Below are 72,089 nucleotides of genomic sequence, written 5' to 3'. Positions count from 1 at the left end.
GGCTGATTTTTTACTTAGGGAATTTGACAGAGTAATAATGGCATGGCCTTGTGATTTTTCCATATGTTATCTAGATGAAGACTTGATATATAAACAAAGATAAATTGTATGCAGTTTAAATTTATGATTTATGTATGATACTTGGGAATGAGTTAGCTAATTTGTCTTACCCTGAGAATTGATATTATTCTGCTACACTACCATCATATGAAATAGAAAAACGAAGTTATATTTTGTATCCAATAACTAACTACTTCTTATGTTATTAGGCACTGTTTCTTTTACATTTTAAGTTTATCTTGACAAGTAAATTTTGAATGATAAGAAGGAGGATTTTTTGTTTCATTCCACCCCTCCCCTCCACTACCCCATGGAAATCTCAAGGGGGAATTTATCATCCATAGGTTCCTTTAACCAGTGTCACTGAATCATTGTTTTCATAGTAGGGACATGATAGCAGAAGCTGTTGTTCTTGGCTTTAAAAATTACCTCAGGATAAACTACAGTCCTCTGGAAGTGCTGGAAAACAGTTCAGGGGGCCCAGTGAATAAAGGTGAGCATTAGAGAGTTCAAAGCATTTCACAGAAAGCGTGGATTTGACAAATACACCGTGTGTAAAAAAAACAGGTGGGAAAAAATTTAAGAATAATTTAGGACACTTCTTTCATCCAGGAAAATGTCCAGAAGAGCTCTTGGTCTCAAAAAAATCTTTCAGCTTCAAAAGTGAAACCTTGTGCTAAATTCAAGTACATCTGGCCAATAGTTTCTTCTTCTAAGTAAACAATGATGGTGAAGACAATACAGAAGATCAAGTTCTCTCCTAATTATTTGATGTGTGAGGAAGGGATGTGCACCACTGAGTTTATGGTCTGACCTAGACTTCATACATGGATATCTTACTGGAATGTGTCCTGTTGTTCTACTTTCAGGTTTGCTTTTGATATTGTTAAATATAGAACTAATTGACTTGCAGAACCACTTGGCACCCTCAGGGTTGCCTAGTCATACTAAAACTACTGACATGAATAATAGAAATATTTAAGTTATGGACATGGGAATGGTAACAAATATGAAATCTATCATCTGGCTCCAGACCAGTTTCATACTTTCAGGATTTTCTCCATTGTAATCATTAGTCTGTCAATAGTAAATCACCTTTCTGGAGAAGGTATGCAAGGTAACTAGCTAGGGCGTGTGTCTATGTAGCACATAGCTGAGAAAATGTATATATTCACTCCTTAGAGTGGGAGCATGCATGAGGCCTGGGAGTAGAACGTGGCATATTTTCATTGGTGTGAAGAATTCCACACAGATTAAGGTGTTCCTCATCTCTCACTGGTGAGAATATGTGGAAGTTCTGGAAGCAACTGGAAAAATCTGTTTTCCGTGGTAATTCTATAGGGTCAAGCTGTACATCAATAGTCAGTCATAGAGTTCCCTGGCTAGTTGTAAGGTAGACATAGTATGACAAGAATGCAGCTTCCAACTATAAGAATAAGCAATTTGAGGGAAAGCACCTTGCTACTGAGGAATATAGTGGTGATGATGCTACTTAGGCAGATGGTACCTGTGCTTAAATAGTTAAGTTCTTGAACTACTTTCCAAATCAGGTTCTGAGTTAAATGTTAAGGGTGTTAAATCTTGGCAGGAAGGACTGCATATTGACAGTTCCTGCTGAGGTATAACTAATGATATGAAACCTTCCTTTATGTATGTCTGGTCTGACTGCATTCACTTCTCTAAAAATATTGCCTTTAAAAGATTTACATGTCTGTTGAAGATTTTTCTATTTATATAATACATTTTGGGAACATACATTTACTCATCTAGGGCTTCTATGTGGATTCTTTTAAATGATTGCATTTATCTTGGTTTAAATTGGAGGTAAAAGTTCAGAATGGAATGCTCTGCTGTAATCGTAAGTAGGACATCTCAGATAAATGTTAGATGCACACAACATTACAATTTCATTTACTAAAATAATAAAAAATATGATTTTCTGTTTTGTTCCGTGGATAAATCCTGAAATCTCTTCTTCCTGAGATAAGCAGAGCCTTTGATCTTTATCAGAGTATTACTGAAGACTTTTGTATTGTGCCTTGGTTCCAGTATATTTGTTTATTATAGATGCTATTACATTTAAATTGTCAGCCAGTTCATCTGGAAATAAATTTAAGCATTTTGTTAGTGTTCTAGATATAAATAACCACCAATGAAATATTCATTATATATAGGAGATACTGAAGGCATAAATCATTATCATATAAACTGCCTCATTTTCAACATATTAAAATGAAACCTATATTTGCTTAGATAAAGTACTTAATATGAATAATTTTTAGAGAAATAGAGAATTTCAAAACAGGAGTTAGTAAAATAATAGAGCACCCTTCAATTCCCTTTTGGCTTGTGGATTTAATCTACTGATGGGCAAAATAGCAAGGCCTTTTCTCTGGAAAGGCTTATAACAGAAACTGAATTGTAAAAATGTTAAAATGTCTATGGACTTTTTTTTTTTTTGCATGCACAAGTTTTTCAACAGAACATAAATGTTAAAATATGAAAAAAATGTTAAAATATGAAAAAAAATAGAGGTAATCACGATGGTATAAAATGAAGAAGTTGACATTGATTTCACTAGAAATCATGTTAAGTGCTGAAGAGAGATTTTCATTGGACAGAGTTTTCTATAGGTCAGTGTCCACAACAAAAGCTAACGTGGGCTTACTGTCAGGAAAAATGGAAATGTAGAATAGGTCTGAAGTTTATTGAGATTCAGTATCTATGCATATGCAAGATCCCAAAATTTTCCCACGGATAGGGACTGAAACCTTTCATTTCAAAGTATTTAGAACAATGATGTTCTACATTTCATAATGGAACTGTCTAGGAAACATTCCTTATGGTAGACATATAATTGGGGTGTTGATAAGACACCAGTGTTTTGGCTGCCACAGCATTTGCACACCATCAAGGCTTTTCCCTAAGTGGAATTAGGCTCTGGGTGAGCAATAGATTGGGAGAAGACACAGACTGGATAGCTAACAAACTGACCAAAAGGATGTTCCATACCATATGATCTCATGTTTATCAGTAAAATCTTGAGGAGAGGAGGAGGAAGCAAAGGGTGCTTGTGATTATGACACCGGTCTTACCAAGCAGCTATTACATGTGATGGGGACTTGATTTCCCAGGAAGTGGTTGCATATCCACCTGCCAGTGGGGAGTGTTTTGCTTCTTCAAGCATCTTTTGATTTCTTTATTAAGTGTCTTTATTTTGAATTGAAGTTTTTTGCCTTGTTTCTATTTTTACTGTATCTGAGGAAGAGGTCAGTGAGAAGAGGCTGGGCAGTAGTTTAGCTGCTGACAGGGGTCAACTCATCACACCTAGTTTCAAATCCATTGTGCAGGGATTGTTTGTTAATTTTGTGCAATGACTGTTTAAATATAAAATTTACAAATTATTCTGAGTGAGGACTAGAACCAGAATACCCTCAGCTGCCCTTTCTGATGTCATGGACATCAGGCTATTGAATAATTCTCTGTCTTGCAAAAAGTCATCTGTGCATTTGTATACATATTTTTCTCTAGGAGAGAAAGTAAGGGGTTTTACTGCTTGCTGCAAAATCATGAAAAGAATCTGACTTAAACTGACACTGAGATGTGATTCTGGCAATGAGCCCCTTTGTGTGCCATCCAGGGGTTTGTGTAGCATCCAGCAAATCTCTGGCTTAATGAGTGATGCAGCCAGCTTCCTTTGCATTTCCTCTTGAGGCAGAGTGGCACTCCATGCTGATGCCAGAAGAATATACTCTATCCCTTCTGAGTTTCAGCTGGAGAGCTTCTTATCCTGACAAAGGACGAAAAAGGAAATAAAATTTTCATTACAGATAAATCACTCACAAAGTTTGGGAGTTTAGGCTTTTAGGGAACCGCTCAGTTGCATTGCAATAAATAAGAAGGTTTTTGCAGATTATTTTTGCCTTTAGTTACTAAAAGCTTGTATTCAAGATAAGTTGTGTCTGCCTTACCAGCCTTAATATTGATGAGAAGTTTAAAGTACATAAATAACAGATCTACTTGCTTTAATTTAATCATAAAAAGAATAATTCTTGTCTCACTTGAATAAACAATATGAGGGATTTTCTTATAACTCTTCTATTTCTACTGTATTTAATTCTTCTGTTTCCAAAAAATTCTGTTGATTTTACTGGTTACATTATTTTTTCATTTTAGTGACATTCCTATGAAAAGAAAATGCTAATAAAAAAGGCAACTATTCTTCTTAGTTATTTCCCTCAGTCAGGAGTATTTACTGAACATTAATAATAGATATTTGCATCTTGAATAAGGAATCATTGGCAAAAATAAATGTATCCAAGAGACACATATGCAATGCTAATTGACAACTGTATACACAAAGAGCTGCCATTTATTTTATTACAGTCAAACATAACCTTTGTAAATGTCAGCTTTGTGTTCTGTTGACCAGCATTTTAATTTAGACATATTGTTCTTCCTTTTTAAGTGATTATTATTTCATTCCTTTCCAGAACATGGTTCATTCTTATTAGCTGCCATTGCCTATTTCATAATTCTTTTGAAAGTAAATAGTGGGTTTTTCCTGGGGCAAATTATGAAAAAAACCCAAAAAAACAAAAAAAAAAACCCCAAAAATCACAAAAAAACACCAAACAAACAAACAACAAAAAACAAAAAAAACAAACAAGCAAGCAAACAACGAAACAAAATGGAAAAATTATTTCTTTTAATTACTTCAGTCGAGGCTTCATGGTGAACACAGAGGATATAATGCTTTTAGTATATTTTTATCTACAAATCCAAAAAAACCTTACCAATAAAGACAGAATTGTGATAATACCAAATTGCCTTAACAGCAAAGAGATAGGGAACAAAGGCTTACAGTGTGAGTGTTTCAAACTTCTACTGGTGTCTGCAAAGCCTGACTCAGGAAAAGTAACAGATGTGAATGGGTCCATGTTGTTCAGACCTGTCAGTGTTTTCGTGAAACTTAATGAATCCTTCGTTAGTACAGAAGGAAATCTCACTGCAAGTGAGATGATGTGGGCAACAGCTGTTAATTGTGGCTTCTTGATCCCAAATCTCTTGTCCCTGGAAAATTTAGCAGAAGGAATTAAAAAAAAGATAGTATAATTTAGACAACTCAAGGACCCTTTAACCTCTCTTTACTGGCAAGCTTCCCTCTTGCTCTTAATGGTGGTGTTATGGTTTGGAAACAAAATTCCCCAGTTTAGTGCCTCACCCCACCAAAACTTTCCCAAACCAGATGCCACCTGTTTGCTTCTCTCCTCACTTCACTGGGAGACATAAAAAACAGAGATTATGTGTTGAGATAAGAACAATCTTCTGGAAACAACAATGCCATAAGAACAGTAACAGAAATGAAAGTAATAACAACTGTGTACAAAAGAGAGGGCAATTCACATGTAAAATGCTCACCCAGCTGAGACTATGAACCATGACTGGGTGGACCCTACATCCACCATGTTTCCCATGACCAGAGAAACCAGGGACATTCTTTGATGGTCATGAAGTAAGGTGGTGACAACACCATGTCTTGGCCACTTCTACACATCTCCAGGTTCTGCCCTCTCACAGCTACTGCAAAAATTAACCATCTTTGGCCAAAACCAGGATAACAGGACATACTTGATTTTTCCCAGGGGGAGAGCAACTGTCATAGTTTGGGATATTTGCTGTTTTCCATTTTCACAGGGAAACTGTGTATTAAGAGCTCTTGTGTAATACAGAACGAGCTCAAAGGGAAGCAGACCCCTCTTATGTTTTACAAATCATTCAGGCAAGATGCTGTTTGTTGTCATGCAAAATGGCCATTGAATTTTATGAGACCTTGTAGTATATTTGTTACTCCACATTTATGAGAAGAAAAAATGTGTTTTGTGTTCCTTCTTAACTTCTGTGTGACAGAGCAAGGCAAAGAATCTCCCTTATTCATATTTAAAAACTAATACATTGTATTCCTTACCTTAGAGCTTGAAAGATAAGGCATGTCAAAAGGAATTTCTTCAAGATGTCAATTGAAATTGGTTATTTTCTGGTCATATGATATTTGAATTTCACCAAAGCCATCTTTTAGGGCCAAGTAAAATTGAAGAAGGCACTGAGTCAACCCTGAAGATAACAGGCTCAAATTTCAAATGAAACACTTTTCTGATGAAAATATCTTACTCTTTTTGTCATTTCTTGTTACATTGAATATGGTTTAGATTTTCTTTAAAGACATACAGATAAAACAACTTCTGCCTTACTTCTGAGTATTTGATTAAGTTTGGTTGACATTTTAACTGGGAAGGTTGTAAGTATTGAACAAAATCTGTAGACTAAAATTCAACATCATTGAAAGAGCCAGAAAGCCTTTTGAAACACATTGGCATTTAATCTCATAGGAGAGCAATCTGTCAAGGTTACATTCTGTTCACTACTCAGTAGCATGTAGTCAACAGGGGAAGGTATAGAGAGTAGCTCTTAATTTCACTTAAATCACTCCTAAAGAATATCTCGGGGGCTCTAAAACTACAACTGTATTCAAGATAATTCTTGCCAAAAGCTGAGAATAAGTAGTGAGTGAAGTATTACTGTTTTTTACTTTTTCCCTAGGCATGAACTTTTAACTGAGCTTGGAGAATTGCATTATTTACAGCAGAATATACTAAATATTTCAACTCACTGTTTCTAAAAAATTGGTAACATTATTGTTTGTGGCTTGCTACTCAATGATATAAAAAGTTAAATCATTTATGGTATAAGATTTTGAAAAACATTGTTTTAAAAAACCCTATTTCTAAGAACTTGCCTATTGATTAATATTGGCTTTGGAAATACTATTTTTAGAAGCTTTAACACCGGAAAGTGATCACAAATTACACCATTGCAAAAAATCAAATGAAAATAATTGTTTTCTCTGTAGTTATTTCTCACACATGGAAAACATCCATCCACACAGCACATTTACATTCCACCCCCATCCAATCAAGCTATTTCTCTTCAGCATTTAACAAAGGGACAGATGATAATACATCTTTCTTCTGTTTAAAAATATTGGAATGTTGCTCAATTACAATGGAACTAAACTTCATTGAAGCATTTAAATAGGCAGGAGATGGTAGTGACAAAACACAATGAAACTTTCTTGTTGCGTAATTTTGCAAGCAGCTTTTTATTTTGCATATTCAGTACCATTTTTTTTAAATGTGGCCAGTAAATGGAGACCTTAAAATCTTAAATCTACATTGAAATTATTGTAAATTACTCTAGATGATAAATATTGTAGAAAATGGGAGAATACAAACTGCATTTGAATTGTGCTCTAAAAGAAATATTGTTGTAGCTATGGAAGCATAAAAGTGTAAGAAAGAAAAAGTGTATGCAGAGCAATGATATGATTCAGTAGTTTAATATGTAATGTCCTTTGTCAGACCATATGATACCACTGAATGTGGTGATAGGGAATTTGATAAAGCCAGCATGCTCTGGGCTCTGACTGTCTTCTATCAGATCCAAAGACAGGTCACAAAATCCAACCTAAATATCGCTAAGACATAATTTTTGTTTAATTTTGTTAACTCAGATTGCCCTAATTTCTATCAATTTTTTCACCAAACCCAGTGCAAAACTTGTATGAGTGATGTAAAACTATGTCTTGTAATTTCTTAAATGCTATAGCTTCCTTTAATATAAGCATAATCAAGGTAGTTTCTTTATGATTGCAGGGTGTGGCAAATAATTGATTGTGTTTTCCATTAGCCCTTCGGAAATCAAGGGATGAGAAAGTCTGTTCCTGGTAAGTCAGTAACTGTAAAGGCCAAGACAAAATTTTTAAAGATGAGTGTGCTTCACCTTACACAGGTCAATAGCCTCACATTAAGCATTGTGTTAAGGATTCATAGGATGCCAGAGGCTGAAGCATGTGAGTGAAAACCTTGTGTTTTCAGCTCAGCTTTTAACTGCAAGCCTCTTGCTGTTTTGGTCATGACTTTTTTCTAACTGTAGAATGGGACTGTGAAAAGATCACAGAATTAATTTTCTGTTTGACCTTGCTTGCGTAAAATCTCCCAGAGATGGAAGGCAACTGGGATTACTTAGTGCAAACCTTTACCTCCAACTTTCCTTCTGTTACCTATGAAAACTTCACTGTTGCACCTTATATACTGAGTCTGACTCCATACTCTCCCTCTCTCTCTCTCTCTCACTCTCTCACCTCTCTCTCCCAAAGCCAAACAAAATCAGGGACTCCCTCCCCTCAAATAAATAATTATTTGGGAAGGGATCCTCTACTTACTGTATTAATCCATTGTTACCTTAAAATAGGTTTTTTAATAGTCTGACTATTGCTAAATTACTTGGAAGACAATACTTAACTTTCTAGTTTAAATTACTTGCCTGGTGAAAATCATGTCTTTTAAAACAAAATTAGACTAGGAATCATTCCAGTTTCGAACAGTATGAAACCTCAACTACCACTGCAATTATTTCTTTTTTACAAAATGTCAGCTTTACTGAAGGAAGATAATGTTTGGTTTCCTGTCTATTCTCTCTTTAAATGTCAATGGTGGTTTAACCTTCTCTGTAAGGTAGGGTCATGCTGCACTTCATTCTTTCTAGGACACAAATAATATTGTGTTTACATATCCGCTGAATATTTTCCAATACCTATTTATATTTCCATGAAAATGATTTTATCTTATGCTTCTCTGCCCAGATATTACAAGCAGTGGTGACCTTAGAAACTCCATCGCACTGTTTTTTAAAAAGATGGATTTATAAATACACACACACTCTCACACATCTAAAAAGACCCTTAAAATCAGGAGCTGTTATAGCATCCTAAAAAATTCCACCGTGGTCTCTGTTAGCACATTTCTGTTCTTGCTTGCCATGGCAATGGAATACTCCAGATGAATGGAAAAGAAGGAGCTCTCATAAAGCAGGAGCCTACTGAGCTTAAGTTACTGCTTTGTTTCTGAAAGTCTGAATGCAACTCAATTTGAGCTCAGCTGGGGATGTTTTACGAACAAGAATGCGTTAAAGAAATATGTATTAGGAATAAATTCAGAAAAACTGAAAAGCAATATTGGAGGCATAGGAAAAGAGCAACAATGTGACATGGGTTATTTCGGTAATGTAAAATTGCTTTTAAATTTTATTTGGAAAAATTGCCAATGATCTTGTGTTTCTCAACAAAAATTTGAACTTAAATGCTTAAATGTCTACACAATTTGCTCATATTAAAGGTATTTGGTGTCTACCAATATATTATTTCTCTTTTATCTGCTTGTACATTTTGCTTCTATATTCAGTTTTACATTTAAAAAAATTGTGTAGTGCATGTTCTTTAGTTTAATAAAAGGAAAATGTAAATATCGTATCCAAAAACAAGCAAACCCCAATCTTTCTGTATTCTCCACAGCAAAAGAAGCCACTCTGAAAAAAGCAAACAGTACATTTTTTTAAGTAACTTAGATATGCAGTGACTGACCTAATGATTCTACATCACAACTACGAGACAAGAGCTAATAACAGGTCCTATAAATTTAATAGACTTTAATCTTTAGTTACTTAAAGTGATTATGCCCAGGTAGTTGTGGGAGCATAAGAGAATACAATTACCCATCTGCAGACAAAAGCAAATATTTTCACTTCAAGGATGAGATTTTTTTTCCTTAGAATTTCACACTTAGATATTAGCTGAAGTCTGTTTTCTTAGGAAATTAGACAAAATGTGTTACTTAGCTCACAAGTTAATGAATAGATTGATCCTTGTGATAAAAAAACAAACAAACAACAAAACAGTGACATTTAGAATAGTCTTTATCATTCTTTTTCCTTCCTTGGACTAAAATACAGACCCTAATAGGACCAAGGTTTACACCTAAATACCCTAATAATCTATAAAATATTTCAAGACATCCTATCATTGTGGATAAACAAAGACACAGAGATTTTATGTTTGTGTGATTTTAACTAACCTGCAAGATTCTGACAGAATTGTCTGATTTAAGTCACTCTGAAGAAAACAGGAATATCCAATCCATAGATAAAATATGAAGAGAAACTTATAGTTTGACTGCAATTCAGTTATGACCAAGATTTATCCTCTACATTTTGAAGGAGAGGACCAAAAAACCAGATGACCTTATGAAAGATTTCTTGGGGCAAAATGTTACATACATATCAGAAATATATTTTGTCATGTGCTCTGTTTTTTTTTTTAAATAAAACTGCTTAATTTTTTCTGTATCATTTGGAAAAAACCTGCCAGATAACTACTATCTCTATCTCTATCTCTATCTATATCTATATCATCTATATCATCTATATCATCTATATATCAATATCTATATAGATATTACAGTACATTGATTGTTTCATTGGTAAATAATTCTGTTCCTGTAAGATTTAGCAGCATTTCCACAATAACATAATTCAATCAGAATTGAGTATTGGGTGCAACCAGAATAAAGCTCTGGAGAACTTTGAATTAATTACTTAATTTGGTAGACTTTTCAAGTTCTAACTTTTGTATCCTCGTAGAATCACAGAATGGTTTGGTTTGCTAGGGACGTTGCAGATCATCATTCCAACACCTGCACCATGAGCAGGGATAACTTTCACTAGACAAGTTTGATCAGAGGTCCATTCAATATGGCTTTGAACACTTCTGGTGGGCAGCATTCTCAGCTTCTCTGGGCAACCTGTTCCAGTGTCTCACCACCCTCACAGTAAAGAATTTTTTTTATTGGATCTATACCTACTCTCGGTTTGAAACCATTGTCTCTTGTCCTGGCACTACATTCTCCTTTAAAAAGTCCCTCTTTATCTATCTTGGAAGTTCCCTTTAGGCACTGGAAGGCTGCAATTTGGTCACCCTGAACCCTTCTCTTTTCTAGGCTAAAAAACGAAATGCTTTCAGCCCCTTCTTCACAGAAGAAGTGCTCCATCCCCCAAATTGTCTTGGTGACCCTTCTCTGTACTCATTCAAATAGGTGCATGTCCTTCCTGTGGACCCCCGAGCTGGAATCAGCCACTCCAAATGGGATCTCACCAGAGTGGAGAAGAGGGGCAAAATCTCTCCCCTGCCCTGTATGATGCTTTTGGGTGCAGCCCAGGGCACGTTTGGCTTTCTGGGCTGTGAGTGCACATGTCCAGGCTCTCACCTTCCAGTATCCCCAAGTCCTCGGCAGGGCTGCTCTCCAGCTTTTCGGCCCTGGGAGAGAACAGTTTGCAAGGATAGTGCTGAAGGCAAAAAATCTCCCTTGATGAATTACCACTCTACTGATTACCAAGGAGTGGAAACAGCCTTGCCAATCCAATGGGGATGGGTGTTATAAAGGAGTGGGATAGCTGGTCGGGAGTCAGTTGGAGTTGGAGTCTGGTGGCTGTGCTGTGGGGAGGAGGCGACGTGCAGTGGTGCAAGGGACAGACAAGGTAAACGGTGTGTGAGGGGCAGACGGGGTTAGGTGGTTGTGTAAGGGACAGGGTGGAGCTAGCCAGTCATGCAGAAGGGAGAAGGAAACTCACAGAAAGACGGAGGGAAGGAGTCAGTGCTGTGCGGAGCTGCCTATGGGAAACTCACTGAGACAAGGCATGAGGAGTTTTTAAGATAATAAGTGACTTATGCTGGTGTCAGTCATGCATCCACTGTTACAACCCCTAGCCTGTGTTGATACCAGGGGACTGGAATGTCTTTTCCTGACTTTGTCACCTGTCATGACTTTTCAAATGTCATGAAGAGTGGCTCAACAATTATGTCAGGCAGTTCCCTCAGGGCTCTGAGATGAACTTATTGGGTCCAATAGACTTATATACATTCAGGATCCTCAGGGGCTCCTGAAACTGATCTTTACTTCTGTTCTCATGCCTTGTTGTTTTTCCTTGCCTACATTATCAGTTGCTACCTTCATACTTTCATCTGCAAAGTACATGCATATTTTAGAAAGAGAGGCAAGCTTAACCTGATCAGTAATGAGCACTTACTGTAGTCAAAGCAGCCAAAAAATACCAGGAAGTTTGAGTTGGTCATTTAGTTTTAATGTTGCAAAATAATTCCCAAATCTTTCTGCTTAGATATTTTTGTTCAGTCTGCTACTTCACCTTCCTCAGTCTGCTTGAAACTGAGTCAGAGCCTGGGCTGCTCCAACAGGAAGGGTTAGAGATGGCACGTTTTGAGCAAGGGAAGTTTTCATTTACTCTGTTTTGCTCAGTGAAAATGAAAGTGGTTTGCCATGTGAAGCCATAAAAATCTGGCTTTGGGGAGAATTGATGCAGTGGTGCAGTTCCTTCACCTTTAGAAACTGAAGGGATAATTGATCTATGTCAAAAGGGGGCATTGCTAGCAATTGAAAAGGTTTATCTTTCCAAAACCTATTGAGTTGAAGTGTTCTTTATGTTTATAGTTTTGTTGACATAAAAGAAACAAGCTTTGAACACAGAACAAAGTTACAGCATTTTGCTGGAGAAATATCTCCTATTTAGACTATATCTAAACGTAAAATAAAAGACAGGTGGTGTGTTCTTTTTAATTTTTTTTTTTAAGAGCAAGAGAAAAAGCAAAAAAATTACCGAATTAATTTTGGCATTTTGCCACTACAAAATCTGTAACTCTCATCATTGTGTTTTGGGAAAAAAATGTTAGTCAATGAAAATACATATAAATACACATATGCATACCTTAATTTTAGAAGAATAGTTTTAGAATCATAGAATTATTTAGATTGGAAAAGACCTTTAAGACCATCAAGTCCAACCATGAACTTTATACTACTAAGTCCACACCTAAACCATATCCTCAAGTGTCACATCTATGTGTCTTTAGGAATAGTCACTCAACCATTTCCCTGAACAACCTGTACTGATGCTTGAACAACCCTTTTCAAAGATAAATTTTTCCTAATATCCAGTCTAAACCTCCAGTGGCATAAGTTGAAGTAATTTCTATTGTCCTATTGCTTTTTACTTGGGAGAAGAGACTGATCCCCAGCTCCCTACAGCCTTCTTTCAGGTAGTTGTAGAGAGTGATAAGGTCTTCCCTGAACCTTCTTTTTTTCCTGGTTAAACAATCACAGCTCCCTCTGCCACTCCTCATAAGACTTACTCTGTAGACCCTTCACCAGTTTTGTTGCCTTTTTCTGGACATGCTGCCTCAATGTTTCTTCTTGTAGTGAGGGGCATTCACAAACAGCAAAATGGAATAGCTTGAGACATGGACAGAATTCACAGCAGAAACAAAAGAATAAGCAAAACAATTATCTTTACATAAACAAAAAGATTCTGATAGTGTGGAGTAAGCTGGGAAATGGCAGTGCATAGCATAAAGTCCACCATGAACTGGAGTACAAAAAAACCCCACAAATCACAAAATATGAATTGATCTTAGGACATTCTATTACCTTGAAAAACAAAGTAAAACTATTACCTTCGACTACATAGGGAAGAATGATCTTTTGCTGACAGGTTAGTAAACTGCTTGTAAGAAAGTGAGCAAAATCCCATAAAATTGGACTTTTTTTCCTCATCACAAGAACTAAAATGTAGAAATGAATTGGAAAAACATTTACTGAATTCTTCCTAGGGGTTGCCTTTAACTCCTCCTCAGTGGTTCATTTATAACTGAAAAATGCAACAAAATAGTATACAAATCAAGAAGAATTTAAACACTTGCTAAATATGATTCTGCATATGCAATCATAACTGCATATGCATAGATATACTACTGCATAATGAGGTTTTCAATTTTGAAATATCAGTAATTTAAAAAAAGAGTTTATAAATATTTATTTATTTAGGAATTGTTCATAAATAGCTTGCTAGAAATCAGAATTTCTTTAGTCTGATATTCTTCATTCCACTACACATTCTAAAAAAATCTTTAGCAAATGTGCAAAGATTAATATACATGTTTAGAGAAGCATTTCATTGTATTACCAGAAAACAAAGAAAGAATTATGAGGCTTTGTCAGCCTTCTGTTTTCCCACTTGATTCTAACTATCTGTAAAGTTTCTTTAATAGGTGCCAATTTTCAGCTGGAAAGTCAAATCTATCCCTTTGTTACTTCATATTTGAGATCTCCTTTTTGTGCATAGCAATGGACAGTGCCAATTTTTCTGACAGAGTGCTGTGTAATTCTATGAAGCTTTTCCTTGCAGAAGAATGTGGAATTCTCCACACTGGTATTTTAAGAAACTAGAAGTCCTGCTAGTAGCCTTAGAAATTTTGTCAGAATTGGATTTTCAATAAAGCAAATAAAATCCAGTCCAGTGAGTGTAGTTTGCAATGGAGGAAATTTACATTTTCCCTTAGAACTTCAGATATCAGGCCTTTGATGATGATAATAGACATGAACCTAGGTCTCCCAGAACCAAACCCCTACTGCTGTTGGTACTGTCATGGTCCTCCTTTTATTGTTATTTTTCTCACCTTTGCACAGTATTCCATTATTGATTTTCATTGTTCTCTAAGGGTTTATTTCAAAGTCTTGTTTATTGATTAAATTTGTAGATAAGTCTTCAAAATTGTTAGGCATTTTCACAACCTTACCCTCTACCCTACCTCCTAGTTTGTTAACTGGTATTGATAAGTAAGAATTAAAAAAACTGCCAACTTCATAAGATTTTCTAGAGAAATTAAAGCAGTTACATTTCCCGTATGACCACTGATGGATTTTTCTTGACAGGTTTGCTGTTAAAAGTGAAGGGGGATATCCTTGGATTTTGCTCTACTTATTTTTATATGCATTGGTTGGTTTTGTATTCAGTACAATTGTTAAAATATTTTAGTGGATGTATTAAATAATTTAGTAACTAAAGCTGGAATTATTCATGCCTAGGGTTATAAAATCTAAAGGAGAGAATCAAGACTAGTACTGATATTCATTACACTTCCCTACATTTATCTATAATCTACTAATATATTAATAAGATTGCATTTAGATCTGTTCTGTTTGAGTGGAAAAAATTTCACTCATTTTTCTGTTGCATAATAATGAAAGATTTTTTAGTTCTTCTAGTCCCATTCATGTATGATGTGGATGATGGAATGTCAAACTCTTACTACAGTAAGCAATCATGATACACTCAAACCTTCCTTCCTCTGAATTAATTTCTCTAAATTAGATTGTTTTGCAGTATCAAAGTGTCCTATTAAAATTTTCTATATAACTTCATTGAGATTCCATTCCTCAGGTATCACACCAAAAGGCCTTGAAAACACGTCTTTGCATTAAAGTTTTCTTAGAAATTGATCTTATAAAATGCACAGATTTTTCTTTTTTTCGAAAGAAGTGGAAACTAATTTTATCTTCAGGATCAGGAATCAAAACTCCTTACCAATATGATTAGAATTGCAAATGAGATCATTTGCCTTCAAGCTAGAGAACATTGTGTTGCATTATGCCAACAATGGAGTATTGTGTAAGAGGAAGTATTTAAAAATCAGAATTAGCAGTCATCTCAGTGATACTTACTGACTTAGAATTTAGCTACTGAAATTAAGATCAAAATTCATTGCTATATTTTTAAATTATTTTTTCTTCTTTCTAGTACACTCACAAAACTTCATGGTTTAGAAACTATTGTGCATTTTATCTGCTGCACAGAGATCTTTATATTAGAGATTGCTGGAACTGAAGAATGAAATATAAACTTAGTAACGATAATAATTTTGCTTGTTGTATCATGAGAAATGCTCAATTAATATTAAGAAGACTATTCCAAGAATATTTTAATTTCTGAAATTTGGAATAAAAAGTAAAATTCAATTAGACAATGTGAAAATCCTATAGTATTTAACATCTAATATATGAAATGTTTCTACATCTGTCTGAAAATTAATTCAGCCTTTGTTCATGGTGTTAATCATTTTGTTTCATATACTAGATCACAGTATCCAATTTGTCATATAGAAGCTTGTGTTTTACAGAGTATAGTAGATTCAATGTAGAAAAGAACCTTTCTTGGAAGGAGAAATGCATTAATTTTTTGGCAATTTAACTACCGAGTAATTATCCTGTAATACTGTCTGAAAGGTAAAAAAATGACAAATGGCTGCAATAAAGAGACACCACACATGCAGAATGAAGGTTCAGAAGAGCTCATTCAACCTCCATTTTACCTGCAGTTTGTTTCAGCCACTAAGCATTACTAATAGATTCTTAGTATAATCTAGATAAATGATTAAAATAATAAGTTATGATTCAAAGAGACTGAAAGGAGACTTTGAAAAAAGACATCTGCCTTAAAACTGTGGTGAGATGTCTGGCTGCGGGACACTTAGCAAAATGTAAATTGTTATTAATAATTACATTTTATTTTACATACTTACAGCCTTGTTTTTTCTAAAAGCCAAGTGCCACTCAGACATTTTGTTTCAGCTCCTATCTTGCAAATGGAATGGATCATTTAAACCACAAATATGGCTCTGTTTTCTCTAAAGAATTATACACGTGAGAATCAATTACTGTAACAGTGGTACAGTATATTTTTCCTGTCCTTCTTATCTCTTTCCATCACCTTGTGTAAGAAGCAATAGAAAACATAATTACCTTCAGCTATTCTATAATTTGCAAGACACTTCCATTCATCCAGGTTAAGTACTTGATTTGTAGTTGGGTAAGGAAGGAATGTAGATAAAAATGAAACAGAACTGTTAAATTAGGACAGCTGTTGGCATTGTGGAATTCCTGAGTATACCACTAGTGGTTAACGAGTGTGCACATTATTTATGCTGACCTTAGTGGCCCCTAAATCCTGCTCTGTAGGGAAGACGACCACTTTATTGATATGATTAGGTAGATGGGGTTTCAGGAACAGAGATCTGCCAGTGTGTGGGAGGACTGATGGAGCTTCACATCTCTCCTTAGGAATAAGATGATTTTGTCCAGCCTTGGGCTCAGAGGAGAAGCCAGGCCCCAGGAGTTTCCTTTCTCCCCCACTCAGGGTGAAATTTAGCTCCTCAGTGGAATGACTGAGTAGTTATTGGTGCCATCACCATGAGCTGCTGCTGCTGCAAACAATGGCATGTCTTCTTCCTCTGGGACCAGCTGAGAGAAGAGCGAAGCCCACCTCATCCTGCTGCAAGAGATGACTGCTTTCCATAGCATAACTGGGCTGAAACAGGGATTGACAAGCAACTAGAGTGTGTTCCAAACTGTTTTGTGGGTCTTGTTTCAAGGAAAAAGTAATTCTTGTCTGAACCTATTCTTTCAGTTTTGATCTGGTTATTATGACTGAGAAAGAAGGGTCAGTGAGAACAGCATAATTCACCTTTTCTGCACAGCTAGAAACCAAGCTGTACTCCTCCCATCTGCGTGGGGGGAAGCAAACAACTTCTGACATATGCTCTTCCTTGTAGTGCCTTATGTGTAATTAATGTTGAAGTTCTCTTTGCACATGAAAAACTCACTATAAAAGTTTCCCTCTCATAGTTCACATTTTTACTGTTGCCAGTATGCATCTGTTGCACCACTTTGCGCATCTTTTGTTGTTGTTGCAGTCATTACATCACTGGTATGAACTGTGAGTTTCCAGTGAAGTGCAGCATGTCTCCTTGAAGCACATTATCTTCTCATTGTCATGTCTGTTTATCTCTAAAGGACATGAAAATTTTATTCTTCCCTCAACTAACTAGATGACCTTGAGGGGAAAAGGGTTGGAGCTTAAAGGTTATTCTTTACATGCCTCTTTTATGATTTATCTTATCTTATTAGTAAGTATACATGGGCCCATCTTGGGAAATAAGAAACCTATGTTTTGTAATCCATGTTGTGAGTTGTGGAATTAAGATTCATTCACATGTATCTGATATGGTGGCATTAACACATGGGTGATGAAGAAATGATAGATGGTGGTGTCAGAAATAACTAGTGCTTTAAGGAATATTGTAGCATTTTTATTTTTAGAAACTTTTCAGTTAAACATTTGGAAGGGTGATCAGGGCCTACTTCTGAAATTCTGTCTCAAGGATTATCCTTCACATACCTAGCTGGACTCAAAGGAATTGTTCATAAAATTGAGGATTTTTAGAATTTGCTTTACATTAATTTGAGTGGCAAATAACTAGAAAAAATTCAGTTGGTGTTTTTTTTCCATAAAAAATATCTAAAATTCTGAGCCTGTGCATTACAAGACTTGTATTATAAAATGATAATTCTTTTAAATACCAGATAATTATATGCTGAGTGCTGTTTCTTCACTCAGGATATAATTTAATCTTCTATTTCCTGTATTGTGTCTTCACAACAATGTTCTAGTGTAACTTAACAGTGAGATGTTTTCTTACTATTCTCTCTAGAGAGTTCAAAGTACTGTTCTGTTTGGAAATGTCTGATTGCTAAACAGAACTTATTTTACAAAGGAAATTGTCTAGTGATAGTCAAGAAACTGGCGTCTGAATGAGCTGTTCCTATTCTTCTTTAAAAAAAAGATGATATTCTACAATTTTTTGACAGTTTGGACTATAGAGTAGTCCTCGTTTCATAAGCTTCAGCTCTAATGCAGCTCCATTCAGATATTCAAAATTAACTGGGCTGTTTCTCAAGCCAGAAGAACTAGACCTTTGTGCATTTATATGTGTGTGAAACGCTGTTTTTTCAGTTGATCATTACTTATTTTAGCAGATATTTTTGAGACGTTAATGAGACAGAAGACGTAAACTGCAATTAGTTTGTAAGAGTAATTTAGACGATCTAGATATTGATCCAATTTTGACTCCTATGCTCCTTCACATGTATTTTTATCCTGATTTCTGTCCCTAAAGTAAGCAAGTTAATGCATGCTTTATAGTTACTTTATTTCTTTTCTTAAGAGGGAAAATACACTTCTAAGAAAGATTCTACAAGTGCTTAGCATGGCCTTATTTTCTAAGTGTCCCCCCAGTAATTTATACAGTTAGTACTTAATGTCTTAACATTTAATGGCTGCTCAAATTAAAGTAAAGTCGTTATAAAAGTGTTTTTAAATTTTATGAATTTTAGCTTAAAGACAAGGTCTTTTATCTTACAGCTTTTCTTTAAAGAGTAAAAGAAGAATTCATATAAACCGGGTTAATAGTAATTCAAATTCTGACGCCAACTAGTTAAACATTTTGGCTAAACTTCCAAGTTACACTGTTATGTACCAGTGTAGCTTTGCACACCAAGTCATCAGATCCTGCAGCCCCTAAGTTGGTGGAATGTTGCCGTGGGACATGCAGCAGCAGGTAGCTATAGAGGCTTATGTTAACCATTGGATCTGCATTTGGGCCATCAGAATTATCTGAAAAGATGAAAGACTTGTTCAAAGAGCAGACGAATAGATGAATTTGGTTAATGGAGTCCTATGATAAAAAGGCTTAAGAGCTGGTCACTTTTTATAGCAAAGCTGCAAGGTATTGAAGAGAGTAAACTTTGACCTATGTTGAAAGTACTTAACTAACTGTATCTGATTTTGGTGAAAATGGAAAATTTTGTTTGTTTGTGATACTAAAGGTTAATTTTAACAATGTTTTTTGCTTGATTTTCAAGGGTTTTCTTTGTTTAATTAATTAATTCAGCTTGATACAAGACAATAGGAGTCTCACATCTGATGACCAAACTTTACTGAATTTGGAACCACTCCATCAATGTCTTATAGACTGTTGAAATTTACATTCAGCTCAACATTAGGTGTGGACAGCTGGCTAACAGGAAAATACAGGAGCAATTGCCTACTAAGAGGAAACCTTTCTAAAGTCAAATTACTTGGTGAAACAACTCAAATAGCTCTTACAGAAAAGCCCTGAAGGATTTAATACGACTAAAGCCTATCATGTTTTACAGAAATTACTCTTACCAACTTGTAGGACTGAATACAAAGCACTATCCTGTCTGTTGCATTTTTTTCAACCATATGCTTAATGTTCTATAGAGAAAAAAGCAGGATTTTATCTTCAATTACTTCAGAAAAGTGGTAATTTTCTTAACATTATGTAAATATTAATTATGTAAATATTGTGTCTTTTTGTATGTTTTGTGTAGGAAAGAAAAAATGAAAGAAACTGCAGTTTATTTAAACTTCCAACTTTTTAGGCAAAGCTAATAAAAGTTAATCTTCTGAGACTGTCTCTTGGTCCTCATTGAAAGGTTCTGGTTTTTATTGCTGATAATTTTATTAGAAGTTAGCCATGTTGGTTGAAAGTTTCATTGAAAGATATTTGCATGAGAATGTCTTAGAAAGTAGGACAGTCAAAATAGTTCACCATTTTGAAAACTATAATTTTTTTAATGGCACATGAGTTAATTTGGAGAAAAAAGAAAAAAACAATCCCGAAATTAAGTGTGGAAATTTTTGAGATAGTAATAGTAAGAGAAGATTTTTGTGAGAATAAGAAGATGGAAGCAAGGTACAAAGAACGAACAAGGACTAGCTGGATAAAGCCTGGTGTGAGAACAGGGTCTATAAACTTGAGCCTATATTCTGGACATGAGTTCTGTGACAATAATGTTTGTTTTTACCATGAAATGTGCCCTAGTAACAATAAAACACAACCAAATGGAGCTCAGATTATCTGGATATCATAACTACAAGTCTTGTTCACAAAAACATAGAAATTACCTTTCTGTGCTATAGAGGGTTGATGCTGGCTGGATGTCAGGCACCCACCAAAGCTATTCTCTCACTCCCTTCTGCAACTGAACAGCAGGGAGAAAATATAAAGAATGGTTAATGGGTTGACATGAGGACCTACATGAGGGAGAGATCACTCAGCAAATATCATCAAGGCCAAACCACAGTCAATTTGGGGATAATGGAATTTATTACCAGTAAAATCAGAACAGGATAATAAAAAGTAAAAATACCTCCAAACATCTTTTCTCCACCCCTCCCTCCTTGTCTCTACCTCCTCCCCCTCAGTGGTGTAGGGAGACAGGGAATGGGTGTTATGGCCAGTTCATTCCATGTTGTTCCAGCCACTGATCCAGGAGAGTAGTCCTTCCCCTACTCCAGCATGGGGTGCCTCCCAAAGGACACAGTCCTCCACGGACTTATGCAACATGAGTCAATTCCACAGGCAACAATTCCGACCAACTGCTATCACGAGTATTGCTCTTTCAAGGGGTGTAGTCCCTCAAGAACAGCCTGCTCCAGCATGGATCTCCCACAGGGTCACAAATCCTACCAGGAAACCTGTTCCAATAGGTGCTCCTTTCTCTGCAGGTCCCTGCCAGGAGCCTGCCCCAGCACAGGCCTCCCGTAGGGTCACAGCCTCCTCTCAGGCATCCCCCTGCTCTGGTGTGGGATCCTCCATGGGCTGCAGATGGATCTCCACGGGCTGCAGGGGAATCTCAGCTGCGGTGCCAGAATCACCTCCTCCCCTTCCTTCTCAGACCTTGGCGTCTGCAGGGTTGTTCCTCTCATATCTTCTCCCCCCACTTTTCTCTGGCTGCAATTACAACTCCACAATGACCTTTTTTTCCTTCTTAAATATGTTATCCCAGAGGTATTACCATCACTTCCATTTGGCCCAGGCTTGGCCAGCAGCACATTTGTCTTTGGAACTGTCAGGGTGTGGCTCTGCTGGACATGGAGGAAGCTTCTGGCAGCTGCCACAGAAGCCATCCCTGTAGCCTCCCTGCTATCAAAACTTGGCCAAGCAAACTCAATATATATGGGGATTATTTTGATTCTTGTGTGTGTATGTAATAAATATCTAAGACTGAAAATAATTGTTGTGAAAAAATTATTATATTTAGGTCCCATGGAGTGAAAAATAGATGCAAAAACTTGCTTCAATGTAAAATGTTATTACTGGCTTTGCCTTATTTTTTGTGAGTCTCTAGTCATACAATGTAAAGTACATAAACTATTCTGTAAATTACAAAAGGCTTCTCCTGAAGAATCTCATGATACTACTTTTAGGCTGTCATATTTCCCTAATCTTTTAGGAAACAAAACAGATCACAGTAAACAGAAACCTGATCATGCAAGTATTATTCAAGATCTTTATCGTATCCATATTTTGAGATGACTGCCTGTCTCTTCCCAGGGGCTGAGAACTAACTGTCTTTGCATGGAAACATGAAAATCAAACAAAATGTCAGTTTAAGTACATGCCATGATGGTCCAATCTGAATGCCCAACTTTTAGATGAACCATTTTAATATTTGAGAAATTATTCTTGTTATTTATGAAGAGTTTAGATAGAGCACCAAGGGAAATCTAGTCTCATGTTACTACCACAAATTCATCTTAAAGTATGAATTAAAACTGAATTATAAGAATAATTTCAATTGTTAATGTCCACTCAAAATAAACAGTCTCCCTTCATATAGTGTTTAGTTAAACAATGGATATAAAGTTCATTGTCCATGTCTATGGGAAAGATCTCTGCAATCATTTGTTCAGCTCTTTTCACAGAAAATATGAGAAAATCCTTTTATGAAAGAGAAGTCTAAGAAAGAGGCTGGTAAAAATACCAGTTGATTTTAAAAGAAAAAAATGGAAAAGCCACTTTTTTGGGGGGCCAGAGGATGGGGAGGAGGGAAGTTTGCCTTATTAATATGGCAAAAATCATGCTTTAGCTGTTGGACGTGCTTTGACATTGTTACTGTGCTGTTTTCAGAGAACCGAGTGTATTTTACATTTTCTGAGATTGCCTTTTGATGACATTAAATAACAGCGAAATCAAATGACAGTAAAATCTTGGATCAAAACACAAGCTATACTCAATTATGAAATCCTTAGACTTCTTTTTTTACTATGAATTTAAGGTCTCTTTAAGACCTTGTTAGATCACTGCTCTTAAAAGGAGTCTAATTGGTCTACTTTTCCTACTGTGGTGATGGAAGTGAGTGTAATTTATACGCAAAAATACCTTTTATATCCCATTTATGGGTTATTTTTGTGCTAGGGCTCTGAACACTGGTTTTTATGGCCATATGGCCTTGCAGAATAAGGGCTTGAAAGCTCACTTATTTTCACCAGTCATTCTTAAAGGGAGCTACATGAATGTTTGATTTGTTTTGTCATTGACTTGAGGACCCATCTACATGTTAAAGTTCCATGTTTACATCTGTTAATGAGATAATTGTTTTATGTGATAGGAAAAGGAATAGAAGGTTTATGTTTTTTGACACAAGGACAAAAATTAAAAAGATATGTCAAAAGGAGTGAACAGGGGGAGATTATGAAACAAGATGATAGAATGTATCGACTTTCTTGCCTGGAAAGTGGTGATAAAATAAACTAAGCATAATAAACTGAAGAGGTGGGAACAAAAAGATTAGGGCTGGTAGTACTGAGAGGTGCAGGATATCTTTGGAAATTAACTTTAAGTCCACAGGTTGTGCCATGAAGTCTCTTTGAAATCGAAGGCTTCTGTTCTGGTGACTTTGCAAACACTGATATTGTCCCCAAACACTTGAAACGATCACCTGCCAGGAGAAGGGGAGATTCTCTAGGTATTTAACAGACTAGTTAAAGAACACATTGGAGGGAACAGCAATAGAAAATGGGAGGTATTTCCATAATGTAGCTGAGAATGAAACTGGTTCACATTGCATGACCTTTGCTACAGGTAATATTTGATGTGTCTTTATGAAGGAAAACGTAGGAAAAGTACAAAAAGATCTAGTCCCAGAGTTGTGTTCAAACATCAGATGTTTGAATATATATGTGACCAGTGAAGATAACAGTTCCTCTCAAGAGGTAGAGATGTCACAAATAAAAACAAACAAGCAAATAAAAACAAACAAAAAACCAAAACAAAACCAAAAACAAATAAACAAACAAACAAACAAAAACAACAAAAAAAACCCCAAACCAAAACCAAACCCAAACAAAAAACCTCCCAAACAACCAAAAAAATAGAATTTAGAGTTCCATAGATGTCCAAGATAAAATGGGATGCTCTGAAAGAAGAGCTGAGCACTCCTTCATCAGAAATCCTCCCCTTCCCAACTGGTCATTTCTATCCTTGCACTTTCTGCAAAAATTCTTGACACCAAGTGCAGAGTAGCAAGCTATGGGAATGACTGCTTGTTTCTCAATGCTGATGTCAGAAACAAGCACACATAAAGGTGATTTGCAAGAGAAAGGATAAACTCTGCCAAATTACAGCTCCGAATACTTTATTGGGTAAAAACCACAAGTCTGTCTTCTTCAATTTTCCTGGATCTCCAGGTCACAGAACAAGCTACCTGTGCATGTTTCATGGTGATATTGATTGAAGGAGGGACAGTGGTTATGACTGACCAGAAAGCTGCTGTAGTCCTTTGTGTAATAAGAAATAAGACAGGAGCTTGTAGCTCTCCAGCTATTCTCTGATGACTCTTTCCTGTTATTTTTAATTACTAGGTAGCAATTGTGCTAGTCATCCAATTTTTTCTGTAACAGAAGAACAAAACATTCCTAATCCACTAACGACATTTTTTTTTGTGATACTGTTCATTAGGTCTGGCTAGGATGGATTTAAGTTTTCTCACAGCAGCCCTTATAATGCTGTGTTTTATATTTGGAACTAGAATGGGGAATCAGTCACTGTTGTGCAGTGCTTGCTGTCTCTTCAATCATCCCCAAGCCAAGGTTAGCCCACCAGAGACTGAGAATGGCAATATGACAATAGTAACATCTGGGATGGGTAGTTTTTCTGTTGAAAATATAATTACCAAAATTTTTCAGCCTTTATGTTTGCTTGTTCAGAAATATTGATGCAGTTCTATCCCATATGAAGTCTAATGAGGGATAGTACTGCTCAGCAGAATTTCAGTCCCAGAAGATGGGAAGGAAACTGATTTTTTTTCCTTTACTGTTCTTTTTAGTCCTTGCTCAGTTATTTTTGTTTGTTCTTCAATATATTAAAGAGAGGAAAAGGACCACTAATGTGCCCTGCAATTGCCCAGGCTGTATTTTGGATATGTTTTCCTATCTACTGTTGATTTTTTAAGCTGCCTAACAGCTTGGTATCTGTGGTAACTCATCAGTGAAACAATATTTCAGGAAGGTTTGTAGTATGTAGAATCATATTCAGAATGAATCTGAATTAAAAAAAATCTGGTTTGAGTTTGTATGTATTTTAAAATTGGCCTAATATGTTTTTTTACCCTAATAAACAACATATTTCCATGGTTGAAAAATAAGAGTCACAAAGGTACTGACATGTTTCAAAAATAACACTGGGATTGCTTCAGCTGTAATGTTTTGCCAATAATCTTTGTGATCTAGAGAGAAATTGCACTGACGACACTACATGCACTCAACCCAAATAAATCAGAACTGATTTGATCAAACTACAATTTCACATGCAAATTTTTGCAGTTTACACAGTGCACAAAACGACTGTGACCTCCAAAGGATGCATAAAAATGTCTTGTTAATTGATATATTCCTGCTCTGAAAAATAGTGTGACAGCCAATCTCATTTAAGCAACGTAAATGTTGCAGGTTCTGAAATTTAAAAACTGGACTTTCAGATATAATACAGATATTTAGGACAGAGTTTGAGAGCCTGAAATGTTACAGTTAATGGCTTAAACATTGTTATGAAGGACTTTTTTCCGATTATGGCAAAACTGTATGAATAAGCTGCAAACACTGAAGCCTGCTCCTCCCTGAATAGGCCTCATGACTGGAACTTTGGACTATGAGTTAATCCACCTAAGGGAGCTTGAGGTAGGATAAAGGTGACACTGTTTTCCAATTATCTCAGGTCCAGGAGAAATAAAAAAATGCTAAAGGGGAAGAATGCATCCACAAGAAAGCCAGACCCAGCAGCTGTCCTGAAAATCGGTTCTGGCTGGATTTGGAGTCCATGTCCATGGGACATTCACATTAGAGCAGCTGAGAAGTGTCATAAACCATCAAAGACCCCAAAGTGCTCCCCAGACTCATTGCTGAGGCTTTGCACCAGAAGACTGCAGTGATTGCCATGGCCCAGCACCAGGCACCCACAAGAGTCTCTCACTCACCCTCCCCTGCCACAGCTGAGCAGAAGAAAGAGGAAAAAAATTAACAAAGGTTTCATGAGTGAGATAAGGACCAGGAAAAACACTTTAAGGGCAAAACAGGCTCAACTTAAGTTGCAAAGTAAAATTTATTATTAATAGAATAAGAGGAAGATAATGAGAAGTAAAATAAGCCCTTAAAACACCTCTCCCCCCAGCACCTTTCTCCTTCCCCACAACAGGACAGGGAGACAAGGTATGGGGGTTTCGGTCAGTTCATCACTGTGGGAGGATGGTTCGTAAGGATAGTGCTGAAGGCAATTTTCCTCAATGAATAACAGCTCTACTGATTACAAAAGAGTGAAAACAGTCTTGCCTGTTCAATGAGGATGGGCGTTATAAATGAGTGGGATAGCTGGTCGAGAGTCAGTGCTGGAGATGGAGTCTGGTGGCTGTGCTGTGAGGAGGAAGGGACATGCGGTCGTGCAAGGGACAGACAAGGTAAGAAGATGTGTGTGGGACAGACAGGGTTAAGTGGCTGGATAAGGGACAGGATGGAGTTAGCCAGTCATGCAGAAGGAAGAAGTAGACTCGTGGAGGGAAGGAGTCAGTGCTGTGTGAGGCTGCCTGTGACAAGTCCACAGAGATAAGGCATGAGAAGTTTTTAAGATAATAAGGGACTGATGATGGTGTCAGTCATATCTGTCTCAACAGCAAATTACCACCAAGATTTTCTTCCTCTGGGAGAGCGGTCCTTCCCCTGTGAGTCCATGGGGTCCCTTCACAGGAGGCAGTTCTCTGTGAAGTTCCCACCACGGGTCCACTCTTATGAGCAGCAGCCAAGCCACACCTGCTGCAGCGTGAACTCCCCCGCCACGGGCACACAGGCCTCCCAAAACTGCTGTGACAAGGGTCTCTCTTTCCATGGGGTGCACTCCTCCAAGGACAGGCTGCTCCAGCCTGGAAGCAGAGCCCTCTGTCTCCACCGGGCCTCCCATTGGATCGCAGCCTCCTCCAGGCATCCACCTGCCCTGGCATGGGCACCTCTCCCAAGGGCTGTGGGTGGATCTCTGCATCCCCCATGGACCCCCATGGCTGTGGGTGGATCTCTCCATCTCCCGTGGATCCCATGGCTGCAGGGGCACAGCTGCCTCACCATGGTCTCACCACAGCCTGCAGAGGAATCTCAGCTCCAGCACATGAATCAACTCCTGCCCCTCCTTCTCCACCACCCTTGGTGTCTCCATGTTGTTTCCCTCACGTGTTCTCACATCCTCCTCTTCTCTGACTAGAAGCAGAAAACTCCATGACTTTGTTTAGATTTTCTTCTTAAATATGTTATCACAGAGGTGTTACCAGCCTCTCTCAGTGGCCCAGTTTTGGCCAGCAGCATGTCCATCTTCAGAGCCATCACAGACTGGCTCTGCTGGACATGGTGGAAGCTTCCAGCAGTTTCCCACAAGGAGCCACGTCTGTGGTCCCCTGCTACCAACAACCAGGCTGTGCCAAACCAATACACTGGATGCAAAGGGATGCAACTGATCCAGAGTCTATTGGCAAGAAAAAATGTCAAATTTGCTCCCTCCCAGGGGTGTGGTACCTGGCCATTCCCATATAATTTAAATGTGTATAAACTAATTAAACTCTGTTTTGTAGGGCCCTTCTCACCAAGAAAGCGAGAAGAGGACCAACAGGATGCCATTGAGATCCACCGAGTGGTGATATTTTCTAATTAATATGTCTCTCCATCACTCTTTCCCTTTGTTTGTTTTTTTCTCTCTGTCTTTCCCCTCACATTTAATGTTAAATAAAGTCCATGTTATTGACTTTGACGTTGTTTGTACCTTAATTCAGCCAGAGGCATCTCTCTAACAATTTTAATAACCAGATAATGAAACAGAGGGCAATATAAAGCATAGTTGCTGTTCAAAACAAATAAGTTTAAACCATAATGAGTATCTATTCATCTATCTAGATTTTTGGTTGAAGAGCAAAGACTCAAAATCCTTCCAACGGATTCCTAAGGGTTTCCTCCTATGAAATTTAACCAGTTGTCAAAATCGCTAAAATGCTTTCTCAAGTCTCAGTTAAAGGATAAAATATAGGTTCCTTATGGTGGAATGAAGAGCTTTGTTCTTTGAGATAAAGGAGGAGGTCATTCCCTGATCTGTCTGTGCCAAAATGGAAAGTTCCTCCAAGGTGCTTGTCTCCTGGGATCTCTGGATGGTGCAAGATAGTAAGGCAACCTTTTCTGATTGGAAGACTTGGTTCTTGTGCCCTTTCTGTGAGAAGGATAAGACTGCATCAGAGATAAAAATTGCAGAACCCCCTTCCCTCCCTCTGCCTCTGTGTGTGATTAGACAAAGGTATTTTTTCAGCTGGCTTAAGAATATCAACAGGAAGATTACTTCTTTGATGTTTCATAGAAAGCCTCTCATCTCATTTGTACTACTTTGAACACAGAGTAACTCTACTGGAAATACACTGGTGTCTCAGGGGTTAAATTTTTTAAAATTAATCTGATCACTGTTGTTGTTTGTAAATTGCATAAATTGCCAAATATCAGCTTACATGACTTCTGTGAGACTTCATTAATTTTTTGTAATGTGTTTGGCCACTGCCCTGTTAATCCAGTGACAAAATATATCTAAGAAACCCACAGGTAAGAAAACTAATGCCTCTAGTCGCTTTCTATACCACCAGTAAGAATTGGCATGGCATTCTCTGGACTGTGCTTGGAATGGTTACCTTCCAATTACAGGGATTTAACACCCAAAAAACAAATCTACTTGTTTAAATTATTTGTCTGTTTTAACCACCTGTCATATTTGAAACAATGAGCACTTTTTGTTGGAAAAACATAAATCAGAGTGAAGTCAATTGACTAGACAAATATGTAACAAGACATTGTAGACTAAACTAATTGCATGACTTCAGTATTATAAGGATGAATGTAGAAATGCTTAAACGATGCCTACATCTTAAGTGCTAGTAGTCCTGGAGGTGATTAATCTGCCTGGGGAGCAGCTCTGAAAGAAGATAAAGCAGCTCGTGTCAGGTTTCTTAGAGGCTTGAAGTAGGGGTGTGACTCACTGGCCTCCTAGGAGAGACTGTGGAGCTAGGCTGGGGTGATTACTGTGCCAGAAGCTTATGAAAAAGTCACAGTTGCTACATGCGGCTGTCCTTGCAGAGAGGAAGGGCTTGACAGCAACTTTCTCCTTGCATGATTCAGGTAAGCCTCCAAAATTTTTCCAGGGAAAGGAAGAGGGGAGGAGAGAGAGATTTCACAAAGACTGCTGAGTTGAAGTCTTCTCTACGTTCTACTATCGATACTGTAACCCATTTGGATAGTTTCCACATCATAATCCTGTTCCATAATTTCCAAATATAAAGGCATTAATAGCTCAAGAGATTTGGAGTAGTGTCCTAACAAATGGTAAAGCTTCTATAAAATGATCTTGTAGTCACCTTATTCACATTACTTAGAACCATAAAAAAGGATAAACACTTGTCAAGGCAGTCAGTCAATGAGCTGGGAGGACTACACCTCCAGAAGCATCACTCTTATAATGTAGTTTAGTTTTCTTTGCTCCTTGAACAAGGACAGGGACAGAAAATCAAAAACATCACCAAAGAAAACACTCCAGCATGGGGTGAGGGGGGTGGTAGGAGAACTTTTGGGCATACCCCAAGATTCTGGTCACTAACTTTGGATATGGTTTTACATGACTGCATACTGCAGCTCTCTTCTGCATCTAGGTTTCCCTCCTGTGCATGCCAGGGCACAGAGGAGATGGGGCAGTATGTCTTAGTCTGTGGTCAGCACGTAGGCAATGTGAGCATCTGAACTTGACATTGAAGAGTTCCAAGGCCTCATCTTTTAGGTATATGTAACTTTAGTATCTTGCAGTCAATCTTACATTTTGCACTTGAACACAAAGCAACGACTTTATGTTCCTCCAGAGCCCAAAAGCAGTACTTTCATCAAAAGCCACATTATTTCAAACTGTGTGAGCACGTCCTGTTCACTTCCTCTTCACTCTATCTCCTCCTGTGGCCCCAGAAATGAGTTTCCAACCTCCCACTGACTTTTGATAAGAGAGAGAGAAAGAGCAAAAGGAAAAAAGTGTGCGTTCCATTTTAAATCATCATGTCTGAGATTTTGCTAATCCCAAAGTGCAGGAACTATTTTATTTTAAACATGATGTGATTTCTACTTGTTCTTATGCACAATACAGCCTCATTTTAGAAGTCTGAAAAGTTTTGAAAAGCAAGTGCAGTTAGCATTCAGTGAAGAGGAGGTCCAAATAAGAATTGAGCTGTCTGTTCCTGTTACCCTGGGATTGCAATGTATAGGGTCAGATTTCTTCATCCCTATATCAGTTTTATAGACACATAACTCCACTGATTTTTATTGGTTACTTGCACATGAAAGGAATGAGGTGCAGCTCAGTAGAGTATTTTGTAAGGCAAGGTCTTGGCTCTCCTCCACCTTGCATGCACACTGATGAAATACAAAAACCCTAAAGTCAGTATGAAAGTGGCAAAACGCTCACTAATTCCAATGAGGTGAGGTGAAAGCCAGAGGTGGCAGTTTCCAGTCTTTTAAAGGGCTACATCTTTCCTCAGTGTTTTATTTTGTTCATTTTTTTGAAAAGAAAAATTATCCTTTAAAGTATTTTAAGGAAGAGAAGAAACCTAGATCTCCTACTTTGCTGTGAGCAGATTTTGACCCTGAACAGAAGAAACAAAAATTAAGATATTCACTTAGTGTTTGTAAATTTACTCTTTGTTTCCTTGCTGCTGAAAAATTGATGATGTCATATGTGTAGAAATTGATTCTTTTACAAAAAACAAAATTGATTTACATATTTGGTTGGTTGTTCTGATACATCAAAAGTTGTAAATTCAAATTTTAGAAAAGCTGAAAATGAAAATTGATAGTGAAGTATATACAGTGTGATTCAGAAAGAGTGCTAATGAAAGTCAGGTGAATCAAACTCTTCTGGAAACAGTGCACTCGTCTTTGTCAACGGAATTAACACGATCGTATAATAGGAAACCAAGCATTTAATATCTCTGTCTGGAATAAAGTAACTCCAATTTGGTTAACCTTGACCTTTGTGAGATTTCAGTTCAGATCTTCTGTAACTTGAAAGGCTTGAACTGGAAAGGACAGATGGCTGTTTGATGGAGCGATATCAGAGTGGAATCTGACATTTTCCTAACCCCGTGTCATTCAAGTTGCAGCACCTTGTCATTCAAATCTCTCTTGTTAAATTCGAATCTCAGTCAACTCTTGCCTTATTATTTATTTCTATGAGAGTTGATTAAAGTTTAAACAGCAAGATGCAGGAGGATGCCTCATGACTTTTCACCTTATCTCTTGGTGAATTCTGCTTCTGATCTCCAGTAGTTTGAAACTGCAGAGCCAACCACAGTCCAGATATAATGAGAGGTGATTTTCTAAATATTCCTCCAACCCCAAATATTGGCACAAGAAAACACTAGCTAACAAATTAAATATTTATAATACAACCAGAATAAAGATGAAGTCAAGGAATAAGTACATTTTTAAATGACTTTCTGCTCTGGAGGGACTGGGGAAAGCTATTGAAAACAACACCCTTGGTATCTGTACTCTTCCCTTTAAGAAAAGCATCATTGTCTAAGAAGAATAGCTTATAGTTTTAAATCTGTGGGAAGGGGCTAATGATACTTATTATTTAAGTATGAACCATCTAAAAATATTTTTTTAAAAAGCTAGAAAGAAAGCCCTAAATCAAGAGAACTATAGTATTTTGAGAATCAATCCATAGCATTAAATGATGGTGTCACTTATGCTGAAGTAATGCAAAAAATCACAGTTCTTGTACTATGATTTAAATGTAAAACTGTCAGTTGTAGCTACCACAGAAGTGTTTCAGTTATTGCAGGGTAGATGAGAAGGGTGTATTTAATTTTTCATAGCATTATCATCCTGCTGTGGTGCATATTTAGCCAAACTACAGAAACAGAGTTACATGAAATTGTGTGCAGCCTAAACAGCATCTATACAATTCAAAGTAAAAGTAGATATTCAATTCAATTAAAAATAGACATATATTGTGTTTCAGTTGGTAACAAAATTTCTGTAAAACTTGTTCTTCTCTTGCTTCTTAATTCTATGAGTAGTCTCAAGAGGTGCAGATGTATGGCTTGGGTTGGAAAAGAGATGTTCGCGTAACAAAAAGGTTTTTATTTCATATTTCAGGCTGAGTCAATTCACCTTAAACTTTTCCTCAGTTACCAACCAAAGTTTAGACTGTGCTTAACAAAAGGGTGATTAATTGCCAACAGGAGAGAAGTGAAGTTAGTGACAGGGAAGTATGTAAAGAAAAGTATTTTTGTCCCATTATTAAAAATTATTTCTTTGTCCTCAAAGACAGATAATATAATTTTCAGTAGGCCTCATATGGAGTTGGAGCCTAAAGTGGTAAAGTAAGCCGATCTTTGCTTTGTTGGAATTTATTTTTCTCATAAAATATCCAATAAAATGCATGTTTTTCTCTTTTCAGGATAGTTTGACAATGAACCAGACCTTTTTAGCTTGGGATTTAGAATACTGCAAGGTACTTTGAAGAGGGCAATAAAAAGAGGAGTCAAAAGCTGCATCTACAAACACTTAGGCAGTGGCTGTTCATCTGTCAGGTAGAAGGAGCGAGAGGAAATTCATTTCAAAATGCTCCAGTATTTCCACTAACTTTTCCTTTTTTTCTGGCTACAATTTAAAGGATTGAATTTGATCTGGTCCTACAGAGGATTAAAAGAGGATTAAGAGGATGAACAAGTCAGTTGATGGAATTTTACCATTGATTTTAACAAGACCAGGGATTTCACCTCCAGTGATTGCCCTCTGTAATCAGAAAAATGTTCCTCCTCTTGGGCCTGTTACAAAGGATAGGATCAAGAGGATTAAATTTTTGCAGTTAGACAATCAAATGCCTAGAAGCATAGGCAAACTCAATGGCAGATATGAAATCATTCGTCTCCTCCTTTATGAAAGTAAATAGCAGAGAAACCTCTGACTGTGCAACTGTGCACAAGCTGGTTTGATATACAGGAGGGAGAAGAGAAGTGAGACCCATGAATATGGGAAGAAGGGAGCAATAATCCTTGCAGAGAATGCCTTCATTCCAGGGAGATAACCCCAGGCTCAGTTAGTGACTAAATGGAAGTCCTTGGGCTATAACATGAGCAAGTAACAGTAGATGAAATAGTCGACCTGATAAATTGTAGGAAGGAGCAGTATCAAAGTACAAGAGAGGTCAGTGTTATAACTAGAGACCCAAACAACTAAAATCCTGCTTGACTTGTGGGATGTGTCACTTCTCACATCTTAAGAGATGCTCAACACAAGGGTTTGTCATCCCAGAACTCATCCTTCAGAAGGATGGTATATCATCCTTTTCTGTTTTTTTTCTTTTTACTATTTTTTTAGTAGCTGTGGTGGGATGTCTCTCTTAGGAGGCACCAAAAACATAGCTTCTTATAGATCAGCCAGTGCTTTGTCCTAACGACTCTTTTCTCTTTAAAACTGAAGAGCATTTTACCCAATGTGTTGTATTTGCATTTCCACAATAGAACAGCCATGTCTTAGATTACAACTGTACCTGATATTTCAATGTTATAATGTAACTTTATCAGGTGAAATTTGGGGCTTTTTAAGCTTATCAAAGAAATGGAACAAGATTAGTTAAAATACTGTGGGTTGAAACAGGATGACAGGTCCTTCTGGTCAGTTGTAAAATTTAACTATTTTAGCCTAAAGAGATTGCTTTTTCAGACTTACAGAGATTTTTTTTTTTTATGTCTACAAATCAAGGGCATACACTGCTGTTTATAGAGAGCTCATGAAATCCTGGTTGTACTGAAGTGGGTGACAAAACTTCAAAAGAGACAAGTTGTACCTTTATTTAATTAGACGGGCTGGCGCTATTTATCTTGCAGAGTAAAGCATTTTGTTTATCTGAATGGAAGAACATTTTTATTGTCTTTTAATTTGGTTTTAGTTTTCCTGTGAAATTTTCACTTTTCACTGGATTTGTTTGAGCATAGTGTGAAGAAAAATTCCAAATGTCAGGGAGAACTAAGATTGCTTTAAGAAGATGGAAGAGAGAAAAACCTATTTCAGTTATTTTTGCCTCCTAAAGGAGCACTAGTCTAATTTTTTTCATTTTGGAACAAAGAATGATACCTTAATTGAATATATTGATGGGTTAATTTTCTTTATTTGTGTAGTAATAAATTAGAACCTACTTTTTACGTCCATTAATAGAAATGAAGGTAAATGTACTTTCAGATTCGTAATGACATCTAAATGCTTTTTCAGTTTTCTCTCCTTGATTATGCACGAATATTTCCTTTTAATGTAATGCATTAATTATATCATTAGAAAAGGATAATTATTCAATTGAAGACAAATATATTTGGCTTTAAAAGAACTTTGGCATCATATTATTTAAGCTTGCTTAGGTGCATGATGCATGACGTAAGTTCTCACATATTTGCAACTAATCCTCTGTAATTCAGAATTTTATTATTGTTCCAATCCTGTGATTTTTAAATGTACTTGTATTTTTTTAAAAGTTTAAGATAAATCCCTTTCTTTAATCTAGCATTTTTTGCTAGATTCACCATGCTGTAAATTAGAAAAGATGATTACTGAGATGAGGTGTTATTTCAGGTCTTGCAGCCTGGGCCTGGGGTACCTGTTTCAACAAATTTAATTTGACACAGATTTTTCAGGAATTACTCTGATGAATTTTATAATTTTTTCCAGAGCTGATCAAGGGTTGATTTAAGTAAAATTCTATCTGGTCACAGGCAAAAAAGAATTTGCAAAAATATAATTATAAGATAGACATGCACCCTCCAAAACATCTTTAGAAATTACAGCAGGAACACCTGCTAGATATATGTACAGCTATCTGAATGTATTTGAAAATCCAGCTGCTCATTAAGTCAGCAACCTCTCACGTATACAGGACTCTTTCTGGAAATGAGACTAGGCAGACACCCACAAAGGTGACTTCTCCTGAACACAGTAGCAAGCAAACCCACAGGTAATATGCATGGTGAAGGATACTCAAGGTGCAATGTTTTTTTCTAGGAGAACTGGGTGGAATGGCAGTGAAGTATCACAATATCTTTGTGGGAATGGACCTTACAGACTTTATGCACAATTTATTCTGGGGACATTATGATAAGAGTGGTAGGCACAAACATGCAGTTTCTGCAGTTTTCTCAGCCTCATTTAGGTAAATATGCTTTCATGAAATTTCATGTCAGCATCTACAGAACCCTGTGATTTTCACATGGTCTAACATCACCTTGAAACTGCAGTGCAAATTTTTTCAAATTAGCAGTGGAAAAATTTGACCTCACTATTATGAGGTAAGAGACAGCTTTTCTATTCTTTAAGACCTTGAAGCTCAATAACTTTACTTTCTCTTTGAGTTAATTCTCTTAAAGAAAATGAACTTGTGCATGTAAAAAAGGGGAAAAACTCACTGGAAGAATTGAGAGATTAAAGAAGTTATATAAAGACAACATCTTTTCTTCTACTGAAAAGTCCAGGGGCCAAGAAAAAGAGTGAGAGAATGAAGGAAACAGCTGTATTTGTTTCATAAGGACTTTCCCTCTAAATACCATGAGAGTTATGAGAATGGAGAAACATTACAAGCAGGCCTTCAGCCCATAATTCATTGTCTTCTTGTCAGAAGAAAATAGACAGCACACTGTATGGCAAATATGTTAAAAGCTCCAACAAAATCACATTAGACAAATACATTACAGGGAAGAAAGTGATTTGAGTCATATATTATCAGGGCATACTGGGGGAAAAATACTGTCCAGTCATATAATATACTACTACTGGCAATGCTAACAAATAATGTTGGAGTCTTTACAAAAATCCTTCTCATACCTCCCTAGATTTTGTTCACATCCATAATTAGTTGCATGTTAAGACAAGGCAGAGAGTTCTGCCATGCCTCTGTGAAATTCTCAAAGTCACAGGTCCATATATTATTTAAATAAATGAATGGGCTTCAGTAAAACATGAAAATATCTACATCTGGATATATTTCATATAATAAATCATATGAGCTCTGGGGTTTTTTTGGGAATATGATGTCATCACAACCCTTCAAGAGAAGTATTTTGCTGTATCTCATCTATTATTCTATATATTAACACAGAAACAGCTGTCATTCTGATGAATGTTCTCAGGATACTCAAAATAATGGCATGGGAAAGTATAGCCAAAAATACTTGGCATCCACTGCAACTCATTAGTAGAGTTCAGCATCATGATCAACGTTTAATGAATTATGATCAATTTTAAGTGACCATTTATCATCTCATATTGACTGGCATGCTAAATCTTTGACGGAATATCAAAATGGGCCTCATGCTGGTTGCCATCAAAGTCTGTCATTAACTGAAGACTCTACTACACCACGAACAATCCAAAATATAGCAAACTGGAACAGGGACTCTGACCCCCATGTAGAGTTGTTCTAACTCATTTTGCTCTTTTTCCTCCTAGATATAGGAAAGATACTGAAGTGCAAAATAGAAGTGTTAAAATATTTATTTTGCTAATGTGCAACATATTCATTATATAGGAATAATTCAACTTTTGGTGGCAATGAGATTAATTTTTCCACTAAAAGCAGGTAAATTATATCTAGCCAATATTTTGTTGACTTTCTTGAGGCATTCTCTTCTCAACTTGAATTTATCTTCTGTTGTTTCATTCTTTTTCTTATCTTCTTTATTCATGTCTGTAGCATCAACACTGATTTTATAACCTTGGTGTGTTTTGTTTCACAAGACGTAGATGGATTCTGTGACCTATTGCTGCCATTGAAATAGTTGGGCATTTAGTAAATATGGTGGCTCCCCTCTTTGCATAAGCTTTTTTGAAATAGTCAGGTAAAGGAATTTGGACTTGGAAGAAATGCCTGCAAACCAGCTCAACCTTTGTTTTCATCCAGCTGAATGCCTATAGCCAATAATGCTACCTTAAGGCTTGACAGAGACCTCTGCAAATATTAAATCCTTCAAAGGCTCTCACGCAAGCTCTTGTTGATGTGGTAGTAATTTTTATTCATATTACATGTATATATTATAAGAATTTTTGATGATTAAGTTTAGAGTTTATATCTTTATTGGAAAAACCTATTGCTGCAGCAAATCTCTCAAACTTGAAAATTGATGATGGCAGTGATTTCTATCGCAATAATTTTGGTTATGAACAATTTAAGCCCAGTCCAAATTCAATTGTATTTACTCTGTGTGTTGCCTCCTAAAAGTCTCTTCCTAATGCAATGTCTGAACATTGTTTTTAATTGGTCTTGGTGGAGGTAATCCAAAAGGAATTTAGTTTACATATTTCCTTAACAATATTGTCAACCACAACCTTCTACCAAAGAAGCCAATACAAAAACTTAGAACGTGTGATGCAGGAGACTGATGTATACTGCAAGGATCTGACTTATATGTGCATTTATTTGCACAGTCTTGAAGGTAGGAAACTCCATTATGAATGGCATAGTGTAGCCAAAGAAACCTACCACCAAAAGTGAGGAAAGTGAGTGGCCAGCAAAAGGGAGAAAAAACAGTGATAATTCTGATTCCCCACTGCCAATAGGATGCACTTTGGGAACTTGTTCATGAGGAAACTCAAAGGTATCTTCTTTCCTGAAATTATTTTCCTGCTATTTACATTTATGTGTTTGGAGTCCACAATACATTTTGACAATAAGTCTACATGAAACCCTTAAGCACAGTAGGAAAAAAGTCTCCTTCATTTGTAACCTGCTGCCTCATCATTCATGTGGTGTTGCCTTCTTTCTGCATTGTATGTACAGTGATTAATATTTAACTTCCCTTCATCTTCTTTATGCTGTTTGCAATTTTTATATCTGCTTAATCTTCGTTTCCTTCAATCGTTCTTTTTCAGGCAGGCTCGTACAAGTGTATTTGCTACAGCAAAAACAGAGAGCATTTCCTTTAGCTTGGATGGTTTTGTTTGGACACAATAGAACAGCATGGAAACAGTTCACTATGTGCAGGTTAGTAATACAGGAGAGAATTTCATAGTGCTGGACTCTATTTTTGTGTCCTGTGAACCATCAAAGATCAGCTGTGGCTCTGTAATGTACTATTGGATTTGATATTGTACAAGTATTACTGCCATTTACTGCACTGTGAAGCCCTTTCTCATTAAGGGCATGCATCGCTGTGTCAACCTGAGGAGGCTGCCATAGATTTGTTAAATATCTGTTATGGATTATTACATGGAAAAGCATGTGGGCCATAACGTTTTATTCAGCAAAATTATCTCTTGGGTACCTGGGGTTTGAACGAGGTGCTTAAAGAGGAAGATTTGCTTGCTGACAAATATCTTCCCCTTTTTGTGTGTATTAAATTAATGGGAACCATATGGTGAAGCACAGAAAAACCCTGTGTTAATATCCCTTGCTAACTACAGCCACCTGTTATAATGGCCACACTAATAGCAGGCCTGTTGGTGGTTGTGATTAATATATTCAGTGCCTTTCTTGGCTTTTTTTGGCAGTCATAGAGAATTATATGTCATCCTCAAAACTGAAAATCCTGGGATTAGTTCTTTAAAAGATTCTGAAGGCCAACACAGGAGACCCATACCTAACCTTACTATTTAAAAATCTGCTTGTTTTTGTTTTTAATCACTTTATGATAAGGTGTTTTTTGTGTATATGTGTTTATATGGCACTCAGCTTAGAAAGGCTCACTAATTCTCAACTTTTGACAGGAATGTGTTATTTTCTACTGCTATCATATCCTACCTTCTTTTTCTCTGTGCCCCATTCTCTGTGATCATCCCTTAGCAAATTTGTTTCGCTGATTTCAATTGTTTGTCAACATGCCAGAAAGTGGTACGAGTGGATTGACTGGTAAATTAATAATTGGAACCTGTTGAAAATGTGACCTCATCCCTTATAATCACATCAGTCTTGTTCTTGTGATAAATAGGCTGCAGAATAATTATGTGTAATGAGGTTCATGTACTATTTAACCATTATTATTAAGGTAAAGCAGCACCCTCTGCAATATGTATTTGAAGCAGTAGTTGTGCTTCCCTAACAGACTTCAAAGTCACAGGAATGAATTTGTAAATGAAAAGGGTAAAACCAGCTATCACTCCTTTTTATCTGTTTGTTTGCCTCTGCTCCTTAAGGTCCACCAAAATGAAAGAAAAAGAACTAGCTAAGAATTGTTAAAACTAGCAGGATCAAGAGTGTGGTTGGTTTATAGCCCTGAAACCAGTAATTCTGTTGCTGCCTAGACACTCTACCCTGTGAACAGCAGCAGTCAGTGACAGTATTGAGAAAGAAAAAAATAATTACAAATATTTTTAAAATCTTATTTATTTATTTATTTTTAGTGCTGACAGAGCAGAGAAGCATGAGCTGGAAAGTGTGGGGCTGGAAATTCTGCAAAGGTGTTCAATTCCTATGTGAATTGGCCAGGTCGGATTTGGAAGCCTCGCATCTTCATTGAGATCAAATTGCACTCCAGAATGTAAATTTGTATAACAACAATGGGAGGGAATAGAATTTCTATCTATCTATGGCCATCCCATCTCCCCAACCTCTTTATTTTACATAGGCTGTAACAAAGAACAGAGAGGGATTTAGGGACAGAGACAGGAATCTAGGTTTCCTATGTCTGATTGTCTCTTTTCACCTTGAAACTTGAGTGACATTACACCTCAGAACTTCTGCTGGCTGGAGGGATCATATTTTCACTGAGACTCGTAGTGACAGATTCACAGACAGATATTTAGCTGTGTTAGAGATAATTTTGTTCACATTTTCAGCATTAATAATTGTCTTCCTTTGTTGGTTGCCTCCTCAGCATGCTGGAGGGTGAAGATATTTTTCTTGGCATGTAATTGTTGCCTTTTAATGTACTGAGGTGATTTTTTTTTTAATTCAGGCATGGAAATTTCTCTCCGTAATGAATATCCATGGGCTATGACCTCTCTTTAAGCTGTCCCTTTGTATGTGCAAGTACCATTTTCCTATCTTAGAGAGTTATTATGAGTATAAATACATTCAAGATTGTGATTTCCTCTGATAGTAATAAAAGCTACACAATATAACAAGTATCTAGAAGAGAACTGGATGAAATAATTTGTCCGCCATTTTTGCACGTTATAGAAATAAATAAACACATCTTTGGTGATGGTGAAATACTTTCTGAATCACTATTAAGTCATTGAAATATTTGTATTTTGGAAAAATTAAATGCAAAAAAAGTCAAACTTTGATTTGGATATTTCCAATTGGAATGTTTAGTTTACTATAAAGTTGAAAATTAGTCTTTTATCTTCCAAAAGTTTCAGTCCTGTTTGAACCAAAACAAATGGTAACAAACTATCTTCTTCATCTGAAACAAGGCTGATTTTCTGCCCCAGCTTCTGTATTTTTCAAGAGAGGTAATTGTTTCAGATTATCTAAAAAAGAAATTAAAAATTAAAAAAAAAAATTAAAAATCGATTTTTTCAGAACTCTTAGGGAAACAAAATATCTAATGTACAGTGAATCTTATATCTTATTCAGTAGCTGATATTGTCAGCTTGTGCTGACATTGACACTTGAGCTGTGTAATTTGCTGTTTCTCTAAAGGTCTGTTATGTTCTGTGTTTTCAAGCATATGCATTTATGACAATGACATACAACTGTTAAGGACAGATAATTAAGAAATGAAGGATAAATGTTTCTCCTTTCATGAGAGTTTGCAATATTATATTCCTGCTCCAAGTCAAATACTCTAAGGAGCACTCAATTTAAGACAATTATAAGATAAATTATTTATAAGTGTAACTGAATTCCTAAGGTAGTTTATCAATAGTTATCAAAATACAAATATAGTAGATAGCGATACTATACATTTTTATTTGATGAGATTGTATATAATTTTCATTATTGTTAAAAATTCATCTCTGCTTCTTTTTATGTATAAACAGAGCATTTTATCTAATAATATTTTCTTCAGATATTGCAATGTTTTTACATGGGTTAGTTTTAAATGTATATTTCCACTTTCATTTTATCATCAACCTTGTGTATGCAGGCAGAGACTATTATTACTGCTTTCAGTGTCTTTGCTATTTGCTTAATAGCAGGTTTCAGTTGATGTGACCTTTTACTTGATAAAAAGAAAATACGGCATCAATGGATTGCTATCATCAATAGCATACAATTAATCAAGCAATGATTTAATGAAAGAATAATGTCAGAAGAACTGTGTTGGAAAAGCTATTTTAAGACTTGGAGAAAATTTTATGCAAAAAGCATATGCAGAAGGTAGTGATTTCATTAGCATAGTGCTTAGGAGTTGACAGCAACCTTGATTTTCTTCTCTTTTCTCTAATTTTATGCTTAAGTGATCATTGAAGTAAATGATGTGGAAAAAAGAAGCACCTCTCCCTTGTCTTAAAGAGATGAAAAAAAACATTTAAAGAGTAAAAGGAGGTTTCAGTCATCTGCTTTCCCAGATACTGTAGTTGCCAAATAAAGAAAGCTGTGACCTCGATTAACTGTGGCATGACCTTTGACTTGCTATCTAGTTTGTACTTGATGCAAAGAGTTCTAAGCAGCTAACAAAAACATGCCCTGAACATTTAAGGACATTTAGGTTTTAAGGTTCTAAGGACATTGTTTTGTAAACTTCGTGACCTTTATTTTGAATAAAACATCTCAAAGAAAGTAACTAAGGGTGTCTTGACATCAGTGGAAATAGACTTTATTATGGAAGTACTGTGTGCTGAAACACTACATATAAATACAACATATAAAGGTTTCAATTTCACTTTTTAATTCCTTTCCTATCTTATCTTTATTATCTTTGTCATATTGAAAAGATCTCTTTTCTCATATTAATCTAGAAATATTTAACACGTCATCCCACAAAAATAAAATACAGCTGGACCAACAACCATCCTTCATTCATTTATCAGGTTTTCAAAATAGGAAATACCTGCCTGAATGCGACTGTGCATTTATTAAGTTATTCTTCATTTTGGCCAGAAAATATACTAAGGGCCTTTTCTTGTAGTAAGAATTGTAAGTAGGCATAATAAGTATAGTCTCAGACCCCAGAAGCTTTCACATTAAGAGGTTAAATGAGAGAAATATATCATTGATACTGTAAGACAAAAGTATCTCCCTCTATGACTGTCGAAGAATCAGTTATGCCAAAGGTAGTTTGTGCTGGCAGAGGGACTATGTCACTGGTCTGAAAGAGACAGGTTGTTTCTCTTGTGAAGCACAATGGAGATATGGAGAAGAGAAAGTACATGAAGTAACCAATAAAATTAGTTTTGGTAATTATGTCAAAAGTCAGGCTTCAGGAAATCACACTCCAACTAGAGTATTAAAATGATTGTATTTTTATATAAGAGTGATGGCAGGTAATATAATAGGAATTATTATGGTGCTAGAAGAGCACACAGCCAACATTTCCTTCTAAATGTATGGGGTTCATTCTGGGCGTTTAGAGCATGGTGGCTTTGAATTCCAAATTCCTGACTTCAAAATCCCAATTTCAGACTACGAAATATACAAAAACATATGGACAGAAATATGAAAAATAAATAGGTGCAAAAAAATACAAGCAAGCCATGTCCAGATGAAAGTCATATGTGCATTATTTTGGCCCTCATATTTCAAGGTTATTGCTTTGGTTAAAGTAAAATTAGGTGCTCTGTTAGGATCTGAGTGAAGATATCTTAGCAGGACATCTAAAATGTGCTGAGGTTAAAGCTCAGAAAAAATTGTTGCAATGAAATTTCTGTTCATATAGAGAGCAAAATAGCATCGTAAAAGTCAAAATATTCCTTGCAAGTTACTTGTCCTATTCACATATTACATCTTGAGTTGTCCTGCTCAAGTCACTTTGGTGTGCTCATGATATCACTTCTGTGAATGTGTAGCCTTGCTTTCCTATAACTATTAAGGTGCTTGCTCTTGGAAATTCTAGTGTAATACCAAAAGCAATTGAGACTGTAAAAGGTTTTTATGGAGAAAATTATTTTTTATCACATTCTGACAAATTTTTTACCGTGTTCCTTTTTGTTTGTTTTTAGTTTTCTCCCACTAGTCCTACTTCTGTCCTAACTTCACAAGCTATTTGTTTCTAATACAGTACTTGTGAACTTAGGTAATTGCTAAAAAGTCATCTAGAGTCTAGTGTGCTAATTTGTTTAAATTATAGAATATATTTTTTATTCTCTTTTCTCCTCTGCTACTCTATATGAACTTAGAAATATTGATATATTGTTGAAAATTCAGGTCTGAGAATTGTCTTCACAGTTCTGCTTTCCAGATAAAGCTGCGGGTGAAAGAATCAAATTAGTAGAACTACCAGGAAATGTCATCTGGTTTACACTCGTTTTACTTTTCTTGTTACTGACCATGTTTCCATCATGGATATCATTCAGCTAGAGTTTTACATTGGACACCACATGAAATATCATTCTTACAGGACCACATAATTTGACATTACATAAATATTTGCAAAATATCAATAACTAGCAAAAAGGGGACAGGGAGTCATTAAAAGTAATTATTCAGTGCATTACTAAATAAAGAAGGAAAGCACAGTATTCTTTTATATTGCTATTGCATTGTTGTGGCACTTGGTGTTAGGTAAATAATACTTTATTTATGCCAAAAAAAAGAAAAAAAGTATATTTTTATAGTGCAAGGTAAACTTGTACTTCTTAAATGCAGGGATGTAATTCAAGATGCCTGAGTTAAGAGACTGAACTCTTTGGGCATCTGCATAATCAAGCAGAACAGAGAAAGGCTTCAATAGTGGGTGGTTGGAAGTAGGATATTTAATAGATGTCTCAGGAATGCATTATTTTATTTCCATTTTTCTCTTCTAATTAATACATATATGATGTGACTCCATTTTAACAATGGTGTTCTTTTTTGTTTCATTCCAGTCCTGCAACTTAAATATGATAACATTCCTTCTATTTGCTTGTAGTCCCGTGGGAGAAGTAGACAGGCTAATCCTACACAAATTTCACCACATTAAGAGCCACGGGCATTCTATTAAAGCTGTATATTCTGAACCTCTGCTTGACCTGGAAGAACAGCATGTTATTGAAGTAAAAGAAATGTAAATGCAAAAATAATTAAAAAAAAAAAAAAAAGAAAAGAAAAAAAAAGAAAAGGAAGGGGACATTTAATTATCAAGTTTGCTTCTGGCAAAATGAGCTTCCAATTTTCTTCTCTTTTTTTCATTCTCTGGAAACCTGCAGAAATGAGATAACCCTTAATCCAAAACTCATTCTCTTTATTTACTCCCACAGTGTTTACCTTCCCTTCTTGCATTTCTTTGTTTAACCAAGTATTGTACATAAAGAATAGAAGAAGCTTCAACTCCAATTCTTTCAAAGAGGAGGTGGTAATGACTTTAACAGCTGTGGCATGAAAGCACAGTGTGCCAGGGAAAGGTGAGTTATACCTTTTGCCACCCTCAGTAAATATTTTTAAGGAAACAGCATCTACTCATTCATGCGTTCATAGTTAGATTTATGTCAGAAAAGAACTTTAAGATCAACAAGCCAACCATGAACTCAGCACTGCCAAGTCCACCAGTAAACCATATCCCCTAGTGCTAAATTTACATATATTTTAAATTCCCTCAGGGATGTTGTCTCAGCCAGTTCCCTGGGCAGCCTGTGGCAACTCTTGATAATCCCTTTCATGAAGAAATCTTTCCTATTATCCAATCTAAACCTCCACGAGGCCATTTCCTCTTATTCTGTCACCTGAGAGAAGAGACCAACCCCACCTGGCTACAGGCAGGTGTAGAGAGTGATGAGGTCTCCCCTGAGCCTCCTTTTCTCCAGGCTGAACAATCACAGCTCCCTCAGCTGCTCCTCATAGGATTTGTGTAATGGATCCTTCACCAGCTTCTTTGCTTTGTTCCCTTCTCCAGACCTGGCCACCATCCAGTTGTCTACACGGTGAAGAGTGAGCAAGTCCTCTCCATGAGCAGACTATTTTCCCACAGAAATCCTGTGGAAACAATGTCAGAGGCTTTACTGAAATCGGCTACATCTACAGCAGATCGGCTTGTCATAGCAGGAGATCACGTTACTCAAGCAGGGTCTGCCTTTCATAAACCCACACCGGCTGGATCTGATGCACTGGTTGTACTGTTCATGTCATATGACTTTAATACTTAAAATAATTTAAACATTTTATTTTTATTTATCTTCATGTATCCTTTTTCTGAATATGCTTAATAGCATGCTAACATGCAAATTCCCGTTTAAATTACATACTGTATTCAAGTCTGGCAAAGTAATAGCAATTATCCAGCAGGAAGAACAAACTGCTATTTTTAACAGTGCTTTGAAAGATACCTGCATTTGTTATTACAAACAACAACTCGCTCCAAATTCCTTTTAATTGCTTCAGTCAAAATATCGTATAAGTATGATAACTGTTTCGTGCAGTTCATTTAGCACTTACTGCTTAATCCTGATGGACATGGAAATATAGGGGAGTTCTTGCAAGATGAGCTGAATAGCTTAATTTAAAGGCTAATAATATAGTATAATAATAATATGAATAATAAAGTATTCATTCTTGGAAAAAAAAAATCAGAAGCTTGTCATTCACGTTGACTTCAGTACAGCAAAACTGAATTTATGATACTTTGTAAGTAAAACAACTTTACTTTTCTGAAGAAATTGCTCTTTTAAAAGCATATATCTGGAAGGAATAATAAAATTGAAAGCTGAATTTGATGCAGATGAATTTATGTGTCTTATCTTCAGTAGTCTATCTTACATAGCTTATTTCTATCCTTTGAAAAGGTTCACTGCAATCTTTATAATGGAATACATATACTATCTGTAGCATATTTCGAAATGACTTCTTATTTGTAGTTAACAAACAGCTCCCTATGAAATTCCTGTTTAGGGTTGCATTTCAGACAGCTTGCACTGAATGTTGTGCAATTCTCAACACATATTTGAGGAAGAAGAAGCATGTCCAGTGAATGAATCAAGAGCAGTTTGCTAAGAATGGTCTTCTTTCTTTGATATAATTATGGAATAAAGTTTGTGAGTTTTTTTAATAATTGTTTTAAAAGGTAAGTTTTCTATAATGCTTTCCCATTACTTCTTCCGTACCTGTTAGGATGTATACCTCTTCTTATGGAATTCTGTCTCCCTCATTTGGAATATTTATGGCAGAAAACTGTTTTTGAAACAAGAAGAAAATTCATTACCTAATTACCAAGATGTCAGTAAAATAATTTTGGAAATCAAGTTATAAGAAAGACACGGTTTATATCTCTGGAGTTTTTTAAATTATTAACTCTCACTGCAGATAAAAAGAGCCCAAAAATTCATTTAAAATGTCATGACTGCCTTGTGCCACTTGTCTGCATCAGTAGAAATTGCATTGAGGATAATTTTTCATCTATCTGCAACGTTTTTAGCAATAAATAACTGTAAAATGTAACTTCTCTTAAGGACTATAAATTATTATGTTATATGATTATAATTTTGCAGTTCAATTAGTGCTAGTATAATTTTAATGTTAAATTTTCATACCTAGAAATATGGGACTTCCTTGCTAGAGACATTAGCAAGTAATGGTTGTTGAGCATTGTAAATATTTTTCCCCCATGCCTCAATTCAGTAGAGCACTTTCCAAGACATTTTCCAGAACTCCTCCATTTTCCAGTCCTGATAAGAGCTGCTACAAACTCAATGAAAGAAATAGACATTCATATGGCAAACCCCCCAGATTGAAATTTAAAAAGAAAAAGAGAGGAAAAAAACCACTCAAAGCAGACATGAAAATAACAGGGGAAAAAAGTTTTAATTTTGACTGTATAATCCGGATAGCATAAGCCAATCATTTATAGCCAGTATATGTACTATTCCTTTCCAGAGTACATGTAAATAGCATTCTACTACAGCAGATACCCAAATAGGGAGACACAGGTCTGTTTTTAGAGCAACAACAACCATGCATAATTCCTTTTAAGAAGCTAAGTAGACAAAAATTAACATCTTAAAAATAACAAGGGATTATTTGAGGATTTTTTTTTTAACAGGGATAACAGAAAATCTGAAATCAAAACAATTTTCAGGAAAGTGTGGATTTTAGTTATTGTTTAAACTATATGTTTTTTTAAAGCCATCAACATGCCTTATTTGAGTAATTGATTCATTCAATTCTAACAATGAATGTAAAGGATAATATTATGTGAGCCCAGCTGAAAATATCACCTGTATTATGTAAACATAAAATAAATAACTTGTTAAAATGAAACATGAAATATTAAACTTGTTTACATGACATATCATTATCTTTTTGGTATTTTTGCCATCTGGTTAGAATTTGATATACAGGAGATATATTGGTAAGCTGGAGGCAGGAAAACAGGTTTAAAATGTAGCTTGAGGAACAACAGGATCATATTTAAAAATAAAAATATAATAATCAGAAGTCATTCTGTGTTAAAATATAAATAAACAGTACAATCTTATTCTGTGTGTGTTTAGCAAATCAGCTCTCTTTTCTGTTATTCCCTCAACCATTTAGTCTTTTGAGGGGGAAAAAATTCTCCCAAACCAAGAGCAAATTTAAAGTCAAATTGTCTGCAAAAGTAGAGCTTCTCTCTAGTGATATTACTTTTATCAGCTTCCGGTCTTACGCCTTCAACTTTTAGCCTAGGTAGTGCACAGCTACACTAGAGTTTCTTGAAATCAACTACAGTGTTTCTATCTCTGAAGAAAATGTTATTCTCTGAGGTACAGACATACTGACATAGAGCAAAATGAGGAATGATTGTATGTGCACGATGTGACCACACCAATAAATGTACGGCAAGTGCTTAATGGATTAGATGAAGGCAGAAAAATTTTTAAGCAACACAAAGCAGAAATGGGGGAAAATAACCTGAAGTGTTTTGTGACTAATGACAGTTGTACAACTTGCAGATTCCACTACTCAAAACACCTCTAAAACTTCAGTCTGAAAATTTTTCTGAATCCAAAGGCCAGGAATTATTTAGCGAAAAACTAAATATCAAGGCACAGGGATTTTCTATTTCTCTCAAACTAGAACTGGATGTGTTATTTTATGGATTTGATTATGAAAACAACATTGAGACATGCCTATCTGCAGGCCATAAAATATAATGATAAAATTATCTCCATTCACCACTTCCCTTCAATGTTCCAAATGACCTCACAAAAACTGATACCAGTGAACTAGGAAAGGGAATGGAAAGGTAGAAAAGTCTCCACAGGCATAGGGAGAGGAGAGTTGATGGGCACCTCTTAACTTCCCTTATATGCAATGGTAGTTTGGGGAATGTTATATGGATTTCTGTGCCCAGCTTTAAGCCCTTTTACTGTCTTAACCTGTGCAAGTTTGACTTCAAGGTCTTTGAAGACATCCAGTTGATGCTGTTTGAAGAATTTGTATAATACCTAGAACCATAGGACTGCCTGATTTTCTATAAGAAAAATAGTATAGAATTGTTGTGAAAGTAGTCTATGAGGGGTGGGCTAGCTGCTCTAACCCTTTCATCTGTGAACATAATCTTAAAATTTTGTTACTCTCCTCTTTTATGCTGAATGTTCATTTGTTCATGAGGTGGGTGTGGCTATGCAATGCTGCTGTGTGGCCAGCATCCTGCCCGTCCCGATGGAAGGAAGTGTCTGACTTCTTGCCCAGATGAAGTTATTGTTGTTGTTGGAAGAAGTTATTGTTGGACTAACCTTAAGCAAAACATTAGTTTCAACATAATTCTGCACTTCATAGGCATGAAGTCCAAATGGTTTCACTGGAAATTACAGGAAAACATTTCCCTTTGCATGGTGGCTTCCCCCAATTAGAATATAGGGGAATTTGACAGGAACACAAGGAATTAAGTCACATCTTCAGCCTGGGTGAGTGCTCAGACTATAGTGGATTGCTGAACACCTGTGCCAACATTTCCAGGTCTCCTCCAAAACACATTGAAGACAATGGTTACAATTCTCAATAATGAAATGAGTGTTGAACTAATCTCTAAATTTCCCTCGCTTGGTTCACACTTTGCAACCTTGAATGGAAAGGAAAGATCTGGACTTTTAACTCACCAGTACAGCTATACAAAAGAGGGCTTTATTCTGAGAAAGATGAAAGTGTCATTGGGTGCCCCTCTCCCTCACTAATATGGCGTTTTTGACTGGTGCCATTTGTTCACAAATCACATATAAAAAAGCAGGTCATGTGGAGTGGAGAGAGACAACCTTAGAAAGCAGAACAAAGGATCATTGTTGATGGTGTGCGAATTATTTTAAATTTGAGGTCTAACAAGAAAACTTTGAAAATAATGGTCTGTGGACTATCTTGATGGAGCTTTAAACTCAAGTTTGCTCCCCTAAATTTCTTCTCTAGCTCAGAAAGCAAAGATGTGAGGAACAGTTAGATGTAAATGCAGATTTATTGGATCTGGCAAGCTTTTTGACTGTGAAACAGTAAGCCCAAAAGCAAATCCTTTCTTCAGCATTATTGTCAATCAGTCCAGAGGGGAAGCTATCCAAGCTGTTGTTCACCTTGAATGAACATCTTTTAGCAGTGCATTGAAAAAAACAATTCTGTTTCAAGAGATTGTCAGTAAAACAGAAGTCTTGAAACAACGTTTAAAAGCTGTTACGAAAAACAATGAGAAAATAATGAATATATAGAAGACATCAAACAACACAGTACTTGATGAACAGGACAAATCTTTAGGAAAGAAAACTGTTTAACAAAGCATTTTTAACTCTCACTGTATCTCTCCCAAGATGTAAAAGAATAGTGATTTCCCTAAATAACACTGCATTAGGTCAAGTGCTGCTCTGCTAATCCAGGAATTTGAATACAAGCAGGTGGAGACAAACAACTGCAAACAACGCAGTGAACACAATATTTTTGTATGCAAGGTCCTTCTTTGGTGATGTTTACTAAGAGCTCTGAAGAAAACCAGAAAAATTAGTAAGTAGTATCACAGGCCAGGGTACTGTTCCTATATCCTATATCAGACTCCTCTGAACTGTAGCAGTAGCTAGTGCAGTATATGTCATCTGCTCTTATTCTGAATCCTGATTATGGTGCTGCAACCCATATTCTTCATATCATGAGCCTGTTAACCCTTAATCCTCCTGGCTGCCCACCTGCCACTCAGTTCTACCATCTTCACCTAATGAAGTGTCACGTGCACATCCCATGCAGGAAGGCTTTTACACCAGTCAGAATTAGCTCCTGAAGACTGCATTTAGACTACTCTGAAAGGAGCCCAGAGTATAAAATAAACATTATGATCAGGCCTCTCAAATATGGCTGTAACAATTTTTAGGTGTGGGGGGATTGACTGGACCCTTCAAAAGGACTTTGAATGGAGTAAAATTTTAGTTGTTACAATCTGGCAGGTTTAGTAGTTTTCTTCGAAAAAGTCAGGTTTTCTTCTTCATTATCTACGGCTAAGACATTTCAGAAAGGGATTGTATGTCAGTGTCTGTTAGGAATATACTGAGATAATATAAGATTTTGGTGCAGACTGCCTTTCATGTATAAACCTTGTTATTAGCTGTTGAGAGGCAGTAATATTAGGTCCTTGCTATTATGCTTTTGCTATTCTTCCTGAATAAATGGCAACACAATAGAAACATTTCTATATGTTCTTCTCTTCAGTAGTTTGCAACCTGTGATTTAGAGGAAAACAAAAATAAACAAAAATCAAGCATATTTTATAATCATAAATATTCTCTGTGGATGTTTTGCACCTGTTAAAAATTTCTTATATTGCCCTTGTCAGATGTTTTAGCATATCCTGTCCTCAGAAGATACATAAAATCAGCAGCCTGAATGACTGAATATTTTTTGAGACAATAGTTAAGAAATTTGAAACTTTGAGAGGTCTTTTGTAAATGAGTAGTTGACTCTGAAATATTAATTCCAACAGAAGATTAAGGCACACTTTCAAAAGGAAATAGACAACTAAATTCCAAACTACTTTGATAATCCTACTAAGGACATTGATATCTGTTACTTAGCCTATAACCTGAGCACAAATGCTAATCATAAATGGCTAAATGATGCATAGAAACAGATGTAAGAAACCCATTGTGTCTGCTAATGCTGATTCATCACATGTGTAAGCAACTATTAAATCAGTACATTACAACTTTGAAATGTCAGTGAAAGTTCAAGCTCATATCATCATCTTCTTCAATCGCCAGACCCATGCATTGATTTATGCTCTTCCAAATTATTCTGTCTATATTTGATCATTTACTGCGACCTAATACTGTTTTAGATTCAGTTACAAAGCTGGGAAAATAGAAGTAAGGAAATTTTTCTGAGACAAACTCTAGTCATGTGAGAATTATTCGTTTTACTCCAAGGCTAAAGATTAACATATTTCAAGTAACATAAAGGTATTTATTGAAAATTTGTGTTTCCTGAGTAGATGTACCTATAAGGACCTTGTTGTCACATTTTATTGTAATTATTACTTTTCTGTTTCTTATGAATTCCTGCTTTATCCTGTCTCCTCACCCTTCCCTTTCCCCCACTGTGCTCCTTTCAGACCAGTTCTCTTTTTACACTTCCGTAGTGAGTGGAAGTCAGTCAGAAAGAGAGAGAAGAAATAAAAAGGTTAGAGAAAAGAAATAAACTATTCTTGAAACTATTCACTAGGTGAAACTATTCACCTGAAGCCATTCGAGAGCAACTGCTTTGAATCCCTTTGAAATGCCATTCAAACTTTTAGCTGAACTCACCTCAGTAAATAATGCTCTTTGAAAGCCAGGCTCAGGGCACAGATGAACAATGAAAGGAGATGATACCATGGAAAAAGAAAAAACTGTCAGAAGCAGAGAAAGGCAGGGCAGGAAGGTACCATCCAGGCCACATACTGAAATTTTATATTATTTTTTTAATTTCTATTTTATATGTTTATGTTTATATTATTTATATAATATTTTCTAGATAAGAACTGCATGCAAGCAGTTATGTATAATATAACTTATTACTTATATATTTTTATATTTTTTTTAAGTTGAAAATTTGATTTAAAAATCTACTTATTTTCTTGTCCCCATCATTTATATTGCTCTAGAGTTTCATTTGTTATAGAGAAAAAAAAAACTAAAAGTAGCTTCCAATGTAATCTCTATTCATCCCTACAGGAAAAACAAGCATAGGATTGCACCTCATTCAGCCTTCTCCTCTCCACTAAGTCTTCCATATCCTCAAATGTCTACACACAGTGCCCATACTGTGCACATGAAATGAAACATGAACATCAGGCTGCAAATTCTACTCTGAAGGGTTGAAATAAAGTCCTCTTATCATTATGGCACTTGGACCTGGACACAGCACATCACAAGCTATAATTCAGTTTAAGCACTGCAGAAATACCTCATAGACCCAGGAGGAGACCAGGCAGTATGGACAGGGCCAGCCCACTCCAGTGACCTTGGTCCCAGAGCGGCTTCTCTCTGAGGTGACAAAGTGTGACACTGACCTTGTTACATATTTAAAGAAAATTTAGTCTATATTTGGCTTATTTTAGATGATCTAAATATCTTTAGTTTGGGATTGTCACTCTCTTCACTATCACTTATTGCTATCTTGGCAATGTTACCGACACCTCAGTCTTAGAATGAATAAACCTGAACAAAAACTTCAGAAACTTTTCTGCAAATTAAGGTGTCTAATGAATTATTGTTGCTGTAATAAAATAACTTGTGAATTGAAATAGTTTACTATACCTTAGTGGGTAAAAGAATATGAGGGATGAACAGAGAAACTGATATTTTTGTTTGAAAAATGATTATTTTAAAAATAAGCTTCACAAATTTAATATTTTGTTATTTGTGTCAGTTGAAAAAATATTTTTTTGTCTTTAGAGGGATGATAGTCCAGTCATCTGATTGCCACAGGTTTTGTTTCATCTATCAATTAAATCTTTTTTCAATCTGAGCTCATCTGTGTTTGAACTGAACACACCATCAATCAGCAGCTCATGCAGTTTAAAGGTTGCTTAGGAGAACTGCCCATCACTTGGGCAGTTGGTAAGCAAAAAAATTAAAAGGTAGGTAAGAAACAGAAGTTGAAAAATAGAGTGTCTTTAGATTGTTGTTTATTTCAGATTAAAGCAATTAGGAAGATGGGATGGACGGGCAGAACATGAACCTTTCATAACCCATATAACTAGTGGAGAGAAAACTGTTCATACATTGGGTTTTGCTCTCCTTAATTTCAAAATGACACAGCAGGGCCTGAATAAATTCTTCAAGGCCACAGAGTAGCCAGCACAGCAGCTCAGCAGAGGCAGATATGTGAAGTGGAATACCAAGAGCAGGCACTTCTAGAGGATATACTTTGAAGTTATATTGGACTGGTCCTGCAGACCAATGATTTTAGTGGCTGTAGATCATTAGTTGTGCACCTGGAGAGAATCTCCAGGTTTAGTTTTGCAGGAAATAAATACAGTATGTACGCTGAAATGTCAACCGAGGTATGTCACATGGTGACATTTCAGAGCCATACATGAGGAGCATACTTCTGACCTGAGCTGAAATGCAGCATAAATGCACCCATAGGTAGTAAAAGATGCCTGGAGACTGGGTCTATGTGAAGTGATGGGACAATGATCCTCTACAAGCCAAGTGGAGAGGACCATTCCAAGTTCTGCTGAACACCCTCACCTCAGTCAAAGTTGCTGGCAAAGGACCCTGGATTCACTACTCCAGAGTTAAGAAAGCTTCTGCTCCTGAAACAACGTAAAAACAGAGACTGATGCAGACAAAAACATGCTTTAAATGATTCCTTTTCTGTGCCTAAAGAACTATTCATGATAACCATTATTTTTCTTTGCATAATACCCGAGTGTACAAGACGACTACTACTGTTAGATATTTATTACTGTTTATTGTTATTATTGTTATTGTTAGTTAATTACTGTTAGATACTTATCTATTATTAGATATTTACTGTTAGATGTGTACTGTCATTAGATACTTATCCATTGTTAGATATTTATTTACTATTAGATAGTTATTTGTTGTTGGTTACTTACTATTGTTACATATTTAACTGTTATTAAATACCAATTATTAGTAGATATTTAGAATAGAGACTAGACAAGCTAAAGGCCTCTAATGGGGGGATACTTGGGTTTTAGCATAAATATTTTTCAGATTCTCTGCTGCTTGGTGTGTAACTCTGAAACTTCATATTAGGTGTTAGTAAATTCTCTTCACAGGGTGGTTAGACAAAACAATCCCTTCCCAGCTAGAGAATCAAGGACAGCTGGTACCCAAAAAGCATAAATAACAGCGAGGGAAAGGGGGCAAGCCAGGGGGCTGAGACTTCATGGCCTGGGGCTGTGGTTGAACAATTGACCCCAATATGTGGATGAACCAAACTTATAGAAGTGTAAGGACTCGTGACCGGGTTCCATCTTGGATTTTATTTGGGTGTAGCCCTGGACGGGCTCTTGCACTGCCCAAAGTGTAGCCTTTCAATAAATACCTATTTTATTCCTTTTGCTCTGCCTAGTCTCTCTTCTAGGTCAGCCTTTCCAGGCATCAAGAGCAGTGAAGTTTCTTGCAAATGCAGTGTTTTCAGAAAGGCAGTCAGAGGATTACAAGAGCCATTAATGAATTTTGCAGTCTAATACAGAATCTATATGTAGCAAAGCTGGAAAAGCTTAGGCAGCCTGAACAAACCACATGAACAAATTAAATAAAGAGCCTTCAAATTTATATTTCCATTTTTTTTTTCAACTCTACCTATTTTACTTCTTTTGAATCACAGATTTGCAGTTTAATATTTTACTAAGAACAACTATGTAATTTTCCCTTGTCTACCTTTTAAAAAATGATACTTCAGATACAGAATCAGATTTAACTTAAAGTTCTAATATTTCAGCAAAATGTACTGATTAGTTAAAATAACAGTGAATCACCTCTGAGTTAAATAAGAATGAGACTGATATATACATAGATAATTTGGAACTATTATGCAATGAACTGGACCTGTTCATAGCTGTTCCCCTACCACTGAAGCTAGTGTAGGTGCAGGAACAATGTATTTTGCAACTGCAAGTATAACCCCTAAATAGATGAAGAAAGCATGTTCATTAGAAAATGCAGCATGGGAATGACATTTATGCCTGGTAAACAGGCTGACTTGCTATTTAAACTCTCCTTACTGTCAGAGATTGTGTGGTTTTGCAAGAGGTTGTTCAAGGTCTCTCAAAAAAGTAATTTGCCAGTCTTGTTTATTATCACAAAGAAGTCTCATCTGCCAAAAAGCAATGATATTTTAAATTTATTTCTAAGTGCATTGAAAAGGAGTAGCCTCTCTAATCTGGCATTTATTTAAGTCTGATATATGAATGATTAATTTTGATGACTAAATTTCCAGTTTCAGTCTGCACTCATTTGCTGTTAGTGTAGTCCATGGAACAATTGTATTTGGAGGCTTTTGTGAAAATCCAGTATGAGCTACATTGTTGTTGTAATGACAGCACAAGCCTCTGAAAAGACGTCGTACATGTACTAGACAACCATCAAAAGATTTTGGAATCTTCTTAAATCAGAAAAAATTCCAGGTTTTTTACCCCAGAACTATTTTTTTAGCTTAACAGTGTTCTTTTTTGCAGTTTGGAATTTCTCTTTTATTCCTTCAAAACTTCTGCAGAAAGTACTGAATAATTTTGCAGAATTGCAGAGCAGTGATCACTGTTCATAGTGAACATTATTGGCGTGCAGAACTACAGAAAATAAAATTCCTGCTGCTTCTGGTCTGTTTCATGTGAGATGATATTTTATTATAAAGGTCAGTTTATAATTATGTTTTGATTTTTTGTGTTTGGGGTTTTTTTTGTTTTTTTTTTTTCAGACACGATTTCATATCTAATTTTTTTCACTTCATCCACAGAAGTTAGGTTACTACAACTAGAAAATGGTGAGGAAAACCAACAATATTGAGCCTGTTTTGCCTTTCACATTTCAGTCAGAATTTTTAGCAAAATTTGAGTTATGTATTTGTATATGTATGCGGGTGTAAAATAAATATAATAAGACTCATTATTTAACAGAGCAGTTCTCCAGACTGATTTTTATAGCACAGTCATTTCTTTAAAGCTGGACAGGGATCTTATTTGATATAGCAGGATGTCAGTGTAGGAAAAAATGAGCATCGACATATTCTGCAAAGTACAATGTATATAGATGGAGGATATGTTATATCCTAGTCTGTTTCAAATACATTAAATCAATCAAACAAAAAATCATAGGCGCAAGCATTGTCATTCAAAATTCACTAAAAATAACTAAAAATCCTCTTATCTAATCTAATATCACAGAAGCTAATGACTATCCTAAGATGGTATATGATATGCAGATGGAGGAGTTCTATCTACCTCCATTATTCGTGAGAAAATGAAATGTTCCTCACGAAGAAGACTTGCCTTTTCTTAGATCACTAGTGGATTACTTCCCTTGAAAACTACTGGTGTGTGACAGTAGGGGGATAATGATTCTATTTTTCCTTCAACCTATCATATAGCTAAATCACAGTTCTTCTGAAATGTTAATAACTGATACGATGGGATTGAAATAATAAGCATCTGCCCGTCTGGGGAAGATATCACTAAGGAATCCCCATCCTATAGATGCTGCTATTGCAATATTTACGGGCAGTATCAGCTACTGCGTGAAATGCATGGAATGTATTGAAAACTTTCCTCCTTGTATTTTTGTAGAAAAGTGGTTAAATTAAATGCTCAGAAAATTAGCTTGCATTTTTTTGTTGCACAGACATATTAATGGAAAGAAGGAGTTCATTGTAATTTGAGAAAATTGTAGCATCCACAAGAATCTGTTCTTTAGTTTACAAACTAGCAGGTCCTTGCAATCGATGTTTCATGTGTTCTGTACTACATTTAATAAGATGAGCTCTAATCAAGGCCTGAAGTGGTGTACTGTTGCTGCCATCAAAGGAAGAAATATTTTTTGATGTTATATCTGTAAATGAATCTGAATTTCTCTGTTCCAAATTTCCCATTATAATTACCAAAACTTAGAATAACTTGCATATATAATGTTTTTGCATATATTCCAATCTTCCCTTAATTAGTGGTTAAGAGAACTGAGTAGAAAGAGTTAAAGACTTGCATGTCTTTAACAACTGTTCTCCAGAAAGGGACTACATGGGTAAGAGCAACAGTAAAATATTGCATTTTTTTATTATACCAAACGTATTTGAATAAAGAAAATGTGATGTAGGTGTTTTTGTGTCCTATGCCAACATCAAGCCTCGAGCACTCATATTCTAGTGCACGTAGCCATCAGTCAATGGTTAAATTAACCATATTTTTTTATTGTATACTTTTTGTTCATTCCATATTTTATATACAATGTGTATGCAAATAAAATAGTGGATCCTAACTTTCAAGTTCAGGCAATTATACCAGTGTCAGTGTGAAATGCTGTGCTGGTTGATTTCACCTAGATAAATAGCTTGACAAATTGTTGAATGCATTCCACAGACAAGGCTCTGTATGACTAATATATCTCTTGCTTGCTAGAAGTTGTTCCAAATTTATAAAAAAAATATATGTTTGTAAGCTGTGTGGAAGAGTGAAGCTGGAGGCCATATTTTGCTAAAATTATTGATTGGGACATGGAAACAGTCTTTTGCAGATATTTTCTGAAAGTATATAGTAATAGGAAGGAGTATATAAAATAATATCTGCAGGAAAAAAAGTGAGAAAATATGGAAATATGGTGGAGAGGGGGAGAAGAAAAAATTGAGAAGGAGAACGAAAAACAAAAAGGAATAGACAAACATTTATCCTTATTTTGCTCTAAGGGGAAGGGCAAACGACTTTAAAATGTTTTCACACACACTCTTATTTTTTTCTTAGATACCCTGAAGGCATTCTAGCTCTCACAGAAGACAATTGGAGAAAAAAGCAAATCAGTAGCTTAATTCTCTGGTTATACATCATCTCTGTAAAAAAAAGAAGCAACACAATCAACTTGGCCAAACTGGTGGTAGCAATGCATTGGTAACAGTAGGAGGCCACAATTAACTTGAGTTTGTGTAATTTATCAGAAAAGGTACTTTTTTCTTTATCATCAAGTCAGAAAAAGAGAACTGAGTAAACTAAATAAACTAAGAGGGTCTCACTGTATCTGCTGCTGTTCACGTGACTGGCTCGACCCCTGCTTACCTGGTAGTGCAGCAACTCTCTTATAAAAATATAAATATAAGGTAGAGATGACCAAACTGGTTACTTCAGTGATCTACATCACTTTTTCAAGATTCTATTCATAAGAGAAGAAATACAAGGCGAAATAATCCTTTCTTTAAAAAGAAGGCTAATACACAGAAACTTTTAAAGTGAAGCCTTTATCAGGTGTCTATTATGTCTTCAAATATACGGTCAATTTTTAAAATTCTTCTGCATTTAAATTACAGATACTCCTCTTCATTTTTGCTGAGTCTGAATGCAGGGAAGAACAGGTTTCTGGGGATCCAGCTTAATTTGAATTGATGCCACTGGGAGTCTCTTCACTGCTTCAGTGGGAATATGATAGCACTTTATTAGAATATAATTTTTTCCTTGTTGGAATCATATCCATGGCTTGTTTGTCATGTTTTGAATGTAAACGGATCAGGTGTGTGTGAAACAGAGATATGGGGAGAGTGACAGAGGCAGGGTGCAGTTTGTTTCCCAACTGTGAAATAAACCTTGAAGTATCTTTGCTTCTAGTGAATCCTTTTCCTCCAAAAAGGATAAGACATCATAACTTTAAAAAGAACTTCCTAAAAATGACATAATTAATCAAAAAGAAGAGGTGCACTGTGTAAGGCCTGTAGTCCAAACATCCACTGATAGTACAAGAATAAAATGCACAACAAACACTGTAGCAGATTTAACTAGAACCATCATCTGTTAATTACTGATAAATGTTTTTTGGTATTCAACACTTGGTTTGGCAACCAGAAAAAAAAAATCTGAATATGCTGTATCATGTTACATTGGGCTGTTTTCAAGGATAAGGTTCTGGCCATAAGTCAAGAGTCTTGACTGCAGTGTCTCAGTACAATATGCAACATGTTTGGTGTTTGTTTTTGGGTTTGGTTTTCTTCAGCTTTTTATTTGTCTTGGTGCCAAACATATCTGCTGTTAATTTAGATAGGCACTATCCCACCTCTTTTGGATTTTAAAAAAAGGAACCAAAACTATTTTCTCAAATTTACAGGGAACAGAATGTTCCAAGATTGCTTTTCCTGTAATTTTGCTTTCCCTTCTTCTGTTCTTTTGTTAAATGTAACAAATAAGTGTGTATTCTCTTCTACCTGTCCCCTGGATGCTCTCGTGCTTCTTGAACATGTATCTGGTGCTCCTTGAACATTGTGCCTTGAACTTCATTGCCAGAGAAAATAGTAAAGAAGTAATCTTCAAAAAAATGAGTGCACATTCCATATAGCCTCACTGCTTTACTGGGTTAATTTGAGAGAAGTGTTATAAATGGTTAATCTTGAGGCTGAAAGGCAAAAGTTTAACACTGTTTATTTTCTTTTCTTTTGCTATGCAAAACATCAGTCATGACAGACTTGAATTCAGACATGTTTGAATTCTGAACACCTACTTCTTTCAGCAATATTAATATGAGACCAACAGATCTGACCTGCCTAGAAAAATGACTTGTTTAATCTATTACAGAAGTTCCTAAGCTTTAGGCAATAATTCTAAGACACTGAGGCAGCTATTTGCCAGAAAAAGTCATATGCAGAGGACATAAGGCCCTTGAACCAAAAGCCAAACAATAATGTAGGAATGAAATATAGACAGATATCAAAAAGCCAAAATAAGCATCCCTCAAATCAGGTCATAAAAATGGAGAGAAAAATTGCACAAGCAAGCTCCCACCAAGGCCCCTTTGTTAAAGGACAACAGTTTAATGGCTTCCACTCATAGCACCACTGGATGATTCTTCACTAAATAATTTTTTAGAGCTAATGTCAAAAATAGCAACTTAAACTGGATGAATAATGGAAATTATTATCTCTAAATAGTAACTTGAATTTTTAAATATTTTTGTTCAAACAACATGTATTCCTCTATGATGTTTGTCTTCAAGAATTATTCCATGGATATGTTTTAACTGTACAGCTGTGTCTGTGTCAGATAAAAAAAGATTTCAAGGGGAAGTTTTGGATTATATTCATCAGAAAGCCAAAAGCAGTACCATGGGACTTACCTCAAATGCAGTAATCTTCTTTTAATTCCCCTGGAGCAAACCCTTTCTGAAAGTTACTTCCAGAATGGATTCACTGAGTCAATACATTACTGGAAATCAAGAGCTATCCATGAGCCTTTTGTAGGTTTGAGAGGGGTCTGACAAAGCTGCTGTGCACTGTACTTAGAATACCAGAAAGGTTGCACCTGAAGTCACTTTCCTACAGAAACTAATCCCAGCATAACAGTTTTCCATATAAAAGTGAGCATAGCTATCAAAAAAATATTGAGAGATAAAAGCCTGTCCAACTTCAGCAGCATTGTCAACTTATTGATTGATAAATTCTGATTCCCTGCAATTATATTACATACAGTTCTAGAATATGTAGTAAGAGACTAGAAATGTTTACTTGATGTGAAAGTCACATAAATCTTTAATGCCTGAGAATTCTAGCATAGTTGCCTGTAGGAATCCATGAAATAAAATTCTGAAATGAAATTTCAAGAAATTGAAATGAAATTTTGTTTTATAATGTGCTATTATTCCCTCCATAAGGTTAAAGATTAAGTTCTATCAGGTGATTTCCTTTAATCTTTCAGCAAAAGGCGTAAGTACTTCCATTGTTAACTATATCAGACATCCAATAAAAAAACCTGGCCAAATTTTTTTCTAAATAAAGGTTAATGCCAGGTCATATTACATCTAGAATGCCAGAGGAATAGCACTGTAACTGTAATAATTAACAGAAAAGCCACCTGTGCTCATAGGGTTGGTTTGTCACACAATGATTGCTACTCCTGCACATTATAGTGCAGGAAAAAAAAAGGACAATACATGTCTCCAGTAACATCTGCAGATAAATTCTAAAAGGAAATAGAAGTGCTTGACAAGAATGATATTTCTCCAAGTTTTCTGTGTTTATTGGAATAGGACTACACAAACTACTGAATGTATAAGAAATATGGGGTCCAGAATACTTCCTAGAATAAACTGTTTTGATGCTTAACCACAAATGGGCCATGGGTTATTTTCTTTGCCTTTTGAAACTGGCACAATTAGGCATTTTCATTTCCATCAATAATCTTAGCATTTTAATCCATAAAATGCTAATATTCTATTGCCAGCAGCTGGTTGCCTGAAGTGGATCATTATGAACAGGCAGGAGAGCAAGTATTTATTAGCCAAGAAGGGTATGATGGAACATTACCTAATAAACAATAATAGACAGTTAGTAAGAAATAAAAATCAATATGCTGTCAAATGGGAAGCCAATGTCACGCAGCTAGGTGGAAAAGATATGAATCCTTTTAATCTGGGTGAATACCTAAGCAGTTACATTCTAAATGAGCTAGAATTTATGGACAGCATTCTGAGAGAGACTTGTAAATAGAGAATTGTAAAAATCCTGTCTGGACAGTAAAATCCAAAGATCATGAGTGTGCCGTTTTTGTGAGCATTTAAAAGAAAACTATTGGAGAGATTAATTTTGAGAAAAAAAAGCTTTTTTTGAGCAACTAGAATAATGCTAGTGGGACAGTGTTCACAATTCCTAGCCTCCTACACTCATGTGACCAACTTTCTAAATGTAAAGTTTAGTCAGAGAGTCATATAACAGCACTAGGCAAGGAAAGCACACAGATTATTGTCACTCTGCTGTAATTTATAAGAATTCAAAGTCACTTGGTAAACTCTAGAAGTACTCCATTACATGATTTCATCCCTATGCAAAGTATTTTCACAGTCTCAGTGTGAAAAGTACATCACTTTATCTAGATTTTAAGATCTTTCAAGCAAACTTTAAATGCATGGAGAATGTCATGAAAGCATGTGTTTTTTCTTAAAAAGTTTTTTTTTTTTTCCATTTGCAGAAATATAATGAAATAAATCCACTGGAGTAAGGAATAGGTCCTATGGAAATACTACATTTTCTGTTTTTAATTTTTTTGCCCCCTGAGGTTAAAGAAAATGACAGTTGATTGCAGACGAAAACTTCTCATATAATACAGAAAAACTTTTTTCATAGTTTTGCAGTTGGGCTGGTGAAAAATATGTATCAAAAATGGTTAAGGAAACAAAATTTTTTCTCTTTTACCCTGTTTTTCTTAGTATTTCACACTTTCTTACCTGAAAAGTCTCCAACTTACTTCAACCAAACTTTCCTAGAGGGAGTATACCACATGAACTTTCTTCTACATGTTCCCATGGGAGAAGTTTTTGACTGGTCCTCCTGGCTCTATGAATCCACAATTCAACAAGTCAATGCTAGTTTTCTTTCAGGAAGCATTGCAAGGGCAACTGTATGTGTGTATATATATATATATATATATATATGTATATACACACACACACACACACATATATATATGTATGTATATATATAAACACACACACATATATATATGCACACACATATATATGTATTTAAAAATTATTTATTTATTTATTAGAATTTAAACCTTCCTTCAGAAAGTATCTTTATCTGATATTATTATATTTAAAAAAACCTGAGGTTTCTCTGTGCTTTTAACTGGAGTGCATACAACTCCAGACTCCACAGAATATTGTTGCTTTTTTCCTGACATTATAGTGCTTCCTCCCAAAAAAGACAGCAAGGATATAGACTTTGGAGCCTTTTCCCATTCATAAACTTTGAATTAATTTAATGCTTTTCATCTCTTCTATGATGCTGAGGTGATTTGTTGAAGGGGATATCCTTTTTAGCCCTCATAATAGATATAGAAGAAAAAACTCAGTATAATGTGAGTAACTATTTCCAATGAGCCATTTAATTATAGGAATCATCTAACTAAACAGGAAAAACATATTACTTCAGAGAAGCATTGTGCAATTTGCAAATGCTAAAGGGCATTTCTTACAAGTAAATATACAAAATTCAAGCAAATATACCAAAAATACAAGATAAATAGACAGTTGGAATATGTATTTGTGTATCTCTGTCTGTTCAATTGTCTGTTTTGTAAATTTTCGTGTTAATTAGGTGATATCAGCTCAATTGGCAAAGCAAGTAATCCACTAAAGTTGTTATATATGATGATGCTAGAAACAGTCTGACTGCAAGTGCTTATATTGAATACATTACAAATATGGTCCTCTGGTCATTTACTCTGTGTAATTGCAACTATGCAATATAGCATGATTAGGATAGTTTAAGTACAGAATAAATTATATATATATATATATATATATGCTAGTGACATGCCACTGTGTTAGCAACGTAGATACACTGTCTCTCTGATCTTAAATCTAATGAGAAAAAGTATAAACAATAAAGAGGAAAAAGCAGAAATTCAATGTATATAGTGGTTTAAGGGTCCATTTTCCTTAACAGATTTTCAAATTATTTTCTCAAAGACTGAGGCACTTAGAGTCCCTAAATAGGTACAATATTTAAGGATTTCATTAAATATATCCTGTAGAGATAAACAGGAACATCAGGCTATATTTAACTAAAGGTTGATTTAAGGTGTGGAAATTAGAAATGGAAGAAAGCCTCAACAAAATCACGATCTTTGGAACATCTTTTTTTTTTGTAATTTATTTATGTCTCTTTGTCTGTCTCCCTGCTTCTCTTTCTCTTTCTCTCTTCCTTGCTATTTCTCTTTTCAGGTACTGTGACTTTCAGTTAGGTTCTTAAAAACTTCTTGGAGGTCTCAAGATGCTCTGGTGATTTATCCTGTAAGCTACACTAATAAAGTTAAGGAGACAAGCACGGGCAAAGGGGGAACATAGTCTAAGGTTTATATGCATGCTTTATGCATAGGTTTGTTACCAAGAAGGCAATATAAATCAAGGAAAGAGGTAGACACTAGTTCATTGTATAGAGGTTTGAGATAGCATTTGCAGCATCATTTACGTTTTTTTCTTGGAAGCTGTCATCTTATGCCTGTATAACTCAATTTCTGCACTCTGTATGAGTAATGACACTTGAGACTTCCCTTTCCTACAAAGCACTTTGAATTTTGTTTTGATGAATAACAACTAAGTATCATTATCTGTTTATTATGCCTAGTGCACTTTTTGAGCTGCATTTGCCAGAATACTTATGCTTTCTTAAAAAAAGGAAATCTATTAATATATTGTTTAGCTAAGTAGTATTTTTATCTGTTCTGGACGGAGAAAGCCTTAATATCCTTAAAATATCACATACAAGAAGGCAGCATACTGAAAGAGCATTGTACTATTCATTACTCACTCTCCTCTTTCTAAAATCTGACTTCATATGCTCAGTTCAAAAGTTCATACTGAGGGATGTTCAATTGCATACTTAGAATATGACACCACAGTTTATTAAAAAAAAAAAACCAAACCAAACCTCAAACCACTTTTCTAAAATAGGTATGTTTCCAGTACAAAAAGACAGTATGGCAATGTTGTGATGCATAGGTGGAATATGTCTAGGTCCAGGCTGCTGAGAAAAAACCAAACAAACCTTAATTAAAATTAACTACTCAAAAATTAACTAAGAAGTTAACAAAATGGGGAAAGATTATTCTTCTGCAGAAGCTTATACCTCATTCATCATAGGTCATTCTTCATAATATGCCAGAGATTGCAAGTAGAAACTTAATGTAGGGCTGCTTCGTGTACCCTGTCCATGTGCTTACTCCTTTTCAATGACTTCAGATGGAGTCTAAGCAATGAGTTGGCTCATATAGATAGCAGGTTTGAATGCAGGGAATACTTTCTTGAGTTTGCACTCCAAATGATGCCTAAAGGACTTATCTGTCTTATCCCAGCTTATCGGCTGGGAACAGAGCTGAAAAGCTCCAGCCTGGAATATTCTTCAGTCTGTAATATTCTTGCTTTCTCAAGATGTGTCCCTAAACATATGTATGTTCAAAATGATACCTTAGCCTCTTACTAGAAGTTGGCACTCCCCGACACTTCAATTTTTTCAAGACATTTCCTTTTATCTAGGTAAAATAAACCCTAGTGGCATCTTCTAGTTCACTTGGAGAACAAGCAGTCCCCTTGAAGAGATTTGAGAATGAAAATGTATTTTGTGGCTTTTACACTTACATCATAAAAATGTTTTCATTGGAGAGGGATAAGTACTATAATTTAAAAATAGATGTAAAATATCATTCTGTTGATCACTTTGAAAAAAGTTCCTATTTGAGCTTTATTGAAAGAACTGTCATGACATAAGAATAATCATTGCTCAAGGTTGCTTTTTCTGTAAACCCGAAAGGGTGCACAGATAATGCAGAACTTCAGTATGACATGTAAAACATGTGAATTTTAAAACTTGCTGCTAAAAAACAAACAAAAATCAAACAAACAACCCCCCGCGCCCCCCCCCCCCCCCAAAAAAAAAAAAAAAAAAAAAAGAAAAACAAAAAAAAGAAAAAAAAAAGGGAGCATTTTGCCATGGTCTTGTACTACCAGCCTTTTTCTGAAGCTTGCTTTTCTGGAACTGATTATTATAAGATGACACTCTCAATTTCTGATTAAATTATCTGATATCTATCAACAAAACTCTCTGTAGAGTATAATATTAATCACAAGAAGTGAAGGTGGCAATCCAGTCATATATTATAGCTTGATTTTGTAAGATATTCAACATTTTCAAATTATACTGACACTATTTTCAATGATACTGTTTACAGTGAATGTAAGAGATAAGATGGAATCAAAATATGGAATACCTGAACAAATCTGGATTTAGAATGGAAGTTAATGTGACACGGCTCTCTTTATTTTGTTTCTTTCTCTTTCTTTCTTTCTTTCTTTCTTTCTTTCTTTCTTTCTTTCTTTCTTTCTTTCTTTCTTTCTTTCTTTCGTTGCTTTGCCTTGCCTTGCCTTGCCTTGCCTTGCCTTGCCTTGCCTTGCCTTGCCTTGCCTTTTTCTTATCTACATCTGCATCATCTACATCTCTCTATATATTTCTATTTAGCTGTATAAATTTATGGTACTAGGGGCACAAAATGTTGCAAATCAGACCTGAGGGTATAAATATATACATTAATAAAGTTTTAATTTTGCTGTTAACTAGAGTGGAATGAGAGAGGAAACAGTAAAGGTAGATCTTATGTGGGAAGGTAAAGCATCTTGTACCTGAAAGGAAGCATTCCTTCCTCACAAGAAGCTCTTAAATTTTTTTAAAACAAGTCAATTCCAGTATTCTTTTCATAACTACCTTTATCTATGTATGAGATGCAAAATATGATAATAAATCTTAGAACAGGCTATTACAGCTAAGTTGGTATTGATCGCAAGGAATGAAATTGCTATATTACATGTTGTAAAACTTATTCATATCCCACAAAAATATTACATTAAAAGTATAATAAATTGCAACACTTTAATCACTTGGCAAATGATTTGACTCTTTCTTTTCAATTTATAGTATCATTTTCAGTAGCACCTGCTTCATAAAATGTGCATACTACTGATACTATTCTGATGGCTTTTATAGGAACATTATTGAAATAATTTATGCAATTGCTCTTTTTAACTAATAATTCTTTTCTTCCACTTTCCCAGATAGCTTCACTTTTACTTTTTCAAAATCTTTTCTATTATATTATTTCTCCTTGTGTTCGCCATTGCCACTTTTTGAGCTAATGAAGTAATTTTTCTCCAACTTAATCTTTCATTAGAAAAAAATAAACTTTAATATTTCTACTACTTGCCTTAATTATAAATCACAAAAATAAAAGTTTATAAAATATGAGTGTCTGTGAAATTACACTTCTGTTTCAGCTTTATGATACTACATCTATTCTTTTTAATTAAGTTCTTATTGAATTTTCCATTGAAGAGTAAAAAACAAACCATAAAATGTGAATTATACATAAGCTGAAGCATTCTGCATTAGTCACAGGGAGAAAGAATTCATACTTATTCAATGCGAATTTTTCTCATAAAGATTATAGATAGAATCCTATCTTAAAGATGAGATATGATCTATTCCACAATGTGCATTTAAAATCTTGATATCTCATCCATATTCTGTGGCATAGAAGTGTGTGATGTACAGAGAGCTGCATTCAGATTTGATCATGGACGTCTGGAATAACTTCAGCAACATGAATATCATAAGCACCCTGGAGAGCAGTTGAAATGAGATTATGCCAAAATCCATAGACCAAATACCAGACTCCAAGAGAAATCAAATATGGCAGGAGAGTACAAGATACTCTCCTGCACTCAGATCTCTTAGAAAAGCAATAGAGAGTATATTATATGGGGTAAAAATTCTTTTAGTTGTATGCAAAACTAGTATGACTATTAATGAAATGTATATTTTTTAAAATGAATAGCACAGATAATTTTAAATAATGAGAGCTATTTAGACTAAAATAACATCTGAATATAATTTTGTTCCTTCTTTACTAACAGTTTTTTCTTGTGAGTGAGGTACAGGACACAGAGAAAGAAGAGAATGTGGTCAGGTAACCACATTTTCACTATAATTCTCCCTATCTCAAAACACTCCTCTTTAGAAATTATTATCTGAAAAGCTGAAGTACATCCGATGTACAAAACCAGAATTATAAGCATGCCATATTCAGATCCCAAAAAAGCTTTAAAAGAAGTTTTAAAAAGTTTTTAAAATAAGTTCTTTTGCCCTACCCGTGAAACTTGATTTACTCTGACCCGAGAAAAGCCAAGAAACATTGAGTAATACAAATTTTCTAATAAGCCAATAGTCCTGATTCTGGTCAGTACAGGATTAATTTTGGCAGTAGCCAGAAGGGAAGCATGGCTAGGACATGGAGGTTATTCTATGACACCTCACATCATTGCCAGGGGCAGGGCAAGGGAATCTCCTCCAGGGTGGTGTGGCCATGGCTTGTGCATTGTGGGTTGTGGTGATCTTTTTTTTTTTGTATGTATCATGCATCTTTCTTGTACATCCTTTTATTAATATTGTTGCTGCTGCTGTTACTCTTCATTTCTTATCTCATCACTGCTTCCAGTAAATTATTCACATCTCCACCCGTGATCTTTATATACCTTCAATTCTCCTCTCCATCCCACCACACAGGGATGGGAAGGGGGAGGGAGGAGATAGCAACCAAAGCATGGTCCAGAGCATGGCTTGTACTTTTTCAGTGGGAGCACTAAATTGGGGAGAGCTATTCCTAAGCCACGATTCCAAAGCAGGACCTAAAGAGAGAAACTTTTCCATCTTAGGCTGCTAAGAAAGAAGAATTGGTACTGTGAACATGGATTTTCAAACAAATTGAAACCAAAAACTGTTCTCATTGTATGAAAGGTAGTTATTTCTTGAAAATGAGGAGACATGATTGAACTCCTTACCGAGGAATTACCCCTATAATGATAAGTTGTTATTATTTAATGTGATGGAATCGTACAGAGACAAGAGAAAGATATTTTAGCCTACCTAATGCTTTTTGCTGACACTATCTAATTATTTTTTTCGCTCTAACGTATGACTACCTTAGGTGTGGTAATGCTCTTTGCCTTGACACACAGCTCTGTCACTGCATTTAATAACATAAAAGGAAAAAAAAGAAAATAAACCAAGTAATTAATTCACACAAAATAGGCAGCCAAACTTGAGTAACTGAATATTTCAATTAATCATAGGAAAATTGCAGAATATGATGCTTAGTCTAGTTGTGGGAGAGACATGAAGGAGACCTTGAGGCTCACTAAAGGATAAGGCTTTTACTATTTAGTTATTTAAAATAACAACAGTTCAAATGATTAATTTAGCATAAGTAAGAGATGAATGTCTAGGGAAAAAACCCTTGATAATCCTTGATAGTAGTACCTTACACATATAAGTCCATCTAGTACTAAAACTAGGAAAAAGTTCTCATTTTAAACAGTGTGAAATAAGCGGTTCCACTGCAGTACTAGCTCTGTTCATGTGTTTGAGAATGTTTGCATGGATAAAGAGACATCAAAAGGAGGCAGATGAGTGTAAACTATACTACACTGCACTGCAGTGATATGGTGGATTGCAATGCTATAGACACATTTTACTGAAAGCTCTGTAGTTAAATAATGCAGATGCTTCTCTCAAGATGAATACATATTATCATACTGTTATCTACAAGTTAATAGATAAAATTAAGTCAAATGATCAGGAAAATATTGTTATAAAATATACTGATGACTAATGTCTTGGCTTTATATGGGAGAAAAACTTCAAATTTCCTAAAGCCTCAGATGTTCCGTTACTTTGAAACAGAGTTGAGACAGAAAAAGATGGCAGAAATAAACCATAAATAGTATTTCAAAACAGCAATAGTCAAAATTTAATAAAAAATTCTAAGAACATTAAGTCCTGGAACTGTGATTCTTTAAAAGAGACGGTTAACAACAAGGCAGCTTCAGTACAGTTTGAAGATTCTTCCTCAAGAATAAGAGTTCTCCAGCAGCTAATGAAAAATGTTACTAGCAAAGATAATAGATGAAGCTGGTGGTAGAAAACCAGCAAGTAAATGAATATCAGAAAATGAAAAAGACTTGTATAGAAAAAAGAAACTATTCCAAGCAGGGAGAACCAGGGTGAAAAAATAAAAAGAGAAGACAACAAGAATATTCTAAAACTAGAGTGAATAGTAGAATATTCTAAAAGTGAGACTTCAGAGCAAGCAAGAGTTGTGAACAAGCTGTTCCTATCCTGAGTTATGAAATAATGGAAAATAAACCAGAATCTAGTTTTAAAGTGTTTCAAAGTGTTCTGACACAAGTGAATTTATCTGGATTTATGCTGATGTGAATGAGCTCAACAACGGATCAATCAAAAAATAAATACTGGTTTGGGGATTTTTTTGTTTGTCGGGGTTTTGTTTTTTGGTTTTTTTTTGGGGGGGAGGTGTTTGTTTATTTGTTTCTGGATTTTTGTTTGTTTTGAGGTTCATTTGGTCTGGGGTTTTTTTTGGTGCTAGAAACATTAGCATCCTGGGCAGGAGACAAAGTATGTGCAGTAACAAGGCCACAATTTACACATTTGCCCTGATCTTAGTTAACCTTTTTTCTCTAATAAATAGTTATATCGCTCTAAATGATTTTCAGTCTGTGTTGAGGGATGACATAACACTGGTTCTTTTGTACTAGACTATCTGTATGAGCTAATAACCAGGTAAAAAAAAAATGCAGCTATCCACATGGTTCAGTTCTTCTCTCATTTTCTTTCCCTAACATAATACTACTAACATTAGCAAATTTAATGTGGTTTTGATTAACTAACATACAATGAGAACATAATGGAGAATGTAATTCCTTAAGATGAATTCTCAAGAAGACAGCCTATATTTCCTCATGTGAGGAATTCAGGTGACAAAATTTGGAAGCAAACTCTAAGTCCAAATTGTGAGTCTTCTGAGCATCTTGCCTAAAACAAGATAATCTGGATGGTAACAAAATATAGAAAATGCAGGAATATGCATTTCAGTTCATTAATTTTAAAGAGACACAATGCAAAGGATGGGCATCAATCATTCTTTTTCAGAATTGTTTAGACCCTCTCTGATTCTACAGTAACTGTCAAACAAAGCTAAATATTCAGGCTATGCCAGTTTTGACATTTTTGAAGGTGCATAGGTAGACCTTTATGCTACAGATAACTCCACCTCAGAGTCTCACCTCTGTTGCTGCAGATTGCCGTGTCAGTTCTGGACACAGTTTTGGTGATGGGTGAGGGACGACAACTGATGGTGAGGGGCTATGGCTGGGATGGAAATTCAGCTGTGTCCTGTGATCCAGCATGTGATTTCAGTAACTCAAATGCCTCAGACTTATGTACTATGACTAAGAGGTTTGTGAGTTATGTGCTAGATGGGAGCCTGGTATTTTAAATTCCTTTTTCCCCAAACAAGTATCAAACGTATATACTGTTTCCAATATTAAGAAAACTGACACAGCAAACACAACACTTCTCAAAATTTGGTAATTTTCTTTATGCTAAATTATATTGTAAAGTATTTTTCTGCTCCTTTACATTTTTCTGTCTATTGATTCAGAACAGAACATGACAGAAGCTGTGGGCCTGACTCTGCTGCAATATAAAACAGGAAAGTCCCATTGTCTCCATTACCACCATGCTGATTTATGGGGCTGATGATTGGACTCTTCCTCCTAGAATAATAGAGAACTATCAGAACGTTGTAGATTGTTACAGGGAGACTTTGAAGCAGACAGACTGATTGCTTTGAATTTACTGTGAGCCACAGTTTTCTTCTATCTCTAATAACACATAATTCTCTAAAGGAGTTTGCTATCTGTGCTTCAGAAGCATACTGGAAGTGTTCTACTTGGAAATTATCTTCATAAAGGTCTTATGTTCCTGATCAGACAATCCAAAGAAAACGAGGAGAAATATCACAAAAGAGGTAAGAATTTAACTAGGTTTTGTTCTGAAGCATTAATAATTCTCTATGAAAAATACTTAGAAAGATTGGGGGTTTTTAGCAATTTATTATGACTTGTAATGAGGAAATTAAGTTGATAAAAAAAATACAGGGTTTGTTTTTGGGATTTATTTTGTGGGGGTTTTTGTTGGTTTGAGGGAGCATTTTTTGTTTGCTTTTTTTTTGGCTTGTTGTTGTTATTGTCGTAGTTGTTGTTTTTTATGAGCTCTGGTTCCTAGATGTGAGTTTACTTTTTATAGAAACATTTTTCCCAGCGTGCTTTTCTGGTGATTCATTATTTCAATTGGATAGCAACCAAAATCCATAACTTTAGTATGGTCATTTTGTGCCTGGCTAATGTAGCTAGCTCCTTCCCCCAGTTGCTGGAATACTCTCAAG

At 35.7% G+C, this 72,089-nt stretch overlaps 1 long non-coding RNA gene across 1 annotated transcript; it reads left to right on the top strand.

The window, feature by feature from the left end:
• Nucleotides 1–36,182: 36,182 nt before the first annotated feature.
• LOC148225347 (uncharacterized) lies at nucleotides 36,183–47,316 on the top strand. The gene is made up of 3 exons (XR_015802506.1): nucleotides 36,183–38,074; nucleotides 44,374–44,517; nucleotides 45,006–47,316. It is a non-coding gene; the product is annotated as an uncharacterized LOC148225347 (long non-coding RNA).
• The last annotated feature ends 24,773 nt before the right edge of the window (nucleotides 47,317–72,089 follow it).

The sequence above is a fragment of the Sturnus vulgaris genome, chromosome 1 (genome assembly GCF_052056855.1).
Source record: "Sturnus vulgaris isolate bStuVul1 chromosome 1, bStuVul1.hap1, whole genome shotgun sequence".
Lineage (NCBI taxonomy): Eukaryota > Metazoa > Chordata > Aves > Passeriformes > Sturnidae > Sturnus > Sturnus vulgaris.
Note: the sequence above shows the minus strand (reverse complement) of the source record. Positions and strands in the feature narration are given on the sequence as shown.